The following is a 72,089-nucleotide window of genomic DNA, read 5'->3' as shown; positions in this document are numbered from 1 at the left end:
TGGTTGTTTCAGAAGCTGCTGTTGAAATTGCTTTGTAGACTTGTGGAAAGATGATAGGTGCTTGCTTTACTAATTTTTGCTTTCCTCAATTTCTTAACTCAGTGCAGGAACATCCTGAGTTACTTCCTGAATTTTCTATAGTAAGGGTGTCAAACTCAAGGCCCAGGGGCCAGATGTGGCTCACAGGGTGCTTAGATTTGGCCTGTGAATCTGCCCTGGAAACCGCAAAGGACCAGCCCGCAATGCCTCTGCCAGTGAAAATGGAGCTTGGGAGGGCCCTACCGAGCTCCGCTTTTGCTGGCAGAGGGTTGCAGGAGGCAGTCTCAGCCAAAAACTGAGCTCGTAAGCCTGTTTTTGTTGGCAGAGTGCTCCCGACACGACTGATGTCAAGCTGACCACATCCACACTGACAACGCCCAGCCCAGTCCCCCAAGGTAAAACAGAACCCTGATGTGGCCCTCAATGAAATCGAGTTTGACACCCCTGTTCTATAGGTATAGCTATATCAATTGTAATCATATGACTTTTATTGTGGACGTTTTTAATGCTGATGAAAACCAAAAGACATAGATTCATAGTTGGCACTATCTGCATTTATATTTTCTATTGCCTTCTGTTGGTTCTAGGAGGAACTCTTAATTTCTTTAGTTTTACACAATTTAAGTCTCATAGAATTTTGTTGATTTGTTTTTTTTTTCCACTTGCTGTAACATGTATTAAGTAGTTTTCCAAAATGAAATTTCAAGTTTTCCTCAGAGTGTTCTTTTTAAATAAAATTAGTTTTATACTGCACTAAATTGTCACCCAATTGCCATTTAATCTGTTTGGTTCAACACATTTTTTAAAAGATCTGGATTCTATTTAGATCTAAAATAGATAGTGATCCTTGAATCTCAAAAACCCAGTCTTTTTAATTGTATGATCGGATTTTAGAACTGGAATAAATCTCTTTACTGTTTTGTTAAGGCTCATTAGGTGACATTGAAGACTTAAGCTGTTCCACAGCTGCTGAACATCTCAGATTTATAAACATTAGAAGCTTTTGCTTATCTACAAGAAATGTATATGGCTTAAAATGTGTAATGAACCAATTCTATATTTAAACCATCTGAAGTAGAACTCCATAAATTTCACGTGTCTTTATAAATTGTATCTTAATGTATTTTATTGGTGTGAGAGAAGGATGGAATCCATAGGTTGATAATTTTTGTTCGTTTCTGTGCATAATTTTTGAAACATGAAGAATTGTAGTATGTTGGTAGTATGATTAAATTATTATAAGAACAGCTTTTAAAAAATTCTGCATCAAAGCTCTACAGATGATATGTCCATGTTGGCATGACTTTCTGCTATGTTAACTTTCTGGATCAATTTTATGATGTATGATCTACTAAATACCTCAGATTGCTGACAGCAATCATGATTGTAAAAATATGATTAATAAATGATGGCTGAATAAATTCATAGAACGACAGTTCTTACACTAGGCTTTTTTATAACAGTTTAAACAGTTGGGCTAAGAATCAAGATTACTATTATTACTTTCTCATGATTTGTCCATGTCTAATAAGGATATCTTTAAAATAATGAAACTAACGTTCTGAATATGCTGTTGTATTTCAGTCAAACCTCATTATATAAAATATTTTTTATCCTACTACTTCTGTAAACATTGGTTAAATCTTCCTATTTGTTGGAACATTTTGGCAGTTTGGCTCATCATTTTTAAATCTTTATTTTTAAAGTACCAGCTGCTTCATTTCTTTAGATTTATTGGATTATATGTTTCAAACTAAAAATTTAAGTTTTACACAAATATTTATATAGGCATTTGTTTAAAAAAAATGAAAAGGAGATAATTTTTCTTGGCCAGGCAATATCCCAAGTTTATTATAGTGGGATACCTAGACTATTTCCCATCCTCATTGAAGTCCACTGACATAGGCTGGGAAATATTCCTATTTTTTCTTCAGATGCCGAAGTTTGGGGTAATATACACATGAATAGCTCTCTTATTAACTTCAGCATAATTTTTTATTACAGCTTTTTTTTGTCTTTCAGTTTTTTGGAACACTCTTGTCACCTTTGAGCTTCTTGATGGAGAAGATTGAACGCCTCATGCCTTCTAGTCTCTGGCATCAGCTGACCCAAATCTGAACACATCTCAGTTCACATGAACTTTTAAGATCAGCGCCTCTTGATTACAAAAGCATTGGCCACTAAGAGTGTGAAGGAAGTCTTACTTAGCTTTTGTTTTACAGGCTGTTAAAAATTTGCTGTACTCCTTCTTAAGCCTAAAATATTGTAGATTTAAAATCCACAATTCAATATCTGTGTGGAGATGAGTAGGAGAGGATTGTTGTACTTAAGGCTACTGCTTTCTTTCTCAGAAATTCCAGAAAGCAATAAATCTGATAGATTCTATGTTGAAATTTCCTTCTGAAGTGGAGATATGCTTAAATGTTTATTAGCTAAGAATCTAACCCACAGGGCTTGTCTTACTGACCACTTGCCAAGATGCATGGCCCTGTAGGGGGCCCGACGCCAGTACATCCAGCCTCCTGCTTCTTGCTGTTGCATGTTCACTTGTTTACTTCTAAAGAAGGGAGCATTTAACAGAAAAACAAGAAGAAAGAACCATAGCCTGCACCTGCTTTACTCTCTTTATCCTGATCTAAGGCAGCAAGGTAAAGAAAAGGGAGCAAGAAGTACAACAGAGATGCGTTGCTAATGTTAGTCTTAAAAGCAGGAGATAATTCTGCTGAAACTTGGCTCTGACCCATTCTTAATTATGGAGATCTTCCAACTGGTCGCTACATATTATGTTTTTTTGAGGATTATCTGATTTACCCTTACTTTTGGCTTTACTTACTTGATTCTGTGTAGCAAACAGCATATTAAAATTAACAATAAAATAAAAAAGGGAATAATACACACACACACATGCCATGCCTTGGCCACACACAAATCCAAGCCGAATTGAATAATTGTGCAAGGCCATCAGTATTGGGACCATCAATGTCTCAGATATATGCTGTTCCACAGAGCATGCACAGTGAGAGATGTAGAAAGCATATCCCTGTAATAGTTCTTTAGCTTTAAGGTAGGAAAGAATATACATTTTACTTTGGAAAGGATCATTTATTGTGCATAAGTAAATACATAGTCTGTGCAGCCTACTCATTTTATTAAGAGTTTAATTGATTGCTATGTGTTCATTTCCTCCCCCATATTCACTGGTCTAAGCAACCATTGGCCATTGCAAAAGCTAAGCAGGATTGACCCTGACTTGCATTTTGATGAAAAACTACCTGGCAATTCTGTTGGCCAGATCAGAGAAAGTAAGCAATGGCAAATCATTTCTGTATAGTGATCCTTAAAAGTTTATGAACCCTTTTAAGTTTTTCAGTATTTCTCTATAAATACATCCTAAAATGTGATCTGTCACCCACACAATTGCTAGAACTTTATAAAGAGAAAGCTAATTAAACAAATGAATTTGAAAATACTTGTTCATTTATTTGCTGAGGGAAGGAATACAAAGCTACATATTTGTCGATTACAAAATGTATGTAAACCTTTGCTTTCAGTAGCATTTTGGAGTGGCCAACTTAAAGTCCTGACCTTAATCCTCAAGAAATCTTGTGGAAGGACTGGAAGTAAGCACTTCATGTGAGAAAGCCCACAAACATCTCTTAGTTTGAAGATACTCTGTAAGGAGGAATGCATTAAAATTTCTTCCATATCAATCTGTCAGACTGATCAGTTACTGGAAATGTTTAGTTGCAGTTATTGTTGCCCAAGTGGGGGCATGCCAGTGACTAAAGCAAAGATTCACATAGTCACACACAAATATGTAGCTTTGGAACAAGTTTAATGTTTTTAATTAGCACTGTTTATCCAGTTTTAAGGTTGCATGGAAGACAGGTTATGTTTTAGGTCATATTTATGTAGAAATACTGAAAATTAAAAAGGATTTGCAAACATTTAAACACTAAGTCTGCCAAGACAATTGCTTGACTCAAGAGTGTCTTTACTTTTTTATTGTTCATCGAGGCATAAATCAGAATTTAATAAGTGGATTAGTCACTTGCACTTGTTTCTTAAATTGCTCAACCATTTGTAGAGCTTGATGGAGACTGATACCTTAGGAGGAGTTTCTCCTAACTTCAATAGACAAAATTGATTTTTATCCTTGACCTTTGTCTATCCTGAGTCATTTATAAAGCTCAGTTTATCCCTTCCCCTCCCTTCCCCTTTCTCCCATCTAGCTGTCTTAATTTTGAATAGCAACTATATGAAGGAAAGTGGGAGAACTAAGTGCCTGAGGAATAGCATTTTAGTATTGGATGACAGGTGCATTTCTCAACTGCTGTTAGACATTATTAAAGCATGGCCAGTTTACAAGACATACACAAACAGCATACATGGATAGAAGAAGTTGCAAAAACACACACTGAAGTTTGCACAAAATGGCTGCTCTTTCTGAGGCAAACATATTTCATAGACTTTTTGAAGATCATTCGTTTCTGTATCTTTTAAAATGTTTTCCTTTGCTGTATTTCATAAATGTATATTGCAAGGCAGATAATGGCTTGTTATCTATAAGCCTATGATAGTGTTCTTGATTATTTAGGGATCATTCCCCATTACCACTTGATAAATATGTCACTTACCACTCTATCTGTAGTGGTGTTTGCATTCATTTCTGACGAGACAAGAAAGAGGAAACAGACGGCTGGATCTATGCAGCAACTAGGAGGTAAAACTCAAATGTTATCTGCCGAGTGAACATAAGCCACAGGGGTAGTTTCTCACGGTGGTATCTCTCTGATGATTAATGGACATGCTGTACTCATCCAATTTCACTTTGCCATCCACAGAGGCCCATAAGGTAAGCAGCATAATGCTTTTTAAAATTGAATCTTTTCCAACTTGTGTGTGGGGTTATAAATGAAGCAGTGTCTCCTGTGCATCACTCCCTAAGGCTGGTTTCTCTCACTGTCTTCTCTTTGACATGAGCGTACTAGAGTGGGATAAGCTTGCAAACAGGACTGGCAATGTTCTGCAATGTCTTGTTGCTATCAATAATTCTTACTCTGTGCTACTTTCAGACACACAGACACACATTTCATCTGCTAAAATATTTCTTTGTGCTGTGCTTTCAGTTCCTTATGCCCCTTCATATTCCTATGGCATTGCTTCTAATTGCAGGTTTACTTAACACAGGTGTAAAATTCATCTTATGTTCTCGACTGATCGTATGGAGTCTATTTGCTCCATGTTGGATATCTTGGTTTAATTTCGCACTTCTTGTTTTTATGTGATACATTTATTCTAAATTTTACTAGCCCCAAGTAATAGTCGTCATGGTAGTTACCTGTTGTATCAGCTCTCTCACTCTTATTCATCCCTCCTTCCCTCCCTCTCTTTCTCCTAATTGAGTTGCCAGAAGACCAGCTAGATTATTGCTACCAGACTCCTGAATGAATAGTTGGTACACTTTTAAAAGTTAAACATAGGTCCATAGATTGCCAAATGTGATGTAGAAGTAAAATAATGTTTTTAAATTCCCTTGAAGAAGAAAAAAGCGGAAAGAGACCTGTAAGTATCAAAAATCAATGTATACCTTGAAGGAAAGGAAGAATACTATACCACATACATACAAGATACTATATCCTGTACTGCCTGGTAGCTTCCAGTCATGAAGAGCAACATCAAGTACATAACATTATTATAGACTGGTTTTCAGGTGATGAAGATAAATTTGCTAGATCTTCCTTAAGGAAAATTTGAATTTCCTCAAAGAAGCATTTTATACAGATCAGTGGATTAAATTTCTCTCCAGGGTAATTAAAAGATCATTGCATTGTACTTCTCATATGCAAGTACTATTAAAATTGTACATTCTGTCAGTTCATTTAACACAGCTTTCAACTCTTGAACAGAAAACTAATCTAAAACTAAAATATATAGATTGCAAAGTCACAGTGACAAGCGTGCCATGAATTTCCTGAGCATCTCTGAATGCATCTAGTATAGAAGAGCTGGTCATCTTAAGTAATTGGCCCTACTGTCAAATTCCTCTAATTATTCCTCAAATACCTTTAAGTGGTTTTTCTTTAATTCAGTTGAAATACAGCTTTGTCTATCTTGAGACAAGCATAAAGATCTGGTGAGGCCCAGTTCTTGAAGGGGTTTTTCATATTACCGCGATCACCTCATCTTAGTTTATTTAAGGTCATAGAATTTACTTTTTTTCTGGCATAAGAAAACTAATGATAGGATTGAATGCTGAAAAATCTTAACGCAGCTTCTGGAATCATAAATAATAAAATCAAAATGCCATAAAATGTAGGACAAAGAAAAGAGAAAGAGCAGAGCCTTATTAGCTTGAATCTGGCAAGATTGTGGATTTATTCCGCATAGTCAAATCACAGAGTTTCTAGAAGGATTAAGGATTAAGATGATGCAAATACAAGCCAAACTGACAGTCACAATTGTAATGCATCTTAGTTGAATGTTTATTGAGGAACTTGGCTTCTTCCAACTTTGCAAAGCTTTGATTGAATCTCCCTTTAAATTGAATCTTCAAGACACCGAATAAGAAACTAAACATACTGCCCAGATTCTCATGGTAGTCATAGGTTCAATGGACTTGCTAGGTGCGCAGAAGTTGAAACATTCAAATGAACAAAGCAGAGGGAGTGATGGGCTCTGAGATATTGGCACAAACAACTAGCTAATGACTTAATCACACCTGCAAATCCTTTTTGTCTGAGCAGCGAGTGCTGCTCAATTTCATACTTTCACTAGAATGTATTCATGCAGGAAGGAAAGAAATATATTCAGATTTATTCTGCTATTTATATTTTATACTTATTTATTTGAGTGTTTAATTAATCCCCAAATCTATAATCCTGAAATCTCACATCTATTTGTCTGTCCTTTGATATAGCCTGTTATTCTCACTGTCTAGTTTGTCTACAATTTTTTTCTTCCTCAGTTCCACTTTCATCCTTTTTCTTTTCGACCATTCACTAAAAATAGCAAAATAAGAATAATTCCTTTTTACCATCCAGAAACCATACTTCTCTATCTCTGTTTTATCTTATTTCATGGAGTGATCTAAGAGAATGTGTTTGCTGTTAGACTGTAGCACAGAACAGACTGTTTATATCAGGGGTGTCCAAACTTGGGAACTTTAAGACTTGTGGACTTCAACTCACAGAATTCCCCAGCCAGCATGTTAAAGTTGCCAATATTTTTTTAAAGCATACTAAATTAATCTCAACTGAGGATTACATTGCCCTAAGCCAGGGGTGTCCAAACTTGGGAACTTTAAGACTTGTGGACTTCAACGCCCAGAATTCCCCAGCCAGCCATGCTGGCTGGGGAATTCTGGGAATTGAAGTCCACAAGTCTTAAAGTTCTCAAGTTTGGACACCCCTGCCCTAAGCCATCTTAATAATTAGGCTACCCTGGCCAACGAAGTACTGAGAAGATAGTTTAGTTTTTTTATTTTTATCCCCCCCCCCCCCCCAATTTGGATAGAACATTTTATTTATTGGTTCAGTAAAATAGTTTGTCTCCTTCTTCTTTGTGCCAATATCTCAGGGGTTGCCACAAAGAAGAGGGAGTCAAACTATTCTCCAAGGCACCTGAGGGTAGAACAAGAAGCAATGGGTGGAAACTAATCAAGGAGAGAAGCAACTTAGAACTGAGGAGAAACTTCCTGACAGTTAGGACAATTAATCAGTGGAACAGCTTGCCTCCAGAATTTGTGACTGCCCCAACACTGGAAGTCTTTAAGAAGATGTTGGATAGCCATTTGTCTGGAACGGTATAGGGTTTCCTGCCTAGGCAGGGGGTTGGACTAGAAGACCTTCCAACTCTGCTATTGTATTATTGTATTATCTCTGTAGTCGGTTTGCTAAATAATATGGATATTGTTTTCTCATCCATTCTATCTCTTCTTTAAAAGAGGTGGAGAGAGAGTTTTTTCTGGGAAATCATCAATGTTAGTGCCCTCCAAAGGGCTATTATTCCTGCTACTCTCATCTCATTCTGTCAAAAATGAAGCAATGTGCTTTCCTATGATGGTATATGTTCTAATCAACCGATTGTTCAATCAACTGAAATCTAATTTTGTTCTTGAACCTCAAATCTGAATCAGAACTTAGCTGAATCAGAACCTAGCAAGTCCTGGCATGAATTCTGTAATGTAGAAATGGATTGAACAAAAGTTTGAAAAAGGCCCATTGCCTAGCTACTTCTAATGGTTCTCTGGGAGAGGAGCTTATTCTAGAGGTCCTGGTTTGCTCTGCTGGTTTATCGTACTCCCAATAGTCTTCTATACATCAGGATTTTGTTCATTTAATACTTTATTAGGTACGTCCTTCACCTAAAAATCCACTGGAAATCAATCCACCATAGGCAGCTTGTATTCATGGTGGTTACATACCACACAACTTTTGCAAGTTCTTTCATGAAAAAGATAAGTGATGCAGTTCTTAAAATTAGATTCTGTGTTGTATGACCTAATCTAAATCTGAGCAGCTTTATTTATTCTTTCCCTACATTTAGGAATTATTGCAGGAGTGCCAAAGCTTGAGGATTCGTGACTCCACGCAAAGCTAGGTTCAGAGGTCACAGTCAAGACCATTAATAACAAGGTGCAAACGGCTGGTTTATATGTAATGTGAAGCTTTTTACTTATTTCATTTATGCACTTCGGGGGCTCTGTTTGCTTATGGAGCACTTGGTGTCTGGTACTTATTTAGGAGATTGGGTTCATACAGGCCTTTGAAGGAATGTAGCAAATTGTTCTCCAGTGCTGTAATTCTGCAGTGGTAGCTGAACTTATTTGTCTCTGCTTATTACATAGGTGTTTAGCTCAAAGGTTATTCTTCACTTAAGAAGCAATAGTTGAATTCCAAGCTCTGCAAACTCAGAGGGTGCTTTGTATCTCTCCTTCTTTCTCATAAAAAGGTGGCTGGCCTTTAATGATAGACGTTTAAGAGCTCAAATTGATCTCAGTGATAAGAGACTATGAGTAGTTCAGACAGGAGTAAAGGCATTTTCAGTGAGGGAAAAGAAGCAAGATACTTTGTTCTGTGGTATGTACATGGTTAATCTGTAGAATGACATATGAATAGAATAAACTCTCTTTATGCATAGCTGGTGGGTTTTGTATGGTGAGTGTATACACTGTAGTGCATTGTAGTGAGTTTCAGATTTTCTGTCTCTTTGTGCTACTGGTAGAACTGTTTAAGTAATCAATTGGCTGATTTATTATCCATTACTCATTAGTGATCTGTTAGGCAGAATTTTGCAATGTACATGTTCAACCCTATTGTTGGTAAGGCAAATGGGGAGAATAGTGAAGTGACTTCTCCCCAAATTTGCAAGACTTTTGTTTAATCACTCTGTACCCTCAATTTTCCCTGCAGTTGCACACTATGTTAATATTCACATTGGGTAACCCACCAGCGCCCTAAGATCCCTTTCCTCTTCAGCTAAAACTAGTGGCTGACCATTGATGTGTGTTTGTGAGAGAGGGAGGGGGAGGAATATTTGGGGAGGGGGATCACTAAATATATTACTATACATGGCTTATACTAAATTGTCTTTGCCATTTTAAAGACCCCAATTTGAAAAGCTTCAAATGATTTTTTTTGTTCTTCTTGTTCTTTGCTGTCTTATAAAAACTTTAATATTTCCCACTGCACTTCCAAACCTTCTTTCCCCTAAATTCTACCATTAAGATTTCCACGTCCCAGGGCAGAGAGAGGGGGAAGAGAAGTGGCACCATTCCTCACTTAGAATTATGATTCTCCTAATAAAAATTAAAGCCTACCCTATTCCAGTCACCCTTTATTTTCTTCTTCCTTATCCTTTTGCCTCAGACTTGCCAACCAAATTGGGAATTGCTGCTGTGTTGCCCTTCAGCTGGTCCAAAGCAGTACAAAACCGTTACAAAAGTCTGAATTTTATTCATGGAGGCATAGAAATTTAAATTCACATGGCTTCTTTTATATGAAAAAGAATTGGATTGCATTTGCCTATTGCAACAGATAATGTGCATAAATTCTGGAACCATAGGCCAGTGATGGCTAACCTTTTTGTCATCGCCTGCCGAAAGCGTATGTGCACACCCATAATGCAATGCACATGTGACCACACACCACACCCCCACGCATGTGCACGTGACCCCTGTGCTCCCACTATCCGCAGCTGGGGCAATGGCGCGCGTGCCCGCAAAGAGGCTCTGCATGTCATCTGTGACACGTGTGCCATAGGTTGCCATCATGGCCATAAGCCATGCTTATACATTTGATCTTTGCTATAAAGCAGAAGTGGGGCACAGTGGCTCAGCAGTTAAAGTCGCTGAGCTTGTCAGCTTGGGTTCAAGACCTGAGTGCTGTGTGATGGGTTAGCTCTCATTACTTGGCCCAACTCCTGCTCACCTAATAGTATGAAAATGCAAGTAGAGTAATAGATACAATTTTGGTGGGAAGATAATAGTGTTTGGTGCACCTTGGTGTACAGTCATGCTGGCCACATGACCGTGGAAAAGTCTTTGGACAATGCTGGCTCCCTCAGCTAAGAACTGGAGATGAACATTACCTATTAGAGCTGGGCACAACTAGGTAGAGGACACCCACAGGTGGATTTTTGCCAGTTTGGCCCAGACCGGGTGAACCGGTAGTGGCAGTGGTGGGAGGCTCTGCCCACCTGCCCGGATGCTTCTGCGCAGAAGCATGCGTCCGCGCACAAGCGAACCGGTAATAACAATAATTGAAACCCTCCCCCCCCCCCCGCCCCACTGGGAGCTTTCGTTTTGATAAAGCAGAATAATATTTCCTTCTTTTATAGTCTTTTTATAAACTATATATACTGCAACTTCAATGTGTAGTAATGCTTTTTTTCGGATGTGGGGTTGATCTGAATCTTCTGCTGTACTTTTTCATGAGCTGGATTCTTACACTAAATTTCTATGTTTTTCCTTTCAGTCTAGCTGCAGGCTGTCATCAGTTACACAACCAACTGAATGACAGTCCCATTTTCCATGAATCATCAGCCAAGACCAAAGGCAACAACCTCTTCTGACTCTTTCCCCACTAGTCAGTGCCCCTGGCTATAGTATGGCTGGCTGGGTCACACTGGCTGGTCTCCTGTGCTCTAATAATGCACTTGAAGACTAGGTTTAAAAAATCCTCTCCCACACAGGTCATGGCAGGCTACACAAATATTATTCAAACATCCCCATAAATTGCCCCGGGGGAGGCAGACCAGCAATCACCTCTTTCTATGGTATGTATCTTAAGAGGAAAATTAGTGGTCATTAGGATGTTTGTGATGGAATTACTTCTGTGTAGAAGAAAAAGTATAAGAGACTTGTCAATTTTATTTGGGCAGAAACTGAAAGCTTTTTCACAAATCACAATAGGCACGAACCCATGATAACAATTCTAGTAGAGTTGTTTCCATTTTCACGTAGAGGTGTCCTCGCTGCCATACTATTCTTCGATTCATGGCAGAGCCAGTTGATGAAAACGAACAACTCTGTATCCAAAATAGAACTATAGAAGAGCAAGTGGAGAAGGATTTTTGGCCTACTTGAAGAAAGCCAGATGGAATGTTTGGAAAAGTCCCACAAAGCCCGAAAACAAAATCCTCACTTTTATGAAAGACGTTTGACTGTGCAAACACAAGAAATCTGTCAAACACCCCAAAGAGGATTAACCATAATCTATCTTCATGGAATAGTTAGCATCCTGAGTGATGATGGTGAAACACTATAGAAAAGTTGGCCCTATAGAGAAACAGTGGAATCCAGGATTTTGTTTAGGGGTGCAGATTTGTTACTACTGCCTTGAGAAAGAACATCCAAAAATCCAGAGTTTTACTGCTTCAAAATGTCTACATTACCTTGTACAGTTAACTACAGTTCCATGGTTTCATGTAGTACAGGTAGTCTCCGTGGTGGGATTCAAATAATTTAACAACTGGTTCTCTGCTCTAATGATTTCTTCCATCAACCAGTTCACCAAACTGCTCAGAAAGTTAACAACCGGTTCTGCCAAAGTGGTGCGAACTGGCTGGATCCCACCACTGGTAGTCCTCAACTAACAACAATCCGTTTAGTGACCATTCAAAATTACAACAACATTGAAAAATGTTACTTATGATCTTCTTTTCATAGTTACAACCTTTGCAGCATCCACATGACCATGTGATCAAAATTCAGACGCGTAGCAACTGGTTCATATTTATGATGGTTTGCGGTGTCCCGGGATCATGTGGTCGCCTTTTGTGACCACCTGACAAGCGAAATCAATGGGGAAGCCAGAATCACTGAACAACCAGATTACTAACTTATCAACTGCAGTAATTCATTTAACCACTGTGACAAAAAAAAGTCATAAAATGGGACAAAACTCACTTAACAAAAGTCTCACTTAACAACATAAATTTTGGGCACAATTGTGGTCGAAATTCAAGGGCTACCTGTAGCTTATGCATAACGTTGAAGGTAACAGTTCACCATTTTAAAAAGTCTTTACCTTATATAATAACTGATGCTTTTTCTGAGAATAAATACAGAGTTCCAAAAGCATTCATATACCAATTTCTATGTATCACTCTGTAAAAGGCATAGAGTTATTGTGGGGAAAATAGGCAAAAGGATGATTATATATGTTTGTCACCTTGAGTTACTTATTAAGTAATAAGGGTGGGCTAAATTCATGTTGCAGATAGAGGTAGTCCTCAATTTGTGACTGTTTATTTAATGATGGTACAAAGTTATGGCAGCCTTGCAATAATGATTTACAACTTAAACTTGAAGCTATGAGCATAGTAGCACTCCCGTGGCCATGTTATCTCAGTTTGGTTGTTTGGCAACCAGCTTACATTTATGACCTATTGCAGCTCTCAGTGGTCATGTGATCATGCTTTACAACAATTTTTTTTGCTGATTTCTGGTAAAACTGCCAATTGGGGAAGCTTGATTCCTTAACACTTATAATGACCATCATAAAAATTTCATAAAATTGAGTTTGATTCAACTTATGACTGCAATGACATGATGACGTTCCAATCCCGGTTGTAATTCAAGAACTACCTGTACTTCTTCATTACTTATCCAAACTAATGGTATAATGGTGGCATGTTACCAAGAATTGTTGGGGATGCGACTAACATTTAAATTCATTCATATGAATTTATTCATATGAATATTCTATATTCAGAAAACTTGCATCTGCATGCTAAATCACCAAGTACCAGGGGTGGGTTACTGCCAGTTCTAACCTCTTCTATAGAAGAGGTTCCACAAATCTACAGTGCTGTTTAGAACCGCTTCCAGCTCCCCCCCCCCCCCGGCCCATCTGCACATCATCAAGATGAAGAACGTAAAAGAGGAACAGGATCTTACCCAGCCAAAAAACTACAGGCCTATTTCATTACTTAATACAGACTACAATTTTTTTGCTAAAATATTGGTAAATAGGTTAATGCCAATTGCCAACAAACGATTCACAATGATCAGTCTGGTTTTATACAGGGAAGGCAAATTAAAAGTAATGTAAGACAAATCATTAATATAATGGAATACTTGGGAAAGTATAACCAAGTCCTGGCAGTGCTTCTATTCTTAGATGCGGAGAAAGCATTCGACCAAGTCAATTGGCAATTTTTAATAAAAATACTACAAAAGATGCAATTCGGAGAGCATTTCATGCAATCTATCAAAGCAATATACCAGAAACAGACAGCACAACTTATAGTTAATGGAGGCTTACTAGAATCTTTTAAAATTGAAAAAGGAACAAGACAGGGGTGTCCCTTGTCTCCATTATTGTTTATCTTAACCCTGGAATTGTTATTGAACAGAATACGTGGGTCTGATGAACTACAAGGAATTAAGATTAGGCACTATGAATATAGAGTGGGAGCATTTGCGGATGACTTGGTTGTAACTTTAACTCAGCTGGGGGAATCAGTTATAGGTCTAATGAATATAATTACCGTATTTTTCGCCCTATAAGACGCTCCGGAATATAAGACGCACCCAATTTTAAAGGAGGAAAATCTAGAAAAAAAAGATTCTGAACCAAATACTATAGTAAAATATTTTATATCAACTGTATAAAGTTAACAGCAGTTTAAGAACAATTTTATGTCAACCATGTAACACAGGGGTGTCCAAACTTTTTTCAAAGAGGGCCAGATTGGATGGAGGGCCAAACATTTTTCCGAACATTCTTTGAACAATAACAATTAAATGCAAATGAATTATTTTATGCCAAGTTAATTGCAAATGGCATACTTTTCATTTCATAACATTAAGATCAACTGACAGCTGAGTTTTCACAATGTATCCATCTTTTCCCTGAAGACTTGTGTTTAGTACATTCAGATGCTTTCTTTCCTCTTTCCCTCTTACTTGTCTATCCGTCCTTCCACCCTCCCTTCCTCCTTCCCTTCCTTCCTGCCTCCCTTCCAGTTCCCTCCTTCCTCTTTCCTCCTGCCTGCCTGCCTTCTTTCCCTCCTGCTTATCTATGCTTCCTTCCTTCCTTCCTTGCACCTCCCTCCCTTCTGCCTGCCTGCCTTCTTTCCTCTTTCCCTATCCTCCTATCCTTCCTTTCTCCCTCCCTCCTTCCCTGCCTCCCTTCCAGTTCCATCCTTCCCTCCTTCCTTCTGCCTCCTTCCTGCCTGCTTGCCTTCTTTCCTCTTTCCCTCCAGCGTGTCTGTTTTTCTTTCCTTTCTTCCACCTCCCTTCTGCCCTCCTGCTTTCTTTCCTCTTTCCCTCTTACTTGTCTATCCTTCCTTCCACCCTCCCTTCCTTCCTGCCTCCCTTCCAGTTCCCTCCTTCCTCTTTCCTCCTGGCTGCCTGCCTTCTTTCCCTCCTGCTTATCTATGCTTCCTTCCTTCCTTGCACCTCTCTCCCTTCTGCCTGCCTGCCTTCTTTCCTCTTTCCTTATCCTCCTATCCTTTTTTTCTCCCTCCCTCCTTCGATCTCAGGAGCGAAAGCCTTTGAATCAAGTTTGATTGTGTCCCATCTAGCGTTCTCCACCCCCGGATCCGGAGAGATTTGGGGTGGGGGTGGAGAACGCTAGATGGGACACAATCAAACTTGATTCAAAGGCTTTGATCTCAGGAGCGAAAGCCTTTGAATCAAGTTTGATTGTGTCCCATCTAGCGTTCTCCACCCCCACCCCCAAATCTCTCCGGATCCGGAGAGATTTGGGGTTGGGGTGGAGAACGCTAGAAGGGACACAATCAAACTTGATTCAAAGGCTTCGATCTCAGGAGCGAAAGCCTTTGAATCAAGTTTGATTGTGTCCCATCTAGCGTTCTCCACCCCCGGATCCGGAGAGATTTGGGGTTGGGGTGGAGAACGCTAGATGGGACACAATCAAACTTGATTCAAAGGCTTCGATCTCAGGAGCGAAAGCCTTTGAATCAAGTTTGATTGTGTCCCATCTAGCGTTCTCCACCCCTACCCCCAAATCTCTCCGGATCCGGAGAGATTTGGGGTTGGGGTGGAGAACGCTAGAAGGGACACAATCAAACTTGATTCAAAGGCTTCGATCTCAGGAGCGAAAGCCTTTGAATCAAGTTTGATTGTGTCCCATCTAGCGTTCTCCACCCCCGGATCCGGAGAGATTTGGGGTTGGGGTGGAGAACGCTAGATGGGACACAATCAAACTTGATTCAAAGGCTTCGATCTCAGGAGCGAAAGCCTTTGAATCAAGTTTGATTGTGTCCCATCTAGGGTTCTCCACCCCCACCCCCAAATCTCTCCGGATCCGGAGAGATTTGGGGTTGGGGGTGGAGAACGCTAGATGGGACACAATCAAACTTGATTCAAAGGCTTTGGCTCCTGAGATCGGTGCGCTGCCATCCAAAATGCTATTACTACGATCTCTGCCGCCTGGGACCGCCCGAGAAGCGGCAGGTAAAGCGGGCGCTGCAGCTATCGTGGTACCAGCATTTTGGATGGCAGCGCACCGGTCTCAGGAGCCAAAGCCTTGAGGCACCTTTCGTTTGCAGGAGGAGGGCAGCTTAAAGCAGCGCCCCAGCAATGTGAGGAGCCGCTGCCACCGCCACCACCGCCTAAGCCCTCTCGGGAGCCCAGCCGAGCGGGAGCTCTGAAAGGCTTCGATCTCAGGAGCGAAAGCCTTTGAATCAAGTTTGATTGTGTCCCATCTAGCGTTCTCCACCCCCGGATCCGGAGAGATTTGGGGTTGGGGTGGAGAACGCTAGATGGGACACAATCAAACTTGATTCAAAGGCTTCGATCTCAGGAGCGAAAGCCTTTGAATCAAGTTTGATTGTGTCCCATCTAGGGTTCTCCACCCCCACCCCCAAATCTCTCCGGATCCGGAGAGATTTGGGGTTGGGGGTGGAGAACGCTAGATGGGACACAATCAAACTTGATTCAAAGGCTTTGGCTCCTGAGATCGGTGCGCTGCCATCCAAAATGCTATTACTACGATCTCTGCCGCCTGGGACCGCCCGAGAAGCGGCAGGTAAAGCGGGCGCTGCAGCTATCGTGGTACCAGCATTTTGGATGGCAGCGCACCGGTCTCAGGAGCCAAAGCCTTGAGGCACCTTTCGTTTGCAGGAGGAGGGCAGCTTAAAGCAGCGCCCCAGCAATGTGAGGAGCCGCTGCCACCGCCACCACCGCCTAAGCCCTCTCGGGAGCCCAGCCGAGCGGGAGCTCTGAAAGCGAAACCTCTCTCCAGCCATCACGATCTCTGCAGCCCCCTCTTTGCCTGCCCCATTTTCAGATGACCCAGTGGCTACATTCGGCTTACAAGACGCACTCAGATTTTTACCCTCCTTTTGGAGTAAAAAAGTGCGTCTTATAAGGCGAAAAATATGGTAACCAATATGGTCAAGTATCTGGGTTCAAAGTAAATCTAGGGAAGACAAAGATGATAGCTAAAAATATGACTACAAACCAAAAAAAAAAAAAAGAATTAGAATGAGTAACAGGATGTGAGATAGTAAAAAAGGTTAAATATTTAGGAATTTATATTACAACCTCAAATGGGAAATTATATAAGTACAATTATGAACCATTATGGCATAAAATACAGAGAGAAATGAATAATTAGAAAAAACTACAATTGTCTTTGCTGGGAAGGATAGCAGCAGTCAAAATGAATGTTTTGCCTAAGTTTCTGTTCCTCTTTCAAATGATACCAATACTTTAAAAAGACGCAAATTTGGAAGAATGGCAGAAAGGTATTAACAACTTTGTTTGGGCAGGAAAGAAACCGAGAATAAAACTTAAAATAATGCAAGATATACGTGAAAGAGGAGGCTTAAAAATGCCTAACTTAAAATTATACTATGAAGCAGCAGTTTTAGCAACAATTAGCAATTGGATTAACCTAACAGAGGATAGAATATTGAATATTGAGGGTTATGATTTGGTATATGGCTGGCATGCTTATTTAATATATGACAAGAAGGCCAACAAGATCTTTAAAAGTCATATTTTAAGGAATGTTTTACTGCATGTTTGGAAAAAATATCAATATAGATTAAATAACAAAATACCTATGTGGGGGGTGTCCAGACATGCTATAGAGAATATAAGTATGGAACAAAAACAAGATCGAACTACATATGCAGAACTCCTTAGTATGGATAGAGGTGCACCGCAGTTGAAATCTTTGAATACATTAAGAGATGAAAGGGTAATTCAAACCTAGTTCCAGTATGGTCAGTTACAGGCTAGATGGAAAAAAGACCAGAAATCTGGTATTATTCAAAATGAGGATAACTTGGTAAAACAAATCAGGGACCAGGGTCAAATGCACATAAAAAGGTTGTATAATGTATTGATAGAAATAGACTCAGAAACAGAATTAGTTAAAGATTGTATGATAAAATGGGCACAAAATTTTGAAGAACCAATAATGATGGAAACATGGGAAGAGATTTGGGTAAGAAATGTAAAATTTACACAAGCTCAGAACTTGAGAGAGAATTTCTACAAGATGTTGTACAGATGGCATTTAGATCCAAAAAGGCTAGCCTGTATGTATCTGAACCTACAATCTAAATGTTGGAGATGTGACTGTGCTGATGCCACGCACTACCATATTTGGTGGACTTGTAAAAAAGTTAAAGCATTTTGGATAAAAATATGGTGGGTTATTCAAAATATTTTGAAAAAGAGGATAAAGTTCACACCCCAGTTGTTTTTGTTAGGCATAGTTTCAGACTGTACTGTCATAGAGACTAATCTGATCTTGAACCTAACGACGACAGCAAGATTGTTGGTGGCGCAATACTGGAAGAAGGAAGAGTTGCCTACTATTCAAGAATGGATGTTAAAGTAGTAAACTTAGCAGAGATGGCCAAAATTTCAGCGTATTTGAAGGATCACTCAGATGAGAAGTACAAGCTGGACTGGAGAAGATGGATTGACTATATTCAAAACAGATACCGGACTAAAAAATTTCAGTTAGCTTATGAATGAAGGCATAAAGAATGTTACAATTTATTCAAAGTTAGTTTAATAAAGGGGGAGTTAAAGCACAAGAATAGTAACATGTTAAAATTAGTTATCTTATGTTAGCATATGGTTGTTAAATGTTTATACCCTGTATTTTGCTCTGGGGGGTCGGGGGGAAGAGGGGAGGGTAAGGGGGGGTGATATTTGTAAAATTTATTAAACATTTTAATTAAAAAAAGAGAAAAAAAGATGAAGAGCGAGAGGAGGAATTCTGGGAGTTGAAGTCCACAAGTCTTAAAGCTGTCAAGTTTGAATACCCCTGGGGTGTTTTTTCTAAAGGGCTAGTGGTGCAAGGGTCTTGTAACTTGACAGCTTTAAGACTTGCACACTTCAATGTCAGAGTTCCTGAGCCAACATGATTGGAGGAGGAATTCTGGGAGTTGAAGTCCACAAGTCTTAAAGCTGTCAAGTTTGAACAGCCCTGGGGTGTTTTTCTAAAGGGCTAGTGGTGCAAGGGTCTTGTAACCTGACAGCTTTAAGACTTGCGTGCTTCAAATGCCAGAGTTTCTGAGCCAACATTTTGGTTGCTAAGCGCCAAGCCATTCCCACTCGGTCACGTGGCTGGCAAGCCACTCCCACCCGGTTACATGGCTGTCAAGCCACTCCCACAAAGCAGGCCACACCTACAGAAGAGGTGCTAAAAAATTTGAAACCCACTACTGCCAAGTAGGCATGTATTTCTGATAGACCTGGCATAATTCACTCTCCAAGTGCTCTTTCCCAGTTCTCTGTGATCCATCCTTAAGCCAATTAACCTCCTTCCTCCCACCCCGGCTGCTTATATCAGACATGTGAAAAGTGAAGATTATTGGAACATGATCTTCTGTGGAGATTGCTTTAGACACTTAATAGGCATAATTTAGGAAGGCCATCTGAGTAGAACAGAGAATCCCTGACAAGACTCATCCCTTTTTAAAAGCAGTACTAGATAGAAACCATCTGCTTTTTAAGAAAGAAATGTGCACATTCAGTGGAAAAATGAGTGCTGTAGATAAATTATGTAAAAACGCACACAGAAAGCTCTGGTTATTAGAGTTACCAAAAGAGATTTGTCCTTTTGACTGTCTCATCTCACAGTTTAAAATAATCTTCCCTATCTTGGACCCCTTCAGATGTGATACCCCACATTTTCCAGCAATTGGAGAACAGCAAAATGAGGGAGGTTGGTTTAAGTAACTGTCAGGTAGGATAAAAGTACATCTAGCTTATTTTGCATTACCATTGTCTTGCCCTGAGGTTCCTTTCATGTACTTGCAGCAGAGCAATTTGAGATTGGTGCTGCTCTTTTACGTTTTTGTGTCACTGGGTTTCTGGCCAGCTTAATCTGCTTCATAGGAAACATTGCAACAGTTACAAAAAGTGTCATTTTGTCATACGTTTCTGAAACTATGGGATAAGGTGATTTCCTCCTGGTGAGGATTCTTAGATTGTTTTTCTTAGTACTTCAGAAGTATCATTATATCTACATGGAGAGCTGTTTGGACAGAGTTACCTCAGTGTTATATAGTCTTGAGGTGTTCAACAATTTTCTTAGAAGCTTACATGAATGTTACAATAGTTAATAGTGAATTTATTGGGGATTGAGAACATTGCAACTAGGAAAAAGTTATTTATTCCCGACAGATTTATGATGCTTCCCTTTATTTCAAAGGTGCTACCTACAGTATATGGAATATAGCAGGATTTTCTTCACACTACATCTTCAAGCTGTGGAAGGAAGATACCACTCTTACTCAGCTCTTTGGATGGTAGGGACAACACCATTTTCCCCTCTTCTAAGTATCTATCAACGTCATTCCATTGAAGACTTAGTAGAGAAGAGTCTCATTCTAGTAAACCGGAAAAAAAAGTCACCTTGTGGAAAGAGAGACAGTAAGCAAGTAAATAAATTTAAAGTTAAAAGCCAGTTGCCATGAACATCTAGGTAACACCTTTCCTTTGTTCCCAGATTTCTGTTTAGTAATAGGCTTCCAAAATGTGATGGGTGGTTTTTCTCTATTGCTTATGGAAAGTACACAGTTACACAAGGTCAAGAAATATTCCTGGACTAATATTTAGGCCAAATCAAAACTCCCCCGTCCCTCTGTGTCTAGGTCATGCCTTGTTATTCATTAGGTCAGTCTGAAGTGGTGTAAGGCCTGGCATACTGGACAAATAGTGTTTTCTCAGCTACCCCCATTCCCCCTCAACAGTTTTAACTTTTTCAGCCCACTGAGGAAACATTTCTCTCTAGGGGAGAAGAAGGGCTTGCTTGTTGTGGAGAGAGGCTTAAATTCTAAATTGATGGCAGGTAGGGCAATAAAATGAAGATAAATTAAGGGAGTTCTTTCCAATAGATTAGATCTCAGTGCTGATGAACATGTCTGTCAGGGCAGGTTTGAAAGTTTCTGAACCAAATTCAACTTCTCCCCTTTCACCTACAAAAATTCCAATAATGCTGTTTGGAAAGGGAGCAGCAAGCTTGTGGGCTAGCAGCCTCATTTGGAAGGATTTGGAAGACCTCAGATGAGGGCACCTGGCTGCAGTTTATTCAGATTTGACATAAACTTGAACCAGAATTGGGAGAGACAAATCATGCTTGGTATTTGTATAATACTTTCTGGATGATTGCAGGAATTTCACTCATTGGTACAGTAAGTGTTATGCAAAGTTCTTCTGCTGCCTGCCTAAGGGTCTAGTAGCGCATAGACTGAACCTTCACAAGGAACAGCCTTAACCAGAATTGGCAGCTGCACTGCAGCCACATATTCCCAAAGACCAGCCTTACTACAGGCAGCTTCAAATTCTACTATTGAACTTGCCTTCATCCAGTCTCACCAACAGACCACCTGGAGGATCTGACTAGTCTTAGAGTCATCCTTTAGCCATTTCCAGAAGTCCTAGAATTGCAATTTCAAAATAGAATGTAAGACATAATCTAAAAATTCTCTCAGGCCAAAAGTACTCTGGAAATTGTAATACTCTCAGTAAGCTTACATTTCTCCCAGGTTTCTTACTTGCATGCTTGATAAGAACAAGTATTTTCTATATGTGTGCATGGATTATTACTTTAATGTTTCACTGGCTTTTAATGTTTGCAAACTACTCAGAGTCACCTTTAGGCAGGCAAGATGGGTGGTATGCAAGTGTAAAAAGTAAGTAAGTAAGAAACAAACAAACAAACAAACATCATGGATGAATTGATCAGCATCAAAGCAATTACATTAAGTAACAAATGCACATTTATATATTGGAAGACAGTATGAAGGGTTATGAAAAAGCAGCAGAGTAATTTCTCATTCTAAAGCAGTATCTGAAATAGAGTGCTGGATGCCAGGAAGATTTTTGTGCAGCAATTTTGTTTTATTATTAAGTTATCAGCTTCTCTTGATTTTTTTTAAATAAAAAAGAACGAATAACAGATAGTAGAAGGGATAAAGAATACCTTTTTAATACATAAGAGCCAATTTAATTTCAAATACTTAAATTAATTAGGCATATACATCAAATAGATTTAATGAATACTCTTAAAGCTGTGAAAGCTAAGAGTTTTGCCAAACCGTTTCTTAAAACTGGGGGTGGGGGGGGAGATGATATACCTTTGGCATATGGTGTAACAAAAGAAAGCAAAAGAACTGCAGTCACTATAGCCTCTGATCATTATTGATTATAATAAGCAAATGTAGAACTGATGAATAAACATTAATTTGGCATTAGACACATTTCAGAAGTTGATGCTGTTTGAATTTTTCTCAGAATTTGAATAGCCCATCTTAACAATTAACAATAATCATAAAAAGGAAAGTCCTAAATTTTAAAGAACTTGTCCAGGAGGTATTTCAAGTTATTTAATATACAGCTAGTCCTCAACTTACGACAATTCATTTGGTGACTGTTCAAAGTTATAATGGCTTTGAAAAGAGTGACTTATGACCATTTTTCACATTTACGACTGCCACAGAACACCTGTGGTCACATGATCAAAATTCAGATGCTTGGCAACTGGTTCACATTTATGACAATTGCAGTTTCTCTTGGTCAAGTGATCACCTTTTGTGACCTTTTGCAAACCCAGGTCAATGGAGAAGCCAGATTCACTTAACAACCATGTTACTAATTTACCAACTCCAGTGATTCACTTAACATCTGTGGGAAGAAAAGTTGTAAAATGGAGCAAAACTGACTTAACACCTGTCTTGTTTAGCAATAAAAATCTTGGACTCAATTATAGTCATAAGTCAAGGATTACCTGTATTTTTAACTATTTAAAATTGTTGATATGTTTCCCAAACAAAGTTAATAAAGCCGGACAGTCTGGAGATGTTGATTTTCATTATTTTAATTGAGATCATATCTCAGTCAGAAGGACAGATATATTGAATGATGTTGAGAAACTGGTGCACTGCGGCAATTTTTCTTAATTATTTGATTTTGTTTCCTGGCTGTAACAGATATGGCTATTTTAAACCAGAAGAACAAAATATATTGCAATTGTCATCAATGTTGCTGTTAAATTATTTCCAAAGAGGATTCTATTGCAGTTTCATGAATGAATGTAACTTTATTATAATTTGACTACATGATTACACTTCAGCATATTAAACTAATAAGTGGGGGAAATAAATAGAAGAATTGGAAAGGCAATGATTATATAAACATTGACATTGTGTGTTTTGGTAGAGGTACTTCAAGTAACGGAAATATTGGGAGACAATTTGAAAAATGGAGCAAGTGATATCCCTAAACCAGGGGTGTCCAAACTTGGGAACTTTAAGACTTGTGGACTTCAACTCCCAGAATTCCCCAGCCAGCATTGCTGGCTGGGGAATTCTGGGAGTTGAAGTCCACAAGTCTTAAAGTTCCCAAGTTTGGACACCCCTGCCCTAAACAATAAGAATACATAAACAGCTGTAAATCCACCAGTAGACAATGAGATGCTTAGGTTAAATCCATAAGCAAAATACAATGCAAGATTATTTTCTACTTCATTCTTCAGCAAGTAATATCTAGAGGCATGTGACAGAGGTGATATATACTCATTATATGTTTCATGGTTAACTGCCATAAATTAATGATTCTTACTTTATTATAATAAGATTTTTACACAGAAACATGAGAAGGGAAGACAAGTCCAATTCTTGATTTGTTTACTGCAACTTTTATAAAACACCAGATTAACCAAACAGTATATGTTCTTTAAATTGTTAAAGTTATAAAAATAGTCTAAGGGAAAATGCAGAAGGCAGAAAAAATAGTTTAGAATGTGATAAATATTTATTATTTTTTGCAGTTTAAATACATGTCATGCCTATTTTATTTAGAATTGCTTTTTGGTGTAATAATGCGTTTATTCTGAGTTTTACCATGTTTAATGGCAACGGAAGTAGAGCCTCAATGGTTATGGAAAACATATTTTATATCCTTTTTCTGTTCTTTTAATGCTATAGAATTTTCTGTAATGGTTTGTCCAATTCTAGTCCCTTAGCTTCAGCTTCTTCTTAAAGTGCTGCTTAAGTAATAACATTGTTCTATCTTACATTATTGATTATAAGGATGGCTAAGATAGTGTACATGAAATATTTTAGAGTGTTCTAAAGAAATACCTCTATATCCAGGAGACCATGAGTTCTAGTCCCACCTTAATAGTGAAAGCTGGCTGGCTGACTTTGGGCCAGTTACTCTCTCTTAGCCCAACTCATCTCACAGAGTTGTTTGTTGTGGGAAAACAGGAGGAGGGAATAGTATTAGGTATGCTTGCTGTCTTGAGAGATAAATACATATAAATAATAAGGAAAGGATAAAAATAAAATAAAAATTATTATGTGTAAGTAGGCCAAGCAAAGATAACCGGGAAAGGTGAAGAACGGTTCTGTTATATCAACTATGGAATGCAGAAATGTATTACAGGTTCCAATGAAAACATGATAAAAATAAGCTAAGGAATTTTAAAGGCAGTATTACTCAGAGTGAATATAAATGTGAAAAAGTCTTTGAATGTAAAAATGCAAGACTGATACTTTCTCCTTTTTTTAAATAACCAAAACTTGTTCATATTGCCTGTGATACAGCCTCGTAATCAAAGCTTTCATAGGTGAATAGCAAACTATGCCAATACAATGCTATCAAAAATGTGAGTATGACCTTGCAATGATAGGGCATTTTCAAAGTTGAGCTGCTTGTTGCTATAGAAGCAAAGAATGATGTTCTCAGGTCTTCTGCTATTTTCTGTAATATATACTGGAAACCTGTGTGTCATTAATTTTAACATTTCTTAGACCTATTCCATTCTTGTGAACATCTCTTTTCAGGCACACAATAGTTTTGGCAGCCTTTCAGTAGACCATTTCATAGGAGATGATCTAATGATGATCCCTTTTCCTAATTGTTAGAAAAAGAGATTTAAAAAGTGAGTGGCATATAGGAAGTCTGCTTTATATACAGTTGCCGTTTAATCATTCTCGGCTGGCAAGAATTTACCAAATGATCCTGTTGTTTTCAATTTGAACAGTGAGAACAGAAACAGCTGCTGCAGCACCATGAAAAGTACAAAATTGGCCATTTCACCAAAGAATCATCTTTTTACCTTTACGCCTCCTAAAGATACATACCGTATATAAAATATCTCCCAGAACATGGGAAAGCTTCTTTTCAGATTAAAATGTAGAACTATAAATAAGCATAGGGTTTTCTTTACCAACCAGAGCACCAGAGAAGTTAACAGTGCTGATAATTTTCATTAAAATCAATCTACTATTTTTTTTACAAATGGCTGAGTATCATCAAAGTGGGAGGCTGTTCAAAGGTCTGGAGAAGCTACGGAGAAGGTGCAGTTCCAAGGTCCCATCAAGTGACAATATTTAAGGGAGGGGATCTGAATTGTGCACATCTATCTAACCTAGTAGGACAGGTAAATACCCTCAGGTAGAGGTGGTCCCACAAGTAATCTGGCCCTGTGCCATGTAGGACTTTAAAAATGATAACCAGCACTTGAATTGCACCCAGAAAGCAACTAGAAATCAGTGCATCTCATCCAGCGGTTGTGTTACCTGGATGAACTGTGGGACACTCAAAAGTCTGCATGCTACTGAATTCTGGACCAGCTGGTCCAAAGATAATCAGATTATGTTTGGGTTTTTGTGTGCTTTGGTGAGATTTCCAAAGTAATAATGTTGGAGACTGATTTGGGGTGATTACCAGGACCGGAGGTTTAATCTTCTGAGTTGATTTTTGTTTATTCCAGTCCAAAGGTTCTAGAAGCAAAGTAAGCCAAGGATAGGACAGTAGTTGTACATGATAAGCTTAGTGGAGGCTCAAACACAGCTTTGGGAAAAGGTAGAATATCAGAATGGCAACAATGAGACATGGCGAAAAAAAAGAAAAGAAAAGAGGCTATAAAAACCATGATTGCAGATATTTGTTGTTATCTTGAAGTTATAATGATGTCCTATTTCTCAAGAATGTTGCTTTGATTCAGTGGTCAAAAACCACAGAATTTACAGAGTTGAAACAATAATGAAGAACTAGACTTATCCGTCACTTACCCAATTAGCCATGAATGACATAGAAAGTAAGTGCAAAAATTCACCAAATCCAAAGAGAATATTTTTCTGGTAATACTAGTGTATGCTGTTTATCTGAAGTATTTAAAGCAATGCATATAATAACTAGATTTATTTTAAACAAATGTTATATTAGTTTCTTTTAGTACCTACAACTTGTCCAGACACATACACAAACTCTCAACTTTCGTTCACCTTTTTTTATTCTGTCCTCTCTGTAGAATTGATTTTCTTTTTGAAAACAATTTTATATTTTCATAGTTTAATTTCAGCTGGAGAGGGAATATAATGAAAGTCCTTTACACAAAGTTGCTCTTTTTCAGCTGATGTCCATAATGCAGGCATGGTGACCTCTGTTTGAAATATGAAAATAATGTGCTTGTTCCAGGTTGGATAAAATAACTGTGATTGTTTTCTCCTACTTTTTGGTGCATATGGTATTTATAGTTTACTGTGTAAACTTTTTTTTTTAGAATGAGGCACTAAATCACAGCCTGATTCTTAGCTTCCTATGTTTATCAGCAACTTCACTCTCCCATTTTGGAACAGTAATACCAAGTAGAGAAAGCTGAACAGTTCACTGTCATTTGCTAATTTGTTTTTTTAAAAAGTAAAGATATGAAGATCGGCTTGGTGAGCAAAGGAGCCCACTAATGCCCCTTGGGAAAGATAATCTTCTCTTTGTTTTTCATAATGAGTTAAATAAATGCAATGTGGTTGAACTATAACTCCCAGAATCCTCAGGCCCACAGGTGACACAGCGCCAGCTTTCCTTTCCTTTTCTGGATCTGTCCAGCACTGTCTCAAGTTTGATCAATCCATTCTGCACGCTTTGGTGCTTTACATGTGTGAATGTCTATGGTGTCTTCACATTCTTTGCAGCGAACAGCGCAACACCAGTGGAATTTGCACTCGCATTTAGTGACTCGAGTTACTTGAGTGGTATCATAACCTCTGCCACAACACATGACTTCACATCCATCAGTCCCACGTGATACCTTGTTGCACACACGACCAGCAGTTCCTAGTGAACCTGTAAGAAAGGAAGAACAGTTTTATTTAATCTTGCATGATGCTGGCATTGGACCTTGGGAAATATAGAATTGAAGTCACTTTTTGAAATGAATTATAGAATTCTCTTATAGAATTATAAGAGCAAATTCTAGAAATTCATTTAAATTAGTAACAATGCAGTTTGGTTTGCTGAAAATCTGGCCTGAATAATTTCTAACTATTTCTAATTATAATTACTATAGTTATACTATTACTATAGTATTTTCTAACTATAGTTACTAAAATACTAACAATTATACATACATTAGTTTAAGTATAATTTCCTGCCTCAAGCAAGGTGTGAAATAAGACATATTGGTGAGTAATATTGGTAAGGTGATCAAGTAGCAGGGGCAACAGAGTGATATCAATCCTACTCTTTCAACCACATTTTGCAAGAATATTTTTCCTCATAATTCAACATTAACTGGAAGTAAAATTGAAATTCCTGGATATACACACTTTACACTTCAGATGCTAATTTCCATGGAAATTTTTTATGCAGATAGGAGTTCTGAAGACAAGGAATTCTTCCTACAATGTTAGTGCCCAAGTCACCCTTTCCTAAATGGGATACTCTCCAGATATGCGAATCTCAATTTCAAGAATTCCCCAACCATCAATGTTGAAAATTTGAGGAGTTGAAATCTGCCCTTCTGAAAGGTAGCTGCTAAAACTGGGGAAGACCAATGTAAGCAAAATTTCAAAATATTGTTTTACCTGCAGGTTTATCCATCACACAATAATCAGGAGAGTTCTCAAAATATACAAGGTCAGTTTTTGTGGGCTTCCGGAAGTTCTTATTGGCCACAGTAAATCCGGAGCCATCTTGGTTCATAGTCACTTGGATGGCACCATTGTATTTTTTCCGAAGATAATCTCCAGTTTTGCGGAAGTCTGACATTGCCAGCCAGCAAGTCCTTAAGGTGCAGGAACCACTGACACCATGACATTTGCATTCTAGTTTCAGGAAACGCTTCACAGCCTGAAATAGAAGGTTTAGTAGCAGATCTAAGGTGGAACAGACAAAAATTGCTTTAATAATACTCAGAATGGCTGCTTCTGTTTCTGAGAGATACTACTTTATTTCTTAGATTTTGCTAGTTACAATAATGGCCTTCCAGGCCTCTGAACAATACTTACACCTGCTCTTTTGTGATACATCTCTATCTGGTCAACTAGAGCTGAGAATCATTCTAACTGAAAGATAATAGAAGTGACCCTCGGTGACCTCATAAAAATGCTTCTGCTGGAAGATGTATCTATTAGTATTTGAATGAAAGGAGAGTTTTTAATATAATAATGCTAGGATGAAATAAATATCTTATGTTGGTTTTGCTGAAGTGGCAGCTAATGGTGCTAAAAATTTCCTATTTGCTGTGTGTGTGTGAGAGGGGGGTGGTGGAATTAGAAAGCTCAATTATTGCCTTGAGTTGCCTCTTTCTCTTTCCTGTTTTATTTATACTCTATTTAGACATTGATAGTGCCAGATCTTTTAATCAAAGTAAATTGAAAATTATTTGAATGTGGCTAAGAATTTAAGTGGGTTCAAAGTTCCAGTTCTTAACAAATTACTTGGCTTTTGTAAAGTTGGTGATGCTGTCATTTGTTATTGATTGAAAAGTTATTAGGTTGATTACAGTAATAGCATTTAGACTTATATATCGCTTTACAGTGCTTTACATCTCTCTGTAAGACGTTTACAGAGCCAACATATTGCCCCCAACAATTTGGGTCCTCATTTTACCCACCTCGGAAAGCTGGAAGGCTGAGTCAACCTTGAGCCTAGTGAGATTTGAACTGCCAATTGAAGACAGTTGGCAGTCAGCAGAAGTAGCCTGCAGTACTGCACTCTAACCACTGTGCCACCACGGCTTTGTAGCATTATTAAATACTACAAAGCATAAGATAATAATAGGATAATAATATATGACTGGTTATATAATCCCTAAGACCATGTTGGACAATTTGTTCCTCTTTCAAAGTATAATATTATCTCCACATTATGCTTAGGTTAGGTTTAGGTTTATTGGACTTATATGCCACCCTTCTCCCAAAGGAACTCAGGGTGGCATACAACATAAAAACACATATTACAAAAGTTAAAAGAAAGGTTAAATAGAATTAATGCTACTAGAATTTAGCAGTAAAACTATTTGGGGGGGCTTTCTTGTTTCATTTTCACCTTTCCAACAAATTTCAGTGTTCCAATTATACAAAATACATCAATGTAAAAAGGTTCAGCCCAATCCATCTGCCAATGATGCTGACATACTATCAGTCAATCCTTTTGTGGTCTTTAGATGCCCCGCCTCTATATTCATTCATTCATTCATTCATTCATTCATTCATTCATTCATTCATTCATTCATTCATATTGTAGCCCTATGCTGCAAAAAATGCCTCCCTCCAATCCAAGGTTGGCATTACTAACCGTTCTGCCACAACGATTGTTATGCAGATTCATTAAAGCACGGGCATCTTTCACTGTTTTCTCTTTGGCATCCACAAAGTCCTTTGCAAACTTTATGCCGTAATTGATGTTGTCACTGCAGCCCCCCCAGTCAAAGTCCCCTCGGTCGTCCTTTGAGCGTCCCCGCTTATGGGGGTCACAGTTGCAGGCTTTCAGCTCGCCTTGGCTGCAGGCCCGGGTGATGGCATATACAACTCCAGCTGAGGAGATTGCATAGACGAAGGCTGCTTCTCTACTACCTGCCATATAGATAAAAGAAATAAACACGAGTGAGTCATGAAACCGCTAGATGGTTTTTGAAAAGAGCACATGTTTGTATATTGTTTGTGTGTCTTATGGTATTTTTAGTCCATCTAATAACCGAATGGTTAGAAATCAATGGAACTATGGACATAACATTTTTAAAGTAAAACATTTTTAAGGAACCTGAAAATATGACATAACAGTAACACTAAGCATAGTTGAATTAATGCTTGTATTTTCAATGAACTATCAGTTCATATTCTAAGAGAAACTAAACTAAGGTATGCCAAGCAAATATTCTAAAATATTTTCTGGATCAAAAGAGGGATTAGCAGTGGATAAACCAAAGAAGAATTACACCCAAGTGATTGTAAAAGTTCATCTGCTGAGAATGCCAGAAAAACAGACTTTTTAGCTATGTACTATCTTACGAAAGAAGTATAACATTCATGGGTGTGAGTCCTAATTAGGAAAAAAATGTTCCAGCCAAGCAATTTAAGATTTTATTTTCATTTTCTTTTTTATGCGTTGGAACGGATAGTTTAGGTATTTCAGTTTGTACTGCCTCTATATCAGTGCCTTTGAGGTAGGATGGGAGGACTTTATAAATTCCAGAATTGTAATCTGAAAACAGCTGGAGGACATTATATGGAAGAAAACCATCACGGGCTCTGTATTACAGTTTTCAAGGGTTTCCCTTGCTTATTTATCATCACTATAGTAGTTGCTTGATTTTAGACTAGATTCTTTGAATGTGAGCAACTATTATCCCAACTCATTCACACCTGGGACTGGGGGACAGGGGAGGGAGATATTTTGTTAGAAAAACAGAGAAGTACTTCTTCCAGAAACATTAAATTGTTTGGAAAATCCCCATATAGTACAAACTACTGCCTAATATTTTATAGATCTTCTGTAAATTTTCACCTGATTTTACAATGGTTATAAAAGCAACAGAAAATAAAAAAAACATGCCACTGTATTCTGCAAGAACAGCCTACATATAATCAGTTTCATTCAAAGCAAACAGTGAATTTTATTTGCCTTAAGGGAAACCAGGGAGGTCTCTTTTTAGTAGATTTGGCTATTTCCCCATTTTTGCAACCCATGCATCCCGAATCCAGGTAGCTAATTTGGATGCTATGCCTGGGGAATTCTGAGAGCTGAAGTCCACATAAATTCAAGCTGTCAAATTTGAGAAGCACCGTCTTACAGAATATTCCCTGACCATTAATACTTGCAGTGGTGGGACTTAGCCAGTTCGCACCACTTTGGGAGAATCGGTTGTTAACTTTCTGAGCAGTTTAGTGAACTGGTTGTTGGAATATATCATTAGGGCAGAGAACCAGTTGTTAAGTTATTTGAATCCCACCACTGAATACCTGTACACTCTAACTAAAGCAAAATTCTATGACTAATAGCAGAAACACTAGAAAAAATGTTAACATATGGTATATCCTTTTAAAGGTGGATCACTTATTAAAACATTTCTACGCTGTTTTTTATTATAGAAGATCCAGAAACAGTTTACAATAATTCCAAAAGAGATTTCAGGCTTAAATAAAGTAAAACTAAATTAAAAGCAAGTTGAAAAAAAATCCTTAAAATAAAAACATTAGTGGGAATTATGGCTGGAGCAGGACTACAATAAAAAGTAAGCTTTTGAAAGAGATATAAAATGTGTTAACTTAACTTTAACTTTATTCAATTTCTAGACCGCCCCCCTCTCTCTCTGGGGGTGGGTTGGCACTGAAGGGAGATAACATCAGACATTACCATAGAAAAACTCATTTGGCATTGCTGCCAGGATCCTAATTGCCTAGGAGACTTACATACTTGGAAAAATTTAAGGTCCCAGAACTGTTTAGAGCTTTATGTACTAAAAGCAACACTTTTTAATGTGACTCAATAGCAGATTGACAGCCAGTATAGCTCTTTTAGCACAGATAAACTATTGATACCATAACAACTCTCTGCTGGAACCCAGTTTCTGTATCCTATATTATTGTAGGTTCCAGATAAGTACAAAAAGCAGACTTATTGCAATTTTTAGATTACTAACATTTGACTTATTGTAGCAAATTATTTCTGTCCAAAAGTGGTGCAGTTGATGTATAGCCTAAGCTTGAAAGGGTTGTAGGAGCACCCCATAAAGTGTGAAACTCCAAGCATAGCAGGGAATTCCTTCGTTTTTGGATTTAGAAACGTTCTTCTTCCATCTTTGTTTATGCTTTCCACCCCCCAGCTTGGTGGGTTCAAGTTGCCTTGATTTAGAGATATTTAGCTTTGTGTCATCAATACAAGTGATGTCTTGCTTTGGATCCCCAGTGACCACGCCCAGATGGGTCTTAAAACTAAGCCTGTTAGAAAACAGTTCTATGGTTTTCCAATGTTATTCTCTCAGATAGGGGCAGAAGCTGTTTCAGAGCTGCCATGATTGATGGCATTAAAAGCTGCTGAACGATCAAGTAAGCACTCCCTCCTTCATCAGGTCACTAAAGTTGGATGCTGTCCTCAGACTGGAGGAGATAATCATTATTTTCCCCAAATGTTTAGAGTTGAATCAGCAGCTGCTTCTTAATCACCTTGTGTCAAATGGGGTAATTCTCATTGGTGCAGGTGTGATATAGATAGCAATAAGAAAAAGGTTGGTTCAGTTTAAAGTTAGAAATAAAGAGCCGTTTTGGATCCCAACTCCGAGCTATTTTGTAAAGAATCCAGATGACGACAATCAAAGCTCCAAAACTAATGTGTTCAGATGTAAAGAGACTGCTGTATCTAGATTTCATTTCTATTAAATAATATTTTCACTGTGTGAATAGATATTCACCCCACATTATTTGAGCTTGCAAATGATGGCACAAACCTATTTATTTATTTATTTATTTATTTATTTATTTATTTTTCACAGTTCTTAATGCCCATCTCTCTCAGAGAAGGGCTCTGGTCAGCGTACATTATAATCAATAAAGCATTACAACCAAAATAATTTTTAAAATATAAAGCAACATTATAAAAATACAAAAGATAGAGAGTTCCAAGATAGCAGTTGTTAGTATATATGGGGGGGGGGGTTTTCACATTGGGACAACCAGGTGCATGGTTTTGTGAGCCTCCGTGTCCTCCGTTAGACCCCTTCGCAGAAAGCCAAGAGATTGGGAGCATGTTTTCATAGAAAAGTTGACTATATAAAAATGTATTTATGGAGATTCTCGTCATCCAGATTATAGTTATCTCAAAGGTGTTTTTTTTAAAAAAAGACAACTAGACTGTTTTTGAGGAAGAAGATGACATTTTGCTTCTCATCCAAGAAGTTTCATCAATTGAAAACATACAGACATAAAAAGACATATGCACGCTTTTTAAGGCATGGAAGCTATGAAAGAAGGATAATTCAAAGTACGCCCATTCATCATGTTTTGAAATGATTTTTTTTCCTGCACATGAGCTCAATATGTACTCTAAAACAAAAATAAGAAAACTATGCTAACACCAACTAAATTCCTCCATTACAGGGAGGTCAGCTCTGTGGCATGGGCTTTTTTGTTTGGTAGCTACACAGTTTGCTTTTGGTAGTTGACTTTTTTTGCCTGTGAAGGTGAGACAGTGCAGCAAGCCTTCTTATTTCTACTTCCCTTAAATTTCTCATCAGGGTCTTGTCTTTCTTCTTTCTGGTTTTAATTCATTTTTAAGCCAATTAGAATTTTAGTTGTCATTATTGTCTGGTTTGTTTTTAATCATACAGAAAATAGAATGGAAAAATGTTCTCTGTTTTAAGAATAACTCTTTTCTAGACTTTTAAATTTAATGTTTGCATTTGTTTTTAGTTTTTCATTTGTAGTCTATATACAGATACTCTGAGTTATCTTGGTGGCTGAGCTGAGTAGAAAGGAAGGCTACCAATCAAAATGATGAATAAAACCTACTTAATGAATTGGAACAATTTTGCACATACTACTGTTCTTCCCAAACCTGAGGCATTCCAGGTATCTTGGAATCAGAATTCAGAAGGGAGTTTGTCCAATTATTAAAATTGTTTTGATCTCAAATATTAACATTTAAGTTCTTGCAATCAAATAATCAAATTTACTAAATAAAGAAAACACTGTATTTTAATCTTGGGGAACAACTCCAAGCTCTGTTATCTACAATTTCAAGAGGGCAAACTTTAAACTTTGTAAACTTGTAAACAAGTAATAAAAACTTGGTGCCAATCGTGTATTTTATGCAATGAGAAAAGCCATTTCCTCAAAAAAGTTAGGTGGCTTCCTGCTAAAAGAAGATCACAGTTCTTCATGGAAGTAAACCTCACTGAATATAACAGGACTTCTGAGTAAACAGATGAATAAACAGGCATAATTCATCATTACAACATTTCCACCATACTGCACACTTTTCATTAAAGCTCAAAAGCCCTTCACATGATAAACATAATTAGGTCCAGTAAATTTATTTTCCATTTAAACCTGAAAATGTGCCTTAAAAACTGTAGCAAGTCAGTATCTGAATCTATAATTACCGAACTTTTCTAACTAGAATCAACTGTTAACTAAGCCTTGTAGTTTGCTGATTTTAATTAACATTTGTTTAAACAAGGCTGATAATCAGTTATTCCTAAAGTGTTCTATAATAGCTTTGATTAAGAGAGGCTTTCTCCTCTAATGATCACCAGCTCTGAGGTCTTTCTAAAAGAGTTAAAATTCAAGACTAAAATTTATCAACAGATACTTCATATGTCTTGATGAGAGCTACATCTTCTGTAGACGTAGACAGATGTTGGGAGAAGAAAGCAGGGAAGGGTAATTCCCATCATGATATGTTTGTGAGGTTATCCAAGGCATCGGGATGAACACTGATGGAAAAGCCTGTTTCAGAAAGCAATATTATTGTCAGTGGGAAAAGGAAGAAGAAGAAGAAGAAGAAGAAGAAGAAGAAGAAGAAGAAGAAGAAGAAGAAGAAGAAGAAGAAGAGGAGGAGGAGGAGGAGGAGGAGGAGGAGGAGGAGGAGGAGGAGGAGGAGGAGGAGGAGGAGGAGGAGGAGGAGGAGGAGGAGGAGGAGGAGGAGGAGGAGGAGGAGGAGGAATAATGACCAGTTTTGACTGTTTTACTACAACAGTTGATATGATATTTTTGTGCCCAAGAACAAAGGTAAAGCCATGTAGCATCCCTACATTTTTATCACAAAAGTAAAATCAAAGCAACATTGAAGAAAGAGAATGACCTATTTATTTATTTAGCATGTAGTGGAAGAAAGAGAAAGATAATACACATACACACAGATAGAGAAGAGAAGAGAAGAAGAGAAAAGAAGCAAGTTCATACTGCCTTATCATCACTGAGCTGATAAAGGGACTTACTTCGGAGCATGACTCTGCCAAAAACAGTGTGATCTCTGTCCAAAGTGCTGCAGTTCCAACGATGGTGACGGAATTGGTGTTGGCATTCCCGAATCCACTCTTTAGCTCCTTCACCTATGGATTGCATGATATCTGGGTAACTCTGGCACAAGTGCCGCTGTTTGTTGACTAGTCCTGGTATGTTATCACAGATCACCCTTGTGCCCAGGGCCCCAATATACCTGTAGAGATATAAATAATGTGTGTGAAATAATCAGAACTTAATATTTCACAAAACAGTTAATGCTATTAATGAATGAAATGAATAGGTACTACAGACTTCCTTAATACTTTCATTTTCTTTCTCAGACTGGCACAAACTACTCATAGTTTTCTGTCCATACACATTTCTCTACTGCTATGTATCCCACTTTTTTACACTGCATAAAGATAAATGTAAATATACCAACACTAAAGTAGTTAAAAATGTATGAATATACATATTTATCTAGTTAACAAGACAATCATCTACATCAACAACAAAATATTTTGCAATGGCAATAGAGAAAACTTTAAAAAGGTAATGTTTTGAAATCCATATGTAGACTGATATCTTTAAATGTTTGTTAACAACAAGATTATTCAAGATTATGTCAATCTTTAATTCCACATGATATTATCATTGCCAGGCTGAAAGTGTGATAGTACTTTCATGAACTGGATCCATAAATGGTTGGCTAACCAAATGCTCAGAAAGTCAGCATTCATGGCTCTATATCAGGATGCAAAGCATTAATAGTGGGTTTCTGCAGGTCTCATTTTTAATGAAATGCTTACATCTCTTGATATTTGAAAAGGAAATGAGGTCAATGATTTTTGACTTCTCTTCCCAGAGAATATATGGGTTTTGCCCTTAATAAGCAAATGCATTGTATTATGTTATGATGTTATGTCATGCCATTTCTATAGTAAATTAATACTATAAGATCTAACTCTAGTACTCTGGATTTCTTAAAGAACAATATTTTATTTTTAGTACATATTTAGTTCAAGAGCATTCTATTATCAGCCTAGCTTCAGCTCTCACTCTTTCAAGTTGACATTGTAGCAAGTAGAGCAAGCAAATATTTTCATATATTAAGTATCTGAATGATTCTTCCAAAGGGAACAAAAACTTCGTGTGTGACAAGATGTGTTCTGACTTGGATTTGAATTGCTAACATGTTAATTTTATACTGAATGGTTAAATAACAGGAGATTGCTAACAGTTTTGTACAGCTTAGACACAAAATTATCCCAGGTTAACATCCCAGGTCAAAACAACATGTATCTCTTTGATAAATTGATGTTGTTGGAAGCCAAACAAGTTAAAGAGCAACATTTTACAACAGTGTTAAAAAGCAAAGTATCCAGGTGCACCTGGACTATAACAGTGGGTTTTAAAAGGCACCATTTTTCCTGTGTATTTAAGATTCTGCAAATTCATTGTGCTTAAGAAAGCTTAAGAAATTCCAAAGTTATGAGCCAACCATCCTAATATTAGATTTTTTAAAAACCCTTATTTTAATGGGTTGCTTCAATTTGAGTCTTCGGGCTGCAATGGTAAAAAATGTGGCTTTTGTTTTATAGAAAAATTGGATGAAATGTTCTTACATGTGACAGAAACGAGACCACCAAATAAAATATAATAAATTTCACAATGTATTATCACATTGCTCCATAAGTTTGTCTCCACATGGAAAGAGCTTGTTTATGACTAGTTACTTACACAGCTCATTGCATGGAGATTGCCTTAATGTTTCTTGCTAACAGTTCTGAAAGATACTCTATCTTTCAGTTAGGGTTTGAAACTGAATCAAGAATTTCTTGCCACTTTGCCAGATATGTTTTCCATTCAGGGACTATCCACTTACCAGTAGTTCTTAAGAAATTGTGATACATTGTATAACACAGTCTTAGGAAAAGTTATTTGGCGCTAAAAACCTGAGTAAATTAGGACTTTTTCCGGAGATATTGTACATGTGATTCCTGATTTAGATTAATAAATCTTCATTGTTTTGTTTGTTGTTAGTGTTCTCTAGACTTACATATAAAAGATGTGAATGTCTCCCACTGAGGATTTTAAAATTGTTAATAAATAAATAAATGAAAAATAAACAGTTGTGTCAAGTATGGAATTCTCCACATCAATCAAATAACTTTTTTTCACACCAGACAGAAAGTAATATTGTTATAATCATTTTTTAATGTGTAAGGCTATCATACTACATATCCCCAAAGCTGCATTTCTGGCTGGAAAAAAAAGAGTCTTCGGTAGAGTTCAAATGTTTTGAGTTCCTAGACTGGAATTAAGACCCTCCCTTTAAGGATAATAATAAAAAAGGGCTATATGGCTATATTTCACTGTCTCCCACACCATCTGCTATCGTTTGTATTAGTCATGAAGATAGCTCACATCCTTATGAAAGATCTGTGAATACAGACAAAGTCCCATTATTTTTCTCCTTTTAAAATATTTTGTTTCAACTCTGAGAAGAAGTTGAGGTCATCTAGGGCTGGCATGGTGGATGATAAACATTGCTCCCCACATCCTTGGCAAATGAGATCTATTTTGGCTAACAAACATTATTTTCACAAGCTGGCTGATCAACCGCTCAAGAGAAAAGACAGGATACAAGAGGCATTAGAAGAAAGTCTGTTGTCAAATGTGAGGCAAAACATGGAGTATGTAGGAAAAAGTAAGGAATCATGAAATTCAGTCATGACCTTAGGAAAAGAAGCTTAATGCAACAACTCCATAGTTTCTTTGGACCAGGCTCTATTGCATAATGGTAGGAAGAGAATGTTTTCTTGATTCTTTGGCTCCAGGTCAGTAAAAGCTAGATTGACCCTATTATACCACGGACTTAGTGGGAACTTACCACAAAGTGTGTATGAAAGAACTTGAAAAGAAGATTGCCTATGATGTCCTGCCAAGTGATATGGAGAATTTTGTTATTCCCTAGCTTCCAGACTGCCTGTAAATGTGTGGTAAAATTCTCACCACTTAGAAAAATGTCAGACACACACGTGGTTACATGTGTGCTATGGAAAACTATTCTGGTGAATGGATGTTTTCAGCCAACCGCAGCCATGGCTAAAATTGCAGAGCCCCTTGTTCTTCTATGACCTAGAAAAACCAAGATGGAACTCCTGGTTCCATCCATAAGTCAGAGTAAAAATTAGTTTTAATTTAAGTAACAGAGAAGAACTTTGGAAATTATGAGGCCTCTGGAAATAAAAGTGATCTTCCTCTAATATTTCTAATTATTTTATAAATGATTAAGATATGGGATAAGTTGCTTCTGTATTGATACTTTTTTTCCCAGCTATTCACTCTGCATTCAGGAATCCACATGATATCATTAAGGAATACGAAACCATTGCCCTGAAATGATGGAAACAGCAATCTTTTCAATAGTTTTCTAATGCAAAGAAACTAGATCTAGAAACTTCAAAACTGTCTGCTAGAAAGTACGTTTAAACCCTGAAAACACAACTGGCAGTGCTGCTCCCACCTATTTATTTATTGTTTGCTTCATTTTGATTTATCTGCTTAGGTTTCTGTATTTTTAGAATTGTGTTTAAATACTCTTTAAATAATTTCATAATATAGTACCTATAAAAGTAAGGTGCATAAACATGTAGCTATTTTTATTTTTTAAACTTTTTTTTAAAAAAAATTAACCCGAGGGAGAGAAACTATTTTAACTCTGCAGGCGACTTTTCATTCCCTTTCACAATGAAAATAAATCCATTCTTCTGGCACTAAAAGATGCCTATTCTTCTTTTTCTGTACAATTATTAAGCTATTGAAACAAGATTTTGGCTTGTCAGCTCCCTTTGCTCCATGCTGCCTATAGATTTAGAAGCCTATAGAAAAATGCATAGTTTAACCCAGTATTTCTCAGCTTTGGCAACCTTAATATGGATTTCCAGAATTCCCTAGACAGCAGAGCATAATGGCAGCTGCTTGTCATTTGGCAACTCTGAATTTTCTCTTGTCTGTAAACACTTTTTTCCTATCTAAGGTTTCTTGATTTATCTTAAATATAAAGGTAAAGGTTCCCCTTGCACATATGTGCTAGTCATTCCTGACTCTAGGGGGCAGGGCTCATCTCCGGTTCAAAGCTGAAGAACTAGTGCTGTCCAAAGACGTCTCCATGGTCATATGGCCCACATGACTAAACACCGAAGGTGCACGGAATGCTGTTACCTTCCCACCAAAGGTGGTTTCTTTTTTTTCTACTTGCATTTTTACATGCTTTTGAACTGCTACGTTGGCAGAAGCTGGGACAAGTAACGGGAGCTCACTCAGTTACGCGGTGCTAGGGATTCAAACCACTGAACAGCTCAGCATCTTAGTCTCTGAGCCACTGTTTCCCCCTTGATTTCTCTTACAACAGTCTATTTACCAATGTCTCCTCAGCCTCTTTTGTCTCTTCCATTACTCAGTTCTTTGTTTACAGTAATTTGTTTTATGTCTGTCATTCTTCACTTATTCTGACTTTCATATCTATTTTTCTTCAAATTTCTTCAGTTTCAGTATTTTGCCTTCTTTCTCCACCTCCATTTTTTCTTTTAATGACATAGCATCTCTTATCTCAAAACAATAGCTCTTCTTCAATTGTCTTCCTTCCCTTATGTTCCCATACAGCCAAATATACTTTTCCATGCTACAACATGCTTCAGCACATACATGCAGAATCTAAAACCAAAAAAATCCTTATTCAATTATGTGCAAGTGAACACTTATTTCATTGATAACTTTATCATTTAAAACTAATTTGACTGAATTCTTTAAGCAGGTAGCAACTTTAAACTGTGGATGAAATTTCCAAGCACTGAAATAATCCATTTGGTAGATACATTTGGACATTTTCTCTTTATACAAAGTTCATTATAAATAACGCTTGAAATATTTATTTTGCTCTTACTTAAAGAATATTAGAATATTCTGCTATATTTGTGTTCTTGAGCTAACTTTCTCCCTTGAAATACATGTGACACACCTCTTAGAAAGATTATTTCATTTGTGTCTTCGTAATAGTACATAAAAACATGTCTGTTCATGTATCCGTTGAAAATGTCATACCAGTGAGAACAATATTTTCACCCATGCTTGTGCTGAAGGACACACAAGTCTGAATTGATTCAGTCCCAGAAATGCTTAAAATTCTAGGTATGTGGAATCCAAATATTCTGCTTTGTGTCTTCAATGAATATCTATCCAGAATCATTAAGCATATGTCCTTCCTACCCATTCATCAGGTTGATCTTGGGATCATCAGTTAATTTGACTGGAGTTACTGGGGAAGTAGAATAAATCAGTAGCAACCCCAAATGTCTTGGGTTTACTATGAAAAATATGAAGAAGCCATGATGGACTTATCTTTTTCTCACTGAGAATATGAACAGTCCACAATCTTTCTCTTTCATTATAATAGCTCTTTTCTGAATGACAGATAACCTTAACTGAGTAATTAATGCAGACTTAGGGTCACTCTTTTTTTTCTGTCTAGTTCATGTTGTAATGGATGTTACAAAGGTAACATTAAATATAATGTTAGAAGATCATATTATCAATCTCAATCTATGGTAGCTTGGAGGAAAAAAAGATAAAAATTGCCATTATTCTCTGTACTGAATGCTGATGGTTTAAATTACTTCTTCCAACTTTTATCATTCGTTGATCTTTTCAAGCTTTGTCTTATAACTGGCTATCTCTATAGCACCAATTCAACTTATCATCTCATCTCATTCTTAGATGGTTTGTTTACCAAGCAGAAATGGGAAGTCCTGACACAGGAGCATCTGTGCAATTCAAAAACTGTTTGACACGAGTGGGTGAAGACCAACTTTGAAACATTTTTTAAAGTTTGGGAGATGGCATCCACAGGTTATTGACAATATATTACAGGGGTAACTGTTTCCTGTGCTGAAACATGAACATATGAGGTTCAGAGGCAGAACCTCCCAATGGCACAATTTTAAATCATATATTATTATTATTATTATTATTATTATTATTATTATTATTATTATTATTATTATTATTATTATTATTATTATCATCATCATCATCATCATCATCATCATCATCATCATCATCTATATTGTACCTATGGAGCCAATGATTTCAACATTTGTCCGCTTTTACTGCCAAGGGTCTCAATTGAGGCAAATATTATTTTAAGGATAAAGCTGAGAAAGAGAATATAGAAAGGTCACTGATTGCTTTCTTTTCCTGCAGTCCACTGTGCCAACAAAGTCCTACTTCCAAAGCGCCAGCTTCACGCTGTGCGAGATGATTACTGTCTGCAGAGACAGGCCAAAATAACTTAAAAGACCTGTTCAGGCATTGCTTTGCATTAGAAGACCTGTTCCGTATCTGCCTGTATGTGGGCATAAAGACCCAATCAGGAATTAGAAACACTACCAGTTGCGGTCTAGAAGTGCTTGCATATGGCACAGTGCAGAAATGTACCAAAAGAGGAAATATAAAAACTACTAAATATTTTTTCCTGATCTAAATGGATATATGTTTTTATGTGATGCACCAAAAATAATCAGATTTAAGTTGCAATAGATATGCACAATATAAGGTCCATAAATTGATCAAGGCCTTTGGAAGAATTCTAATATCCATGGATTATCATTTCAAATTCCTTTGTAGGAAACCAAGACAATCAAAAGCAGGAATTGAAATGGGGAATATTATGTGTGTTCCACACTTTCCCAGCCTTTCCCCTTGCATTCAGAAAGTTCTGATGGAGCTAGCTTTTCTTTGCCTTGCTGCTGATGCATTCAAATATCTCTCTTGTTGTGTGCCTGTCAGAGAAAGTAGACGATCTGTAATGTAAAAATGGAGACAGGAGGATAAAACAGATCAAATAGAAAGGGAACTGAAAGAGTAGAAAGCATGCCTAGTCTTTTACTATTCCTGCTCTCTGGAATGATCTCCCCCTTCCTGAAAAGATTTGTGCAACTCCCACACTTCTGTAATTCAGGAAACTATTGAAGACATGGGTGTTCTCTCTGTTATGAGGGAGAACATAACTTTGGGGGCCAATTTTTGTTCTTTTGCTTGTTTTGTTTTGAATTCATTCCCCCTCTCTCTCTCTCTCTCTCTCTCTCTCTCTCTCTCTCTCTCTCTCTCTCTCTCTCTCTCTCTCTCTCTCTCTCTCTCTCTCTCTCTCTCTCTCTCTCTCTCTCTCTCTCTCTCTCTCTCTCTCTCTCATCTTCTTAGCTACATATTGTATATTCTTAGCAGCAAGCTGCCCAGAATCGTTTTGGATTTGGAGCCTTATAAATTAATAATTTAAAAAATTAAAATAAAATGTGAAATTTGAGGGGGTGAAGAATAATTGAGGTAGGAGTTGAAGAAAATTTAGAGAATTAGAGACTGACGATATATAAGAATGAATAGAAAATGATAAATTGAAATGTCCTTTTTGATTGATTACCATAATCCTCTGTAGTCAATATAAATTTTAAAAAATGATACCTCAACAATAGCTTTCCTCGAGAGATAAAAGAAAAAAATATTCGTTGTTAGCGAAGAAAGTATACCAGAAAGGGATTTGGTTCAGATGGCTTCTCCCAGAAGGTATGTTGATATTCTGGGAGGACACTAGAGTTAGAATTAACACAACCATGGAGGCGGAGGTCTTCATGGAAGAAAACAGAGTGCTCCTAGATAAAACCAATGACACCACACGGGATACACAAGACACAGGAGGTGCCGGAGCTTTGCTGGAGGGGGGAGAAGAGGCAACACTGAGAAAACTTAGATCACAAAAGTGAATTAGAAAAATAATGCAATTGCTAATACAGAGAATTTTTTCTATTTGATATAAAATAGATTGAAATTATTTGAAGATATAAGGTAAAAATATGCTGTCAAAGTATTGCTAAGTAGTGAATACTTAATGTATTAATAAGTGAAAGTTATGAGAATTGGGGGGATGCCATTTCCTGCATAATGTAGCTGTCAAAATTTGTAACTTCATCCACCATCCCCTTTCCTGAAATTTTCTGTAAAACCAATAAAATTTTTTTACAAAAAACAAAAACAAAAAACAATAGCTTTCCTCAAAATGACAAGACTGCTATGAAAGGGATGGAAGCGTAAGAGTAGAAAAGACCACAATATGAAGAGGTATTGCCAAACTGTCCCTCTTATAAGATGCATTTGGTCCCTTCCTGATTTCAAAGTGTTATTGATGGATAGAATTCTGGGTTCTGAATTCTTCACACAAATCCTTGCCAACATTCTGGGCTCTGCAAACTCCAGTGGAACAATAGGAGCAGCGTGTTTAGCAGAATCCCTGCTGCTAAATAATGTTTAAGCAGTTGGACGTTCTTAATGAAGTTGAAATGGTTTGGGAGAAATTTCTGTATCATACATTACATGTGACTTTGTTTTGTTACTGTTTATACTAAATTTTGCAGGTGCCTGAAATACCTGCTTGCCAGAAATAAAATGGGATGGGGAGGGGAAACAGCTGGAACTATTGTTATCCATGGCTTTAATTACTCAATGATTTTTTGAAAAAAAATAATAATGCCCAGAAATGTTCTCTGTTCTTTATTACTATTTTTTTGTTTTTGGACTGGATTCACTATTGAGTGGTTTCAGGGTTGAATTCAAAGTAAACATTACATGCAAATTATGAATCATGCATCTCAGCAAATAGCCTAGCATTTACAGCTTTCATTTGACAAAGATGTTAGCCATAGAATGGTTATTTAACCAAATAGGCTGAACCCGCAAAGAAACTGATTGGTAGAACTCAGAATGGTCACAGATGAATCAATGCAAACTGTCATGGCATGTGCATGATAAAGTTATCATAAAATATTATTTGCATCACAATAATTAATGCAGAACATAAATTGCAACATTTGCATCATTACATTATTTATTTTCTTTCCTTTCTATTTCTAGACTGCTATTTACTTATTCAATTTTTATAGCCATACTTCTTATTTATGAGACCCTGGGCAGCCCAGAACAATTAAAAACTAAAGTGAGAATACAAATATAAATAAATGCAATAAATATACAACCATATTAAAACCATCACTAAAAGCTCAGTTAAACAGAAAACATAATCACAGCAGTGGATACAATCACACATCCCATTCAGTACAACTACTGAAAGGGCTCTACTACTAGAGTCCCCAGCCTGGCGACACTGTTATTCCTTAGATGACAGGACCCATAACATGCTTCTCCTTTTGGATCTGATGGGATGGGTAATTTAAATGGAAAGAGATGGCTCCTCAAACATCCTGATGTCATAGAATGTAGAGCTTTATACATCATTACCAGCACTTTGAATTGCATCTGGAAGCATGCCGGTAGTCAATACAACTCAAGGAGTGCACATAACTGCCCACACTGCTGCATTTTGGACCAGATGCAGATTCTACATTCTCATCAAGGCCAGTCCCATGTATAGCACATTAAATGATCCATTCAAGAGACAACCTAGGCATGAGGGACTGAGAGCAGAGCCTCCTGATTCAGGAAATGGCGCAACTGGTGCCTAACATGAAATTGTACAAAGGCCCTCCTAGCCAGAATTTTCACCTACACTTCAAGCAGGAGTTCCAGATTCCACACACAATCTGTTTGAGGCAGAGCTACCCCATTCATGACAAAAAATGATAAGTCCCTGGAAGTTCCCAAAGCCACTCAGTTTTTCTAGAGTTGAGCTGAAATCTGCTGTTCCCTATACACAGTTGTGGGTTTCTGCCGGTTTGCACCGGCTCCAGAGAACCGGATGGTGAAAGTTACTGATCTGGTGAGAGGAGGTTCGACCGGTGGACCCGGAAGTAACTTCCGGAACGCCTGCCCCAGCCCTGTCGCTTGCTTGCTACCCCACCGCCCGTCCGCACTATCCTAGCCCAATTCGGTGTCAAGTCAAATGTGTGGTAGCTTTCTACTGGATTTCCCTCTGTCCTGCCTCTTCAGATCTCCCAAGATTCTTTCCCCAGTGTGCGATAGCTTTCTACTGGATTCCTCTCTGTCTTGCCTCCTCTGATTTCCCAAGGTTTTTTCCCCAGCGTGCGATAGCTTTCTACTGGATTTTCCTCTGTCTTGCCTCCCCTGATCTCCCAAGGTTCTTTCCCCAGTGTGCGATAGCTTTCTACTGGATTCCCCTCTGTCTTGCCTCCTCCGATCTCCCAAGGTTCTTTCCCCAGTGTGCGATAGCTTTCTACTGGATTCTCCTCTGTCTTGCCTCCTCTGATCTCCCAAGGTTCTTTCCCCAGCATGCGATAGTTTTCCACTGGATTCTCCTCTGTCCTGCCTTCTCCAATCTCCCTAATTTCGGCCCTTAATCCTCCAGTTGTCTATTTTTCCTCTCTTCTCTCCCCTTCATAGGAGTCCCAAAAATTTTGCCACATGGCTTGGGGAGTGGTGGTCATGTGACTGAGTGTGTATGAGTGATGTCAAGTTGGCCATACCCGCCCGGTCACATGACTGCCAAGCCACACCCACAAAATAGGCCACACCCACAGAATAGGTTCTAAAAAAATTTGAAGCCCACCACTGCCTATACAACACCCCACAGCTTTCAGACACAAGACATGATGTAAACAGCATTGCTTAGTTTTCTGGGGATGTAGATGTAAAGCTAGAAATCCTCAATGTTGATGTTAACTTACTCAGTGGTGATAGAAGGTCTCACCCAGTACCTTCATGTAGATATTAAACAATGAGTGAAGGATCCTTTGTGCTCTATAAGCTTGTTTGTTTTCATTTTGATGTTTCATTACTCAAACTAAGTAACATCATCAGTGATAGATAGCATGCAAATGAGAAAAATTGCCTGCAGTCACACTTCGACCAAAGAACAACTTTTCTTCCTATGCGAATGCCTACAACAGCATGCCTTACCTACCAGTGTCAGATACAAACCTCCAATCAACTGTACAACTGGATGGAAAAAAGGTCAAAAAAGAGATAAAAAAAAGACTAGCACTGATGATGTTACCTAGTTTGGATAATGAAATGTCTTCACGAAAACAAGCAAGCTCAGAGAGCATCAAGGATCCCTCATTTCAACCCATTTCAACCCTGAGCTACAAATATTGGAGTGAAGAGAATACCAAACCTTGTAGCACCCTGCAAAGTGTTCTCACCTTTCTATTAACACCTACTGGAACTGGCTTTAGAGCAAGAAGTACTAGAAGAATACAGTTGCCATACACACTCAACCCCAAAGCTGATCCAGAAGGATATCATGGTTGATGATACCAGAGACTATTGAGAAATTAAGAACAAGGATATTGTTCCTTAAGAGGTGGAGAGGTCATTCCCTCTCTCAAGGAAGAATTCACCGCTGTCCGAATCCAGCCACATATCATCTCCTGAGAAGCTTCCACCAGCCATGACGGATATATCTAATACTGTTCACATGGATGAGCTCCCTTTTGATAGAGTCAGCTTACGTTTTTACATGTCTGTAAATGTCAAAGGTTATGCAAGAAACAAGATTTCAAGGATAACTTTTGGCTTGGCCATTGGTCTCAACGTGCAGCTTGTGCTTCAACTCAGGGAAAACTGTCCAAAAAGTACTTTTTATTCATTTCATGTGAAATTTCTAACTTACTATATCTCAAACTCAAAATCTTTTGTAAAACTCTACTTCTGATGCATAGATGTACTGTAAAAGGTGGAAACAACATGGGGGGAGGATAAATTATAAGTGTTTAGTTAAGTGGAGCCAGTGTAGTGTTTAAGGCACCAAGGTAGAAACTGAGAGATTACATGTTCTAATTCTACCTTAGCTCCCTAATCATCTTTGTTGTTCTTTTCTGCACTCTTTCCAGAGTCTCAACATATTTTTTATAATATGGTGATCATATAATATCTGAATCCTGTTCCTGCTGTTTTCATTCTATATAATATCCCACTCCCATTTCATACCACTGGCAAGGAATTAAACAAATAATGGCTACAAGTATAAAAAGAAGACCTGATATGGAAGAAATATTATTAGAGGTAACTCAGTTTTATAATACTGTAGTACATTCCTCACCTAATCTAAATATAATGTGTGAAGCCCAGAGGTACAAAAATATAGAAAACATATTCAGCATTATAAAGGAATGATTATTTGCAGCTGAATCATCCCTGTGTGAATATCCCATGACATCTTCAGCACCAAACCAAGAAACTGAGAGACAACCCATGTCAGAGGCAACATCTCAAAGAATGAGGCATGACCTAACAACTCCTTTCCCTACACCCAGAGAAGAGACATTGGGATGGCAAGCTCTGTTAGCTGGTGCTAAAACCTCTTACCCTGAACAAGTTCCTCAGGAGTCTACATAGGACTTAGATGGGACTCCCCTACTTTTAAAGAAGGCCAATCCATGGCAACAACCAGACAACTTCCCTTTGTATAAATCAAGTTTCCTGATGAGCTGCAAAAGATGACCCACTTTCCCTTATAATATAACTGGAATATAGCGGTTTGGTCTGTTCCATCAAAAGACCAACTCTTTTTTGACTATATATCACAATTTGACCTCCTCTTCATACAGGAAACCCGGGCCTCCGCCGAGATAGTTAGATGGTTATTGGGTTAACTCAATCCTGGCTGTCCCAGACAGGGTGCTGGTGGGAAGCTAAAGAGGGTATTGTGACATTAGTTAATATATCCTTGTAATTTAAATGTGTATCACTGCCACCTTTCCAGCTATGGGTTGTGACTATCTTACTCTCATTTAAACAGGTGGAGATTTTGCTTTTTAATATCTATATTCTTCCACTTAATAAGAATAATGTGATCAACAACATTTGGGACAGCATAGAAGATTTTATTCTTGACTGCTCAAATACCCCAAAGCAGCAATAATTATAGGGAGGGGGACTTAAATGCTAGAATGGGACCAAATGATCAAGTGTTATTTAATCAATTTCAGATCTACTATGATGAGAATGTAACAGGAGAACCCCTGCATTCCAGACAATTTAAAGACCCCAAAGCAAATCGGGAAGGTTTGTGTGTAAGACAGATGACTGTATGTTTGGATCTTTGCATTCTTAATGAGTCCATATGGGGTGACTACCCAGCAGAATATACTTATCAGGGAGCAGGAAGAAAATCCACAGTTGATTACTGGATAATATCATATGACCTCCTGAAATTCTTACAGAAGATGGAGATAGACTCATGACTGGAAAGTGATCATGATGCAATAATCCTTACTCTCACATTACACCAGAAATCTCTAAGGGCAGGCACAGCCTACATACCCAGGTTAGAGAATCAAAATATCCAGGTAAAAATTGCAGGTAAATGGAATGACAAAAATGGTAAGGAAGTTACTAAATGGATTCTAGTTCCAGAGACCATAGAGCTACGTACATCTCTACTAAGGAATAAATTTGGAGGATCTTACTTAGACAGGTTGAAACTTTAATTTGAAATTTGAAATCAGTTCTCACTAACAGAACACTAGGTCACTCCAAAAGGTAGGTCTCAAAGAATAAAAAATGGTTCGATAGAGATTGCGTGCAACTAAAAACGATATATAATATGGAGTACAGGAAAAGTAAAAATGCCCCTTTTGAGGATCACACTCACTACTTAAAGCAGTTGAAAGCACAATATAAGACCCTTCTAAAAGAAAAGAAAAGTGTGGCTCTGAAGGAGTCTTGACATAGACTAATTACGTCAGTCAGGACAAAAATACATCCCTTTTATGGTACATCACCAGAGGATTGGGGAAACCTCCCCTACCCCCAACTAATTAGGTATCAATTCATGCCTGGGAAGAATATTTTAGGGAGCTATATACATAACCTGACTATGTAACCAAGGAGAGCCAAACTAAATTGGACCAAACTCCTTACTGGCCCCCTGTTTCACTAGAAGAGATATCCTGGTTGATTGGAGCCCTAAAGGCTAATAAGGCACCTGGTGCTGATAATGTCCTGCCAGAAATAATCAAAAAGAACGCCAGTTGGTGGGGTCCACTTTTAGCATATCTGTTTACATTTATAGATAAAACAGGCCATATGCCAAGAGATTGGGGAGTAGCAATTATCATACCAACTTATAAAAAAGGTAATAGAAATGACCCAGGCAATTATAAACCCATTAGTCTTCTGAGCAGTATTAGCAAACTGTATGCCAAACACCTAAACTATATACTTCAGGATTGGCTAATTTCAGGGGGGGATAATCAAAGATGAACAAGCCGGTTTTAGAAAAGGAAGATCTACAGTGGATCATACCTTGATACTCTACCATTTAATACAAAAATACACATATTAAAAAATCCTCTCTTTTTGTGGCATTCCTTGATTTTAAATAGTCCACTGATTCAATATCCAGGATCACCCTCTGGGAGAAATTAAAATGCACCACTATTGATAAACACCTCCTCTTCCTCATACAAAAATTGTATGCCAATTCCACCTTGAAAGTGAGTTGCAATCCACAAGGGAGTTTAACCGGCCCAGTAAGGGTACAAAAAAGGGGTACGGCAGGGTTGCATCCTGTCCCCCTCCCTTTTAACTTCTATATCAATCCCCTGATCGATCTCTTACAGAAGATCTCCATCTTCCTAACCTAGCACAATGCAAAATTCCGATTCTCTTATATGCTGCTGCTGCTATTATTTCACAAACTCCTGTAGGACTGAAGAACAATTAGGGAACACCCGGCTATTGCAGGCAAAACAAGCTGGTCCTTAACTTTGATAAATCAAAATTTTTAGTTTTTGCTAAAAGACCTAGCCAATACTCCTGGAAAATAGAAGGACATAGTTTGGAACAGGTTAAAACATTTAGATACCTTGGGATGGTTTTCCACTCACAAGGGACATGGAAGGCACACCTGGGTCATACTTTGCAAGCAGCCAATAGGTCCTCAAATGCAATTAAACACTTCTTTTACACAGATGGAGGGCAGTTAGTATCTGCTTCCTTAAAATGTTTCGAGGCCAAAACATTGGCACAAATTCTATATGGTGCACAAACAGGAATCCTTGCAAAGAAAGACTTGCTAGAAACCATACAAACCAAATTCCTGCGAGCCATCTTAGCTGCACCCAAAGGAACTCCAAATGCCCAGTTAATAATTGAAACAGGCATGCCTCAAATTCAGGTAAGAGCCTGGAAGATGATGATCATTCATTGGCTTAAAATTCACTTCTTTCCAGAGGGACTGTCCCCACTAGTGTTGACTGACAATTTTCCCTCTCCCTGGAAACAGGCAATTGATCACAAACTGGGCTCTTATGGGCTCTCACAGGTATTCTTAATGTCTCTAGGCTTTGACCAAGCAAAGCAAGTATTAATCAATAGAATGAAGGACATGGAGTTCCAAGAACTAAATAGGTTGCCTCTCCACAATAAGGACAGAATCAAACAGGGAGTGTGGGAATCGGCAAGATATCTGAATGACCTGATCTTCCCAAAACAAAGAATAGCTTTCTTCAGAGCCAGATTTAACATTTTTCCTTCAGCACTCCTCCAGGGCAGGTATAAGAGAACACCAATAGCATAACCGATTTGTATATGTGGTAAATGAGAAGTTGAAGATATCTCACATGTTCTATTACACTGTGAGCTATACAGAGTTTGTAGGTCTGAATATATTCTCCCCTTATTAGACAGATTGCCAGGAGGGGGGGGGGGGAGAGAATTTTTATGTAGGCTTTCTCCTCCAGGACACAAACCCGGCTACCATGTATGCAGTGGCAAAATTCTGTGTTGCTGCAATGTCCACAAGAAAAAAATTGGTTACAGAAGTATAGCTGTCATCTTGTACCAATTATTTGGACATATCTCTAACAATTTCTGGACCATTGTATTTACTCCCATACTTATCGGCTTTTTACCCACGTAAACCAGGGAGTGACCTGAACAATTTGAGAACAATATTATGTTATTATCCACTTTTAATGTCAATACTTTTTAAATATATTTTAATGTGAGTACTTTTTAATATATTGTAAAAATTAATGTGCATTGCTGGTCTTTGACAGTAATAAATATTTATACTATACTCCCACTCCCATGGCAAGGAATTAAACAAATAATGGCTGCAAGTATAGAAAGAAGACCTGATATGGAAGAAACCTTATTAGAGGTAACCCAGTTTTATAATACTGTAGTACATTCTTCACCTAATCTAAATATAATGTATGAAGCCCAGAGGTACAAAAAATATAGAAAACATCCCCAGCATTATAAAGGAATGATTATTTGCAGCTGAATAGCAGGACCTGGGCTTTATACGTGGTTTTGAATGGCGAATTAGACATGAAATACTGTTTGCATTTAACCTATCTAATTTCTCTGATCTATGTAGCAGCCATGGGGGAAAAGGATAAGAATTCAGATTCTAATGCACAGGAAAGATTGGTTCAACTTCTTGACAAAAGAAAATTGTACCTCCTTCCTGTGAAAACTCTAGTTGCAATTTTAAACTGGATTGCTATGTGCATGAAAGGGTTAATTTGTGCATACCAGAGTTGGAGTTGGAGTCTTCTCCCTGCCATGATTTTTATTTTAAATAAATAGAAAATAGTTGTTTAACACAACACATTTATTGCATTGTCAAGTTTGATTCTGAGATTACAGGGAAGCACTTAAAAGTTATTTCAAAACAATTGCTCCTCTTTTTCCCTGTCCTCTGTCTGCTTAGCACTTCATAAAAGAATCTACATTAGATAGCTCTAGATAAGGGAAATGCTTCATTTTTCCATTCCTTTCCTTTTTCCATGAGTGAAGCTATTATGAATGCAAATCTGGATAGGCTGGATAGCCAAGAACTTCTTCGTTACATGGCCCCTTAATGCAGGCTGCCCTTAATGCAACCCTTAAGATAACAGAAGAAAATTGTCATATGTCACCATAGTTGTTGTGTTTTTTTAAAAAATCTTGTTGTAAGAATCTTCTGGGTATTCTTCCAATAAACAAGGAGAATCCTAAATTGCCTCTTAGATAAACAAAACAATCAGACACAGCCATCTATTTACTCAGCAACATACGTTTCATTTTAAACCTCAGCAAGCATGGATTCCTGGAGAGCACACATGTTCCTCTGAGATGAATCTCAAAATATTTCAGCCATTCAACCACTCTAGGTACTTGCTATCTATTCTAGTTTATGAGATAGTAAGGAGTTTTGGGGTCCTCCTCCTCATCTTAAAACCTAGTAATATCATTTATCTTGTTCTGTTGGATTAAGAGTGAACAGAATGAAAGGAAGTCAGACAAATATATTTCAGTGAAAGTGGCAGTAAAGAAGCAGATAATTTATATGATGCATTCTTCCACACTCAGGAAGCCTATGCTCTTTGTTCTAGAAAGCAGCAGAGTTAATGGCATAGAGATGCACCAGTCAAATTGAGGGCCACCCTTGGTTTTTCAGAGAAGGCTTCACTCCAAAGAATGAATAGGAACAAAGGGAAATTAAATGTGATTACATTCAAGTCTAATTCAATAGGAATCTTTGGAGGATCAAGGCTATTAGGGCCAGGTGCAATCTTGAGTCTACATTCACCTACTCTACAACAAAAAGTGATGCTTGTGGCAGGTATCTCTCATGATTCAGCCTTCCATTCCATACATGTTATGTCTGAGTAATTATGAATCGGCCATTTTAATACTATGCAGTGCTTTTGTTCTTTTCATAGAACAAAACCAGAAGTCTATAGTTATGGTAAGAAACTATGGCAGAAAGTTTCAGAACAAGCTTAGATTCAAAGTCATCTCCAGGAATATATAGCAGAACATTCCACTGTATTTAGAAGCCAAGGACAATGTAGTATCTCACCCTTCTTTATATACAGAAGCAAATGTAATTGCCATTTTGATCTTACTTCAGTATTGAAGGATGGATACTTCCATCATACTTGAGAGTGAAAAGTGAGTTTAGATTATTACGATAAACCAGTAGTGCACACAGCATTGCTGTCACAGTGAAGGTCACAAGATTTTGGAAGAACAGGCAAAATATTGTTACTTACTAATGATTTCTATCTAGAGTTAGGATCAAATTTGACAGTTGGAACTAGCTCATTAAATCGACAAAAAAATCTATAATTCTAGAGAAGTTATTTGCCATAAGTTTAGCACTGACCCATTAAGAAACCATTAATCATCACAGAAAGATCTCTTTGGCCCCGTAAAAGGCATGTCTAAGTTGCCAGCTATGCACAGCTAGATACAATTAAAGAAATGTTCTTAAACTTGGAGTCAAAAGATTATTTATGATTCTTGTTGCATTTTCAGAGTCTCACTGAAACCTCAATGAAAACAAATGCAGCTAAGTCAATTTTCAGTGTAAACATTTTTTTAAAAATGGAAAACAAAGCTTTTCAATTTGGATATGGGAAGAAATCCTTTTCTAAGCCATCAACTTCTGGTTGGTGGTAATGATCATGATGGTTTGTCTGCCTGTATTGCAAATAGATTACTGCACTTGGAAGACCTATATGGTTTATTACATTAAAATAAGTATCTTTAACGGGATATCTATCTCTTTCGTGAATCATTTTGTTTCTGCTTGTAGAACTAAGTGTGTTTGCCAATGCAGGATGGTCAGTATGTGATGTGCTATGGTGTGATTGCACAATCCCATTACAGTACTATCATAGCTGAAATCAGCCTACACTGAGTCAATCCTGTTTTAAGTAACCTTTCAGTGAAATCAAGAATTCTTTACTGATACAATGAATTGCTTCCATGTACCAAAATTCCTTTCTTCTTGTCCTCCCACATTCTGCTAATCTAGTGTTGGATAAGACTAATTTTACATACACATAATTTTTAAAATGTCAGTGGTATTGCTCTTTGCCAGAGTTAGAACAGAGAATTACTGCCTGTGGTATTTTGTGATCTATATTCTGAACCACCACTCATAGTGTTATGTAGAAGAAATGTTAAACATATAATCACATCATAGTTAAATGTTGATACATTTCAGCTTTTTCCACTGATTTAGTATTAGTGAAGTCCAAGAAGATATATAGGATTTTTTTCTAATGGATGGTTAAACAGGTTGGCAGAAAGTTATTTAGAGGCTTAAAGCTAGTTAAATATCTCACATATGAAATGAATTATTTTTTATGCATTATGCTAGGAAGACCACATCTGCAAAACTCAGAAACCCCTTGTCATTTTCAGCTATCAAACCAAATTCATGGCTTTGCTGTTGATATAGAAGGCATTCAACAATTTGGAACCAAAATTCCTACAAGACCACTTTGCATTATTTGGTTGATCATTAAGACCCTCAAATGCAGGCTGTGTATGTTGAGATTAATAGTGTCACTTTGGGCTCCACACTACAAGATTAGAGGCAGGATAATACTCCCTTCCCAGAATTTGTCACCTGAAGCACAATGGTTTCATCTAATAATTTAGCTATGTTATCTGATCATGTCACTTTGATACCAAACACATTGGCTGAGTTCACACATCATACCGCAGTTGTTTAGCCATGCTGAATAAATCACAAGCAGCTGGATTCACTCAATACATTAAATCAAAACCAGGGAACTCTATTATGGTTTAGTTTGACTTGTGAAGTGATCCACTATCCACACTGAAACCCCCATAAAGTAAGTGTTTCAAATGCTAATCTTATAGTAATCAAGGCGTTTTCAAGGGAATGAATGAAGGAGGGGACCCCATTCAAACTTTGTCTCAGTGTATTTCAAATAATTAAATTGATATTGTAAACCATCCTGAGTTCCTTGTGGTAAGATGGGCAGTCAATAAATTTAATAAAATAAATAAATGGATTGATATTTTTTCATGAGATACAGTAAAGTTAATTACAATATGATCCCAATGGACTTTTTCCAGGACTTTCTTCACACCTTTTTCTTTATTGTTCATTTTTAATTTTTGTATATTTATTTATTTGTACTTTTAAATGCTATTTATTTGTATCATGCCTTCATTATTTTTACAAACAATTCAAGGCAATAAACATATCCAGGCACTTCCCTTCTCCTATTTTCCTTACAATAATAACCCTGTGAGGTGAGTAGGGTTGAGAGGGGGTGACTGAACCAAAGTCACTCAGGTGTCTTTCATGGCTAAGGTGGGACTCACAGTCTTCCAGTTTCTAGTCTGGTGCCTTAACCATTAGACCAAACTGGAGAACAACATGTCATGGGAAGAAACTAGTGACGATGGTATAACTCAAAAGACCATTCTGCCTCTGAACCCTGGTAGTAAAATTCACAGGAAATCTTAAAGTGCTTTTTCCCACATTGCACAATAAACATGAGTAAGAAATGTGTTAATAAATTATTATTTTAAAATATCTCATTTCATTTACTCAGTTTAGTAAAAGCTTCTCGGATTTTTTTTTTTAAATGTCCAACTTCATGTTGGTTTTGACTGTTTCTTTTTCCCTTGGCAGATGACCAAAGTTGACATGGGGACCATAGAACTGGAGAAAACACTCATCAATCGCTAGGCAATGGGCCACATTTTTCTTAGTTTCCCTGTCCATTGACTTGGAAAGGGCAACATGTTAGTATTATAGTAGTGGAGTTCTGGGTAACTGAATCATTCAGTTGCTTATAGCTGCTGGTCCTAGATTGACTGGAGAAAAGACATGATGGATTTTGCAATATGCATGAGAAACCCTGAAAAGCACCTAAATGCTTTTTTGAGCTTTCAATGTCCATTTTAAATAACATTCTGAAATGCAAAGTGTTCCATAAAAGCAGTAGTAGTCTACCGCATCAAACTCTTAATATTTTGTTAAGCTTTTATAGAAATGGAGCTATTTTAGCCTGCTACAATTTGGAATGTTAATTTACTCATGAACAATTACAGTTCAGAACTAATGCTGCTGCAGGTCACACACTGGAATCACCTGGTTTAATTTCAGTGAGGGCTACATTTGTTTCTTCTTCCTTCATTCTATAACAGTTTTAAACATACCATACTTAGAACTACTTATTTTTATAATATTGAAAGCATTCCCCCAACTCATCCTGTTAAGGAAATCCCTGAAGTCAGAATTGTTTGTGAATTTTCTATAACATTATGGCTACATAGGAAAAGAAGATATTCACAGTTGGCATTTAGTTAATTTCTAAGCGACTCCAAATGAACCCTGCACCTAGAGGTGATTTTAAAACTATTTAAAATAATTCCAACAAAAGACAAACATAATATATCTATTATTGTGTCCTGGAGTTCTGCAATTTATTGTATATGAAATTGTAAAAGCACAATAGCCACTGCTAGACTGTTATATAGGATTCACTACATATATAGGATTCATCCATCGATTTTATTCAGTCTACATTGTCTGCAAGCTACTACTAGGGCCAGGGTCTCTAAATTACTTCAGGCAGCTTGCATTTTAAAATCAAGAATAATAAAGGTAAAGATAAACATAATGAAACCAAATAAAACAAACCAAAAAACATAAGGGGTTGAGCAATTACCCTATGACAAAGACTGGGAGAATATGTGTTGACTTTCAGCACATCATCATTAAAAAAAGAATCAAATTCAATTTCTATCAAAAATATATCCTTTTATACAACCTGCCCTTCTTTTGTAGTTAGATAAAATCAGATGGGAAAATGTAAGGGACAGGAATCTCTTAAATTTTAGCAACAAAATCCAGGAATTCAGGCAGGGTTGGTGATGAGGAGTGAACCAGCAGCAACCTCAATTTCAATCAAAGGGCCTTGTAACTGGTTACCTGCAAAGCAGAGGCTCTGAAAGTCAACAGTGACTCATGAATGACACCTCCCCTCTCTTGATGTCTTGGCTGGTACCAGATCCAAAATGCACAGGTCTTAGAATTCAAGGCAAGTTGGCCACCTCATCCACAATAGTGGTTAAAGGTATATGTATTGCAGACTAACCTGACATTCAATACTAGCAACTGGACTTCAATACTACTGAGGAAGTGATAGGTTGGTCCCAAAGGAGGACTCTAAACCAGAGAATCCAATGTCCCCAATTACAGCCATATAATCCTCAAATTCTGCCATATCTGCTTGTCATAATTCTGATGCTTTTGCCCTGGGGAGTTCTGGAGATTTCATGGAGAGAGATAGATGATTCGAAGTTATTAAGAACTTTGAAATTCCAAATGAACTTTATAATTTAGGGAATGCACTTATGTTTTCAAAACAATTTATAAAGCAATCAGAAAACTAAAATAATAAAGATAATAAACTGTAATCATTATCATAATCTCTTTTGGTCATAATCCTTCTCTTCCATTTGGCATAATGATAGGGTGTCTTATCTGTCCATGGATATCTTCCTCTGATAGGTGTGAATAGCCAATAGCAGCCTTTTCCAGTCCTAAAGTATGAGGGGAATGCTAGCTTAGAGAAAGCTAGCCAAAAACATAGCTGTTTGTCCAGTTCCCTTTTTCTATCTGTCTTTGTTTCTCCTGCAGACTGTGAATCTTATTAGTCCCCTCTTTTGTGATGCTCATTGGATACAATTTCCTTCCTGTAAATAACAACCCTGTATTTGTACCATGCTTCATCTGAGCCTTTTTATTTTTTTTATATTTTAGTTTACTTACATTATTATTATTATTATATTTATATTTAGTTTCCTTATTATAAATAACTTAAGGTGGTGAACACACACAATACTCCTTCCTCTTTCTATTTCCCCGACAACAGTTTCCTTGGCCTATCCTGTAAGATAGTTGGGCTAAGAAAGATGACTGGCCTGAAGTTATCCAGTTGGCTTTCATGCCAACCCTAAGGTGAGATTAAAACTCACATTTCCTTAGTTTCTAACCTGGTGCCATGAGAATTAAACCAAATTAACTCTCTGAGTCTGCTTAATACTTGGCCTTTCTATTTGCTCTTCCTGATTATTTATCCTACTACTTGGAATATGATATATTAATCTGGAAGGGTGCCAATTTAAATCTTATTTTGCTTACAAAGTGATTGGACAGCATTAGATAGCCATTTTTTTGCAACTCAATTATAACCCTAGCTCATTGTCATAATAAAGATAATGCTCTTGGGTCCCTAATTTGTGGTTTAATCACATCATCATTACCATGGATCTTGGCAATTCTGTACATGTCATGGTGATTGTAATTATACACATTTATGCACTTTTATCAAAAGTTGAACATTGTAAAATACATATTCAAGAAAATTTGATCTTTGTTCTCGTGCAGGCTGGGAAAATGTGGATACATTGAGGAGTAGTGGTTTCAGTTAAAGAGCTGAGAGAAAGAAAGAAAGAAAGAAAGAAAGAAAGAAAGAAAGAAAGAAAGAAAGAAAGAAAGAAAGAAAGAAAGAAAGAAAAAGTATATGTGAGGTGGGGAAATGTATTTGCATTCCTGTTGGTGTGTGGTGTTTGTACAGACTCAAAGATAAGTGCTTGCATGAGGCTCAAGACTTTTAGCTTTAAAATGGTCTCCTAGTCTGTAATTGCTCATTTTACTTTTGGCTACAAGTAAATTCTACTTAGTTATTTACACCAAGCCTGTTTATTGTACAGATTATGTTTGGAAGCCACATACTGTAACTCTAATCTACTCCAAAGAGTCCCAAAACAGTGCTTGCTGCCAATGTTTAGGGCAGATCTTTAAAATGTTTATTGACTGCCTTGAATATGCGATGTGTTATAGTATAATTTAGTATAATTCTGATCCTTTACTTGTCTCTGTATTATTCAGTCTTAGTAATAATGGCTGACAAGAAGTTATTTATCAGCTTTTATTCTATAAATCCTTTTAACTAGAGAAGAAGCAGGCCCCTGGTACCTTCCAGTTGTCTGCATGCTTCTTTTCATTTATTACATAGGCATGAATAATTAAAAACATGTTGCTAATTTCAGAACTTTTTAACAATTAAGCAATATTTTAATATCTCAACAGCATTTAGTACAAACTGACGAAGGTAGACTTTGAAATAATGCCAAGACATTTACACATGGTACACATCTATGCACATGGTAAATCTTGACATAACAATGAATATTTATTTAATTTACTGATTTGTTTCTTTCATCTAATCAATCTATATGATCAAATAGTATGAACCCTGTGAAAAGGATGCAAATTTTGTGCCTCAATTCTCCTTGACCAATCATTCTGGTAGTTAATAACTAAGGATTACCTTTGAGATCTAGCTGCTAAGGCTGTAATCTTTTCCCATACTAAACTCAATGAAATTGTTCAATTAACCCTGCATTTTTGTGTTCCACCAAAAGAAATTGCCAGAAAGAGATTCTATTTTAAGACTATAATTTTTATTAATTAGTTTTTAATGTATTCTAAAGTACTTTCTATAAGTCACCATTCTCTTCCTGTTTGCTGAAGCATTTCAAAACATAAAGCACTATATAACAAGATAGCATTTCCCAGCTAAGTCTTCTGTAACTAATCCATAGAATTTACCTGCCACACATTTGTTTAAAATTAAAATACAGATTTAGCTAATATTCATTTAAAATTATTAGGGTATACATGCACACAGTCTATATAGAAACCACCATGCTGTAGAAGCCCTACAATTCATACAGAGTTTGTGAATTAATCCATGCTATTCCTGATATAATTGAAAATTCATAAGTTGTTTGCTGTTTAGAAACATGTAGTAGATATTTTCTTTTAGTAAGAACCAAAATCAATGTAGTATGCACTAGGATTTGATTCCACAAAGATGCTGGAAGAAAAGGACTAGCATTTTCTCTAGGCACAAGTAGAGAGGTCAAGCATCATTTCCCCCAAAGCTTTGGCAAATCAAATGAAACTATACTCTACCTACTGTTGGTACTGCGATGTTAGTGAAACTGCCTCTTTGGGCCCGCTGAATAAAGTTTAAGCATAAAACTGTAGAAGCAGATTCCCTAGATTTCAACACGGCAGAAGGATGCAAACTTTTTTGCTCTGTGAAGACTTTACAACACAAGGACTTATAAATACAAGATAAACATGTCACCATCTAATAAAATAATACTTAAGGCACTACAATTTGACTTGCCCTCCCCCTTGCTATTTATAGGAAAGGAATTTGGAATCACTACTCTAAGTTATATCCTTCCCTCTCCTTTTCTCCAGACCCATGATTAAATGATAAAAATGAACTTCTTCAGATTCTATGACTTAACATCGTCTGCTTTTTTGAATGCCAACAACGAACACATACATGGATTTGATTAGGAATGGAATCCTAAAATTGAAAGCTTGTATGTAAGCAAAGTGCTTCCCCTCCTCCGTAAAGATGGAAATTGAAAAGGGAAAAAAAACACCTCACTCTTTATGTACTCTGAACCAACTTACTTGGAAAGATACGCCATTGCATGCAATGAGATTAAACTGCAATATTTACTTGGGAATAAACCAGAGTAAACATACTTTTGTGAGAGAAAACAATGAAATGCAGGAACTGAATAGGGATGACTCACTTTTTCATAGTTGACTTAAGCATCATTTACTTATAATTTTAGTATTCGTATGATACGATGAGCAATAATGACATTCAATTTTCAATCTTTACAATCTAGTTGGAATAAGCTCCCATTTTAAGCTTTAAAAACTTGAACTCCCACTTTCAATTATTTCTACATATGCGCTAAATGCTGTTATCCCAATGGAGCAAACAAAGGTATTCTTTGCCTTCCATCATCAGCCCCCTTATCTGGTATTTGGCAAGTCACTTTCAAGGCAAGAGTCATTTTCCATCTCTCCCCCCCCCCCACTCCCAAGCCTTTTACCTGTTCAGGATAGCTACACCTACTTGAAGGTTGCAGTTACTATGCCTAGTAAGTTTCACAGAGCTTCATTTATCTATAATTGACTTGTAGATAAATTGCTGAACATTTGAATGTACTGTACAGTTGTCTAAACTAAGCAGCCAAAATGACTGTATATTTAAATATTAGCCTAATGTGAACTGTGAAATGTGAACTTTTTTTTTTTTAAAAAAAAAGCCTTCTAACTAGAGAGATTGGAGAAGGAACATGAACGTTCCTGCCCGTCTGCCTATGTAGAGAATGAACGATGTCAGCGCAAGAGGCCTTAGGAATGGGTAACAGTCAGAAGAGCGCTGGCCGGCGCAGGTGATTCCACGCTAAGGCCTGAGTGGGGAGGAAGGGAGAAGAGAAACTCCCAGCTAGTGAGTCTAAATGGACTCCAGAGGATGGTGGAGGACAGGAAGGCCTGGAGGAACGTTGTCCATGGGGTCGCGATGGGTCGGACACGACTTCGCAACTAACAAGCCCTGGGAGTAAAGCCTGTCCTGCACACAAGTTCCCGCTTCTGCCAGAGTCCTCCAATTGGGAGCTTAATTGCCTATTCACTTCTTCAGCGAAGGCAACTCCCGCGACTCTCATGCAGGCAGCAGCAGCCGCCAGAAGGCCGGGTGAGGCAGACTGACAGGTTGAGACGGAGCGCCCGCTCAGCTCCCGAGCAACCAATGGAAAAAAGACTTTTCAGAGGAAGCGATTTTGCCCCGAAGCACTCTTTCTGCCGCCAACCCGTGACGGGCCGAGGTGTGGCATTCGGGCAGCCCCGAGAGTTGGGCAGAGAGGCCTGGAGCGCCGCTTCCGCCCCTTCGGAGGGGATGCCCTCCCTGGGTATCGCCGAAGCCGCCTGGCCTGGAGGTCCAGGAGGGCTGAGAAAAACGAAGTTTCGGGAGCGACGGATATAGCCGCCCTTCCCTCAATGCTGAGGGCAGAAACGCCCGCTCGGAAGAGGGCGAAAGAGCCCAGGTGTGTTATAAATCCCACCCTCCTCGACCACCACAGGTCAGCGCAGGCTCTGGGATAGCGGGAAGAAAGTTCGAAAGAGAAACCGCCTCAGGACGGAAAAGGCCGAAGAGAGCCACGCTCGCCCGCCTCAGCTCGGCGGCCTCGGCAGACAATTGCTGTCAATTGCGCTCCTTTCGCCCCGCGCTTGCGCCCTCTTGGCCTGTTCCCGGTGAGTTTTCCCGCGAAAAGCTTTTGCCCTCAGCTGGGCAACCGCATTTCAGCCCAAAGTCTTATTCGCGTGAGAGGCCCTGACTTCGATTACGGTTCAGGCAGCGTGTGGATTGTGTCCAGAGCCCTGGATAAAGCAGGATTCGGTTAACCGGACAGTCAGTGCAACGTTCCGTGGTTGTGTTCGTACGTGGCGCTAAGCCAGGAATGGGCACGCCGCAAACCAAGTAAGCCTGTGTTGGTCAACCTTGGCAACTTTGAAGATGTGTGGACTTCAACCCCCAGAATTCCTCAGCCAACAACTGCTGGCTGGGGAATTCTGGGAATTGAAGTCCACACATCTTCAAAGTTGCCAAGGTTGAGAAACACTGAAGCAAACAACCACCTTCTCGGCTTAGCGCGAGTTGGAAGCCACTCGGTTTCCCTACCCCTCTCTCTTTCTCTGGGGTGGGAGCGAGGCAGGTGGCTCTAAGGAAAAGTGGCCGAGCCATTGACAAGCTAGCAATTGTTCCCCCGGATGAAGGAATGGGGTTGTTTCCCCCATTGGATCCGTCTGAACTCCCGCTGATTCCGAGGGAACGTAGGAGGAACGTTCTCTTGTAAGGAAAGCCTGAGATGCGATCCGGCGAGAGTCAGTGGCGGATTAAGGCTCACTGGTGTTCTAAATACTGACAAATCTGGGTGCCCTTCCCTCCTTTGTACATACTGTACAAATCTTCATGGGGTTCCCCCCCTCAACTTTAGGATGCCCCCTTGGGCCTGGTGCCGTAAGCACGTGCTCAGTCTGCCTGCTTAATGGTTAATACACCACTGGCGAGAGTAAAGGGACTTCTTTCGGGGTACAGATGCTGCCTACACGGGGTCCTGCTACAGGTTGAAACCCGTTCGGAGCTTCCAGGCCTTTTCACAGGTGAGGAGTCAAGCGGGGGTCCTGCAGGGGTCCGCAGGCTGCATCACTCAGGCGCTGGCCCGGGCTTTGGTGTCAAGCGGAGGCTCTGGAGCGCAGGGGGCGATCCAGAAGAGAAGAGACTGGATCCCGCCATCCCGATGAAAATCGCCGACAACTGTGGAGCCCCAACAGTTTTGTGGGCCGAACCCGACAAACCTGTAACATGTTTAGGTCTTGTGTATTGAATGACTCCTCCAAAGCCGATCATTTTGGTTAATTTCTGGTTCAGGGCATTGCGGGTTAGGGTTAGAGTTCCCGAACCCCAGCTCAGGTGATGGGAGAGGAAGGGACCACAGCCCGTGTCTGGGAGGCGCAACTCCATGTTGTTTCTAAGCCTGAACCGTTTGACAGCCTTCCTCCGCCCGCATCCCCTTTTCCGAGATGTTTGGGCTGGTCCATTGCCTAATTCAACTCGCTTTCCACTCCAAGCTTCGGCCGGTTTTATAGACAGCTTCTCTCAGGTCGATGCATTTCGGAAAAGAAGCGTGAGCTTCTTCTTGTCCACGCATCTCCCGAGGACAGTGGAAGCTGCCAAGTCCCATCACCAAGCGTGCCTGGGAGAGGAACTTCCTGCTCTTAAGGGTCAGGTCTCCGGAGCTCACAGCCCCGCAGATTGATCTGGAGTAATTGAGAACCCTCCCCATCTTCCGAATCCATTCCAGAATACAGGCGCTCTGCATATGATCAGGCGCACCCCCCCATTTTTTTTTAAAAAAAACCACATCACCAGCTGTGACATTTCAAAAACACCTTGGAACTGAGCCCACTTGAAGCACCATCTCACTTTCTAGCCAGACGCGAGAGAAAGTTTCCGGGCAGGCGTCCCTTCCCTCTCCCTCTCCCGCTTCCCCCACCCCACCCCCGCGGACTTACCACCACGATGAGTCCACCCGCGGCGTGAGAATCAACAGAGTCAGCAGCAAAGGCAAAGCGAGGCGGGAGCGGACTGGCCTGCCCTGGGACGCTCGTCTGGTGGCTTCGGGAGCGCTGGCAATGCTAGCAGAGCTTGCCAGACGGTTTGAACCAAGCATAATTCTCTTTCGCGGGAAGCGGAGAAGGAAAGAACAAGCCCCAGATCGCCAAGGGATGAAGTCGGATTCCTGGATCTCCAATTGTGGTGCGGCGTGGGGGGGGGCAGGTTGTGGGGAAAAGCAAACGGAGGCGGCTCCTAGGTTATCCCTGAAGGCGGGAGTCACGACTCTTTTCCCAGGGTTGCTGCGTTAGGCATGGCTTCAGAAGGAGGCCAAGTCAAACTAGCCTAAACCCCAGGGTAGGCGACCTCTTGCTGGGCTGGCCGGCTGATTGCCTCCTGAGATAGACTGTCCGTCTCCTGGACTGGCAGGAGCGTCTGCGGAGCAGTCCCAAAGACCGGCATCTGCTGGGAATGAAGATGAGGAGGACAAGCTGGAGGGGTGGGCTTGGGGGCAGGCTGGGGAGATGGACACCTCCTTGGACTCTCATTGGGCAAAACTCCCAGGCACAAAGACAAGGCTGTGGGTGGAGGGGGGGAAATCAAGCCCAGCCAAGGGGTTGGGACCGGGCTCTCTCTATCGCTGGCGTTTTCTCCACGGGGTTTGTTTTCCCCTCCCTTGCTAGCTGAACACTCTCACCTTTTCCCTCCCAGGCACCACCTGCTGCCGAGAAAGAAAGTCAGAAGAGATCAGAGACGGTGCTGAAGTCTCCCTTGCTCGCAACAGACAGCTTCAGGCAGCCTCCCCTGACAATCCTATTCCTCCTCTGGTCCTAGTGCCTCCTATAGCTGTCCATTCTTTCAGCCCCAGAGGAGAGAGAGAGAGCACGCAACTGACGGTTAACCCCAAACCCAGATCTTACCCTTTATTGGATGTTTTAAGTGCTAAGCCAAAATATGGTTTGTGGCTTAATGAGTTATGTGAATCTAGGCAATATGTCACGTTTAAGCAAATCTTGGTTTAATGTAGTGTGAATTTAGCTCCAGAATTCTGTCCTCCTTTCCCCCTTGTGGTAGGGTTCAGTTATTTATTATATTTATATTCCACTCCCCCCCCCCCCAAGACAGGAGTTTGAGACTGATTAATATTGGAATCCAACAGCACTTGAAGCAAATCTCTCCCTTCTCTTACTGTAGGCACTCAAGGCAATGTGGCAGGGCTAAAGTCACCCACTGAATTTAATGGCTGCATTGGTATCCATCCTGTTGGTAGAGCATCAGGTGGCATTTTAGATTCAACCCCTCCCTCCCAATAGGCAGGCATGCCTTCCTGCCTATTTCAATCAATTATTATCATATGCTGTGTGCATGTGTTTATTGGAGAACAGGGCTTTTTGGTGGCAGCTCTTACCTTTGGAATGCTGTTTCAAGATGGGAATGTCAGACGCCATCTTTTTCAGCACTAGTTTTCTATTGCATTCTTGCTGTAATTTTAAGTTGCTGCTCCTTTTCATTTTATTTAATTTGTTTTGTATGCTCTATATAACATTTCATTTAAAAAATGTTTCTTCTTAATCTGTTTAAATTTTCATGTAAATCACTTTGAAATTTTAAGAGGAAACGGTATATTAATATTATAAATAAAATAATGCCCCAAACTGGAGTGCGGTGGCTATAATTTATGACAACAAAGAGCTTTGCATGGCAGGGAAGGCACTATTTTCCTGTCATGATAAGCACCAGGACAAGCCAGAAGATACATTTTTAGGAGATTTTTTCAAAATATTACAAAAACCAATGGAAAAATGCAAGCAAAATAATGTAGCTGTTTCACTTAGAAGTAAAGAGTTTGTGTTACTTCAAAAACATCCATTTTGGGGGGAGGGGGGAGGATGATTTGCTGGACCCTTTGTTGAAATAAAGCCAAAGATTGTATAACCCTGTTATGCATCTTCTAAATCCTTCATTTATTATTCTATAATGGGTTATTTTCCACATTACTGCTGTACTTACTGCTTAAATTCCAAGAGTAACCTGTTCCTTAATCCCAAATATTTGATTGGTTCTTAAATGACATATTTTGTGCAGTTTATGAATTTTGGAGTTCTACCAAAGACAAATTAGATTCTTTATGCTTAAATTTTCCTTCCTGGTGTCCTAGTTTATTTTAGATATTATGTAGCCTAAATACCCTATATTAGTTGGATTAACACAATACACCAAGGCATACTATGGGGTTTTTGGATGTGATTTGGAATATTAAGTGAATTCAGTCACAGTGATTTGTAATTATTTATGACTTAGGTTGTTGTGTGTTCTTAGCCAATTGAATCTTACAAAATTCAATATTTGTATGTACACTCAGAACCTATTCTCTCAGGAACTCTACTGCTTTTCTCTTTTGATATCATATTTTCATGCCATGTCTTTCCATTTTTATCCATCTACCAGAATTGATAAACCATGTTATATTCTCTCCCTCTCCCTCCGTCCTTCCCTCTCCCTCTCGCCCTCTTTTCTCCTACTTTTAGAACTTCTAGGCAATTGGTGATGTCTCTTGAGTTGGGTTCAAAATGCTACATGTGTAATTTCTTCATGAAATTATTTTCTATTTTCAAAACTTCCCTTAACTGCTCTGTCTACCATTTGAAGTCTTGAGATTGATCAACAAACTTTGCTAAGGGAGATAAGCAGGTGCTTTTCTAGCTTTTGTGACTCTAATGTTCCACTAAGTAACATTATGTTTAATGACTAATTAATATCTCAGGACTGCAGACTTCAATATCAGCAAGTGGTCTGGCATCTCTGGCTTCTTCCTTTGCCAAACCTGCTTCTTCCAAGTCCAATAGTTACAGTAGAATAATGACTTTATTTGGACCTAGAGAAATTGAGACCAGCAACCAACACTTCTCATAATCCACTTAGCTTTCTTCAATTTACTATGCCTGAAAGCAACATCTTTTTGGGCTTTGTGCTTTTGTTAGAGATCCAACTGAGTGATTGTGTAACAACTTATTTATAAAACAATTTAAGGGTGTGGATGTGATGGGAGAGAGAGCCTGATATTTATAGACTAAAGCCTGGACATTCGTTTGGAAGCTAACACAATATGCAATGAACCTCTGGATGTCTTTAGATGATTACACTATTGATCATTGATTTAGATCACCAATGTTGAAAGTTCTGCCTATGTAGATGTTAGAAGTGACAGCGCTGCTTATAAAAAGATCTAAAATCTAAATGAAACAGGAAAGAGAAAGAGGAATAGCTGGGTTTAACATACAGTATTCTTCTCTGGAACCTGTTCTGATTTGCAGCCTTGATGTCACCCTAATAAATTGAGATGATCGCCATCTGAAATCACCCTCAACTATTTCTGAGTAGCTGCATCATTCAAAGAAGGAACTTTTGTCTCATGTCAGTTAAGAATTCTGATTTCTTAGAATCACGAGAAAGCTATATTGCCAAATATAGTGGAATTTCTAAAGATATATTATTGCATATATGTGGTCAGAAGACTAGAGTTCTAAACAATTTAGAACAATTTATCAAGAATTGGAAAATTGTGGAAAAAGGAGCAACATTTTCAAGTATAGTACAGTGAGTCCAGTTACCATCCTTTCACTCCATTCCATTACTTCTCCATTGCCTATTTTGTTGGAAATTTGATTTGTAGCCTGATTTGTAGCAGGATGTCATTATGCATATAATGAAATGTTCATATAATTTTAATATTAAAATATGAAATACCAAGCAAAAGAACAACATAAGAACTACTACCCCCTATTATTTACTTTTTCCCTGATGCCCTGAGTCTGCCATCATTAATTAGTTCAGTAGGAAGCGGCAGACATACTTTGGATGATCCTGTTAGGGCTTAGGCCTGCTGCTGCTAAAGACAAAGAAGGAAAATGTGACCTTTTTTTTCCTTTTCCCTTTTCATCCTCAAGTGCCATAGCTTTGGGAGTGGTGGAACTCAGTATCATGTTATCTTATTATTGATAGCTTCCCTCAATTTGCCTTGGAGATGAGAGATTTTACTTGCTCTCCTAGGATATTCACCAGTTCCCTCCATCATTGTTAGCTGTCCTCTCCTTTAATAGAGTGTTCAGATTTCTTTAAGCTGAGAAACTCCTCCTCCTCTTCCTCCTCCTCCTGACAGGATGGATAGGATACTTTATTGCCAAGTGGGTTTAAAGAACATTTAATGATATTCCTTTAAGTTTTGCTTTGGCTAAAAAAAGAGGGAAATATATGACCTAAAAGGAGAATTTTACCATTTCATTTTTTTAACATTAGCTATACATTATTAAATTTATTCCCATGCTGTAGGAAATGTTAGGTAAATGTGTCAAAAATTTGGTTAATTCAATAAGATTCTAATTTGTTATCCTTCTACAGAGAAAATAATAGAATATAAATATAAAAAATCTATTCATTTTTTCTATTAAGAAAGCTTAGGATGAATCAAACTCTATCCATCTTAAAGTTTTGAGAGATAAGGAGAACATTTCATAAGCTATGTTTTCCCTTCTTTCACAGAGTATGTATATTTTAAAACAATGATCTTATATCCCGAGACATACAAGAACACATAAATTCTGTCCATATATTCAATTCAATGAAGGTTGGCTTTTTATGCCAAAACATTATGACAGCAACAATAATGATGATGATGTTCATAGCAAGGATTATTTTTCCCATAGAAACAAATAACAACAGTATTCAAATGGAAGCTCCGTAGATGTACTGAAACCGCCACATCTAGTACAAGTGAAAGGATCAAGGCAATGAGTTTATAGGGTTTGGAAGAAGAGTAAGTTAGAGTCAACTACATAGAGGCTGAAGGAAAGGGAGGCCCATTCAGTGTGACACTGATCCCACTTTCTGTCAGCAAACAGCCTTCAAAGAAATGCAACTTTAATAGAGAAATGGATCCTTTTCATCAATCCTTTCCAGAAGATATTCATTCACAATATGTTGAGCTTCTCCTGACAGTCTGCTCTATTCTGTGTCTTGTATAAGACTTTGTAAACAGAGAAGAGCCTCCCACTGAGACTGAAAGCACATTTTCACTTGTTTGGCATCATTGCTAAGAAACTGTCTCCAGTGATGCTTGACATGATTCAGAATCTGGCCCAATTCTTATAAGCAGAGGCCACAGAAGACAGAACATTTCCAACTGCCTCACATGGTTCTGCTTGCCTCAGTTTGATCTTTCATTCAAATTAGTGGTGTGTACCAAATGGGGTCCTATTTGCTCCACATGAACAGCAAACGTGTGTAAATAAACAAGGCTCACTTTCAAATGCTTCATGATTCATTAACTTCAAAAGTCCCTGTTTTCATAAAAGGTCAGCTTCTTCAGAGTTTCTCCACATTCCATCAACACTGAAGGCAGTGACTTGATTTGGCTGAGGTTTTGGGACAGTGGCTCTGCTGCTGTGATTATGTTTTGTTGTGCTGGGCAGCCCAACCTCAGCAACATAATACATTATTTTGTTTAAGGAAAATACTTCAACTTATACACTAAATCAAGGTCGGCATCCTACAATAACTGTATTGTCAATGTAATATCCGATTTCCTCTTAATGTGCCATTTTGAAATATAACAAGCTTGATAGCACTAGCACTTAGACTTATATCCCACTTCACAGTGCTTTACAGCCCTCTCTAAGCAGTTTACAGAGTCAGCATATTGACCCCAACAATCTGGGTCCTCATTTTACTGACCTTGGCTGACTCAACCTTAAGCTGGTCAGGATTGAACTACTGGCAGTTGGCAGAATTAGCCTGCAATACAGTATTCCAATCACTGCACCACCACGAAATGCAATTGATGAGGCAAGAGGAAAACAATCTTCTTTGGGATCACATCTGAACTGTCAAATCCTTTGCTGATTTGGCACTTTCTCTTAAATTATTTAAATGGTGAAAAGTCCTATTTTATCAGCTGTATATTTTTAATCCAGTTTTTAATGATTCGTTACATATATTGTTATTCTCTCTATGCAACGTTTAAGAACCAAGTTATAAAATACAATTTTATATGTATAATAAAAAATGTTTAAAAAGAACTTCATCAAGTCTTTTGGGGAGGAAGGGTTGAAGGGAATGTTATTTGGTGCTAGGAACCAAATATAAATAGTTTTGTGTATTTATATTACATGGAGAGAGATTGTGCATTTGTAATCTCAAAGTGAAGAATAGAGAAGTATGACTATTATCCCTTGAACAATCCTATATTGTGATAGTTATGAAGTCAGAAGATAGAAGATATACTAAACTGCAGTGGTCCCCAATCTTTCTGGCACCAGGGACCGGTTTTGTAGAAGACAATTCTTCCATAGACTTGGGGGGGGGGGAGATGGTTTCTGGTGCAACCTTGATCCTGCACATATTCAGATGAAGCTTCACTTGCCTGACATTGCAGGTTGTTTGCCCAGGAGCTGGAGGCCCCTGCTATACTGTATAGTATTATCATAACTCAGTCTACCTAGCTAAGGCAGCACCTTTAATATTCAGATATTCATATGAAGATTCATTTGAGTCTTGATGCATTTATTGTCTCTCTCTCTGTCTGTCTCTCATTTAATCTCATTTGCAGACTTTTGTTTATTGATTTCCTTTAATCAACACAAACAAAACAAGGAAACAAAGCAATCCATTACAAAAGGGTTATCATCTAAAAGGGCAGGAAGGGAAAGAAAAAAGAAGCCTGGGTCCTAATTCTTAAATCATGATTATTATATAATAATCATCTGGATGCTGTCCAGGTAGCGGACGTGCTTAGTAGAGCAGATAAAACAGCCCTGTAGCCCATTTTGATGGGTTGAAAATTTTTGCTAAGTAACAATTTAGCTTAAGAGATTTAGGGCTAAATTTAGAAAAAAAATACACCTTGAATGTAGCCTCTAGAACAGAAGGTTTTGCAGCTGGCCAGAAGAATTGAGCTTGGAAGATTCATTCACAAAGTGATTAGGTTCATTGCCATAAACCATGATTTTAAAATAATGGTGTATTGAATATTTCAGTGATTTTCATACACCATGTGAAGCCATAAGTTATAGATGGAAAAGCAACATGACCAGGTTTTGCAATATACTAAGAGAAAATTAAATGCATTGAATGATAATGAATCCAGCTATTGGTATATGTCCATGAAAGCTTCGATCATTTTACTTCAAAAATCTAACAAAGGAGTTGCTACCAAAGATTTTAAAAAATAGTTGCTTTAGGAAGAAAAAACAAACAATACAACCCCCCCCCCCAGTTTTAAACATCCCAGACTTCCTGAAACAAAATATTCTTGCCTGTTCACATATATGACTACCTCCAGGCCAACTTCTCATTAGTTATTCGATGCAAGTACTTATCAAACAGCACCAGGCCATACTTTTACTTTTCTTATTTAGACCATGGCTATATTCAGCCAGTTAAAGTTATTTTAATCTCCAAGATATGACTTTATCAGAGATGCTTCTTCTTTTTCCAGGTTTGCACATTAGTTATCAAGCAGTGTTTAGAAACTGCTGCATATTCCAGAAACGGCGGTAGCATATTATCAGCAGCTGGCTACTAGATTCTGCAAAAATATCTTCCATGCTTGGATATACAAGTATCTGGAAAGGTTGGTTCATTGGACTTCAAGGGAATCAAGTAGGTTGAAAAGGAATAGTTGCTTTCAAACGGGTAAACTGTTTTGGAACACAAGGGGACCCACAGATCAGGAGGTTATCTCAGGCCAAGATCTGCCTTTGTAACCAAACTCAATTATAATTCTATAATCAGATTCTAGAGGTTGAGGAACAGGCTGTCCTAGAAGGTAGCTAATGAATAAATCACTTTTCTTACTGTAAGGCACGCAGCAGCATTATACAGCTTTTAGCAAGTTATACTTCACACATTGTTAGTAGCATTGTTACTGTCCAAAAACTCTTTTACTGAAGGGAGGTTTCTGTACTAAACAACTGAACATAGAAAAATTAATGCATTGTCTATTCATTCAATTCAATTCAGTTTATTACAGTTTTAGACCAGCAAAACCTATTTAAACCAAGGAAGAAATCTGGGAAG

General features: G+C 38.3%; 2 protein-coding genes across 5 annotated transcripts in view; one reads left to right on the top strand and one right to left on the bottom strand.

Annotated features, from left to right (window-relative positions):
* Positions 1 to 4,615, top strand: part of ST7L (suppression of tumorigenicity 7 like) — a 40,072-nt gene extending 35,457 nt beyond the window's left edge. For 2 of the 4 annotated variants that reach the window (XM_081947458.1, XM_081947462.1), the window contains exon 15: positions 2,062 to 4,611. In XM_081947458.1, coding sequence (XP_081803584.1) covers positions 2,062 to 2,157 — 96 coding nt within the window. In that variant the 3' untranslated portion in view covers positions 2,158 to 4,611. Of the gene's footprint in view, positions 1 to 2,061 lie in introns of all 4 variants that reach the window. The other 2 variants (XR_014174924.1, XM_081947460.1) reach the window with 2 other exon arrangements.
* Positions 4,616 to 23,410: 18,795 nt separating this feature from the next.
* On the bottom strand, positions 23,411 to 64,512 carry WNT2B (Wnt family member 2B). The gene is made up of 5 exons (XM_081947466.1): positions 63,977 to 64,512; positions 35,208 to 35,428; positions 29,570 to 29,847; positions 27,856 to 28,120; positions 23,411 to 27,115 (listed from the first exon to the last, which is right to left on the bottom strand). The coding sequence occupies exons 1-5, from the start codon at positions 64,132 to 64,134 to the stop codon at positions 26,886 to 26,888; spliced, it is 1,152 nt and encodes a 383-aa protein (XP_081803592.1). The 5' UTR covers positions 64,135 to 64,512; the 3' UTR covers positions 23,411 to 26,885.
* Positions 64,513 to 72,089: the final 7,577 nt, after the last annotated feature.

This window comes from Natrix helvetica, assembly GCF_964273705.1.
Source record: "Natrix helvetica genome assembly, chromosome: 3".
In the NCBI taxonomy this organism is placed as follows: domain Eukaryota; kingdom Metazoa; phylum Chordata; class Lepidosauria; order Squamata; family Natricidae; genus Natrix; species Natrix helvetica.
Note: the sequence above shows the minus strand (reverse complement) of the source record. Positions and strands in the feature narration are given on the sequence as shown.

Coding starts and splice junctions, on each gene's coding strand:
- WNT2B (XM_081947466.1), bottom strand. CDS start 64,134: ATGCTTGGTTCAAACCGTCTGGCAAGCTCTGCTAGCATTGCCAGCGCT. Junction 35,429..63,976: donor CGGGTGGACTCATCGTGGTG/GTAAGTCCGCGG, acceptor ATATCTCTACAG/GTATATTGGGGCCCTGGGCA. Junction 29,848..35,207: donor TGGCAGAGTCATGCTCCGAA/GTAAGTCCCTTT, acceptor TCTATATGGCAG/GTAGTAGAGAAGCAGCCTTC.